At 45.4% G+C, this 72,089-nt stretch overlaps 1 pseudogene; it reads left to right on the top strand.

Annotated features, from left to right (window-relative positions):
* The first annotated feature begins 45,574 nt into the window (after positions 1 to 45,574).
* On the top strand, positions 45,575 to 57,756 carry LOC147725020 (uncharacterized; annotated as a pseudogene).
* Positions 57,757 to 72,089: the final 14,333 nt, after the last annotated feature.

Here is a 72,089-nt window from a genome sequence, read left to right as displayed (position 1 = left end):
CAGTATCTGCTGAATCCTCGTCTGTAAAGGTTGGTTGTATCCAGCCAATGAAAATAGCTTAAACTCCCCTATTGCAGTGCAAATATTTGTCTTTGGATGCCAGAGCCAAATTTGAATATGCAATCGGACCTGTCTTCAGCATATTTGTTTTTATTTCTGGCTGCCCTATCTCCGCCACGGCTCACAGCACTGCTTACACTTTTTTTTTCTCCCACTGCACCCCAGCACCCTCTCCCGCCCCGGAGTGTGCATCTATTTGTGAGAAATTATGGTAAAGGACTTCGCTGTTCATTTGCTGAGCATTTTCGAAGGTAGATCTTTAGCTGTTTCCTCCCCCTCCTGCCCGTTTACTTTATTGGCTGCCAGGGCACATTTTAACCCTCTCCATCCCCACACACCCTTGAAGATCAGCCTGGGGTGTTTTACGTCAGCGGGCTGCTGGACTGGGACGCCCTTCTGCTCTAAAAGATTGTAACCCACCTTCAGTATAGGAAAGCCCAGAATACTTTTTTATTTTTTTATCAAAGTCCAAAGTATTTGTAATGTACGTGCATAACGTGATGCATATGCATTTCCAAATACTTCAGAATGAAAAACAGAGCACATATCAGAGCCATTGCCTTGGCTCAGAGGCTATAAAATTGGCAAAGAGGGGGCGGGTGTTCAGCCTTACAAATGCTGATCAGGCATGAATCTTCCCTAGCACCCATTGTACTAGAGTTTCAGAATGAGATTTTACACACTACAGATGAGATACTAGCGGTCAACTGCTTTAGCAAGGTTTAAGGTTCAACATTTAGTTAGTCATTTGCAGTCACCCCCTGCTAACAAAACAATCCCAGCCCCCTCCCTCACTGAGCCCCTTCTTTGCCTTGTGTGTGATGCCTCTCGCACCCTGTTTGGGTGTGCTACTGTTGGGTGAGACGAGACTGGGTTGTGTAGTTTCCTTACAAGGACTGAGTCCCTCTAGGTTACGGTAGCATCTTGGAGCAGCCTTAGTTATCCGAGGGTCTCTCTGAGGGTTTGTTACTTACCCCGCTGGTAATGTGGGAGTGTCAGAGTCAGGACTGGTAAAGCTATCCACTATTGTGTCTCATGCTCGGGTGCAGTCAATAGTGCCACCCCTCGTCTGGCTTTCCTGGGGGCGGGGCTGAGTGCACAAACAGTCTTCATTGCTTGCGGTTTTGTGCCATGTCTAGCAGCCGACCCTCCACCAGGGAGCTTGGAAGCAGACACCTATTTGACTCAGGGGGCTACAGTCCCGTCCCCCCTCCCACTTCCTCCCACCGTTGTGTGTGTCAGCCCTGGTTGAGCAGCCTCCAGGGCACACACAAAGACACGCTTTTGATCTGCCAGCCGCACCCGAGTACTTTGCAGGTCTTTAAAAGACCATTGACTTGTTAATGAGGTTTTGTCCGCAGCCGCCAGTGACTTTCCACAAGAGGTGGCTGGAGGTGTGCCAAAGCCCTCATAATAAACACCGACTCCAAGACCACACTCAAAGGCACCCTCATCTACAGACACCCAGGACCTCGCACACAATTCAGCGACGACATCGCAGACCTCATCAGCCCACACGCCCTCGCCTCCGCTGACTACATCCTCCTAGGGGATCTCAACTTCCATCTGGAGAACAAGAACAACAACAACACCGCCGCCCTGTTGGACAACCTCGCCAACCTAGGACTCAAGCAACTAGTGAACACCCCCACCCACTACGCCGGACACACGCTGGATCCAATCTTCTCCTCCAGCAAGTACATCTTCTTCAGCCACTCCACCGGACTCCACTGGACACACAGTTGCATCCACTTCAGCTTCAGAAGGAACACGACTCACCACCACCCGCAACAGGCTCCCCGCAGGAGCTGGAACAAGATCACCACTGAACAGCTCACCACATCACTGAGCCAGAACCCTCCCGCCTGCTCAACGGACCCCAACCAAGCAGCCAATAACCTGACACAGTGGATCACCAACTGCGCCGACAACCTTGCACCTCTGAAAAACCATCCAAGCAGGCCCGGCAGCAAGAAAGCCTCCTGGTTCAACGACGACCTCAAGACCTCGAAGAAGAACTGCCGCATCCTCGAGAAAGCCTGGCGCAAAGACCCGACTACAGACAACATGACCACCCACAAGCACGCCTCCCGCAAACACCACCAGCTGATCCGCACCACCAAGAAGACAGCATTCAAAGAACGACTAGACAACAACGCACACAACAGCAAGGAACTCTACAGCATCGTCAAAGAGCTCTCCAACCCCAGTGCCGCAAACAACGACATCACTCCCTCACAAGACCTCTGCAACTCACTCGCCTCGTTCTTCCACAGCAAGATCGCCGACATACACAACAGCTTCGGTGCCCAGACCACGCACCCAACCACCGAACCAATGCCCCCCACCACCACCCTCCGCGCCTGGACCCCGATCAGCACCGAACACACCATCCACACGATGAACACCATCCACTCCGGATCTCCAACCGACCCATGCCCCCACCACGTCTTCAACAAGGCCGACTCCGTCATCGCACCCCAACTCCGGAACATCATCAACTGCTCCTTCGACACCGCAACCTTCCCGGAGAGCTGGAAGCATGCCAAACTCAGCGCCCTCCTGAAGAAACCATCAGCAGATCCCACCGACCTCAAGAACTACCGCCCCATCTCACTCCTCCTTTTTCCGGCCAAAGTCATCGAGAAGACCGTCAACAGACAGCTTGCCGCCTTCCTCGAAACAAACGGATCCCTCGACCACTCGCAGTCCGGCTTCCGGGACAACCACAGCACCGAGACCTCCCTCATCGCAGCCACTGACGACATCCGCGCCCTGCTGGACAACGGGGAAACAGCAGCCCTCATCCTCCTGGACCTCTCCACAGCGTTCAACACTGTCTGCCACCGCACCCTAGTGCAGCGTCTCAGCAACATCGGAATCCACGAGAAGGCACTAGAGTGGATCATCTCGTTCCTCGCCAGAAGAACCCAGAGAGTCCGCCTCCCCGTTCAGATCCGAGGCCACCGAAGTCATCTGTGGCGTACCACAAGGATCATCACTCAGCCCCACCCTCTTCAACGTCTACATGAGCCCCCTCGCAGCCATCGCACGCCAACACAACCTCAACATCATCTCCTACGCTGACGACACCCAGCTGATCCTCCCCCCTCACTAACGACCCAGCCACCGCCAGAACCAACCTACACGAAGGGATGAAAGACGTAGCCGAGTGGATGTCTAACAGCCGCCTGAAACTGAACTCAGACAAGACGGAAGTCCTCATCCTTGGATCATCACCCTCTGCCTGGGACGACTCCTGGTGGCCCCCTGCCCTGGGCAGCGCACCCAAACCTACGGACCATGCACGCAACTTGGGCTTCATCCTGGACTCCTCCCTCTCGATGACCAGACAAGTCAACGCCGTCTCATCATCATGTTTCAACATCCTACGCATGCTCCAAAAGATCTTCTGTTGGATCCTCACCGAAACCAGGAAGACGGTCACCCAAGCACTCGTCACCAGCCGACTGGACTACGGAAACACCCTCTACACCGGAACCACATCCAAAATACAGAAAAGACTCCAACGCATCCAGAACGCATCCGCACGACTCATCCTGGACATCCCCCGACACAGCCACATCTCCGGACACCTGAGAGACCTGCACTGGCTCCCCGTCAACAAGAGAATCACGTTCAGACTCCTCACCCATGCTCACAAGGCCCTCCACAACCTGGGCCCCAGGTACCGCAACAACCGCCTGACCTTCTACATCCCCACCCGCCAGCTATGATCGACCAGCCACGCCCTCGCCACCGTTCCACGCATCCGAAGAGCCACCATGGGAGGAAGATCCTTCTCCTACCTGGCAGCCAAGACCTTGAACTCCCTCCCCATCCACCTCCGCCTAACCCAAGACCACATTTCCTTCAGGAAGTAACTCAAGACCTGGTTGTTCGAGCAGTAGCGGACCCCCCCCCCCCCAAGCGCCTTGAGACCCTCCGGGTGAGTAGCGCACTATACAAATTTCGTGATTGATTGATTCTTAAGGATGTGTCAGTGTCCATAGCAAGGGCTTCACGCCATTGGCCCTCATGACCGTGTACTTATCTGGCTTCAATCCCTTTATTTTCCCCACACAGTCTCGAAGTGGTGATGTTATTCCCATTTGACTCCTCCCTACATGAGTGGCAATGCGCTGTCACCACGGTTGTCTTTACGGCCCCCTAACATTCTTTTACAAGTCCCTGGCAGGTCTCCTAAACACTCTGGAGTGGCATTGTAAATTATATGCAGATCAGAAAACTCAACATGTGTGCCAAAATAAGTGGCAGGGCAACAGAACCCCCCGTGACCTGGCTGCCGGTAAACCCCAAAAGAAGAAAACTTTGTTTCTTTAGAAAGTTAAAAGAAACCCTTAAAACGTTTTCTAAACTACAGAGCACTTCCTCCACACTAATCAACAAAGAGTCGCCAGATTTTATATCATCATCAAAAGCACAAATGTCCATATCCTCTGTGCAAAGGTCACTGGCTGAGACTGCATCACAGACACTTTGCATGCCAGAAAGCACTTTGGTTTTGATATCATCTCCAGCACTATTACAAACAGCAGGCTAGAAACTGGCGGAAGAAGGGCAGTAGTTTGATGATGTCAGAAAAGTGCTGCAGGTCGCCGGGCTGATAATGGAGCACCAGGCGGCTCGCGGAAATGTAGAGAGCAGTGGCATTCACCGAGTTCATTGCAGACACCGCGGCACTGAGGGGATCCAGGTGAAGAAGAAATGCAGTCAGGTGGAGAGCACCGGGCCCTGAGGGCAGCTCGGGCGGCGGCGCCCCATGCAGCGGTAGTTTCCATGCTTGATGCATGCATTTGGAAGCGGTCAATTTCTCAAATGCCCAAAGATAAGTTCCTATGCCTCAATCATTTGAAGTGCAGTTGACAGTCTTTTTGGGATCTCTAGTGCACCTGACCTAAGAACTCAAAATGTGTGAGTCTGTGCACCACCACCCTTTCTCTTTGAAAATGACTTGTTTCCCTATGCCCAGGAACACTGAAAACTTAACAGTGTTTTGATTTAGCACACAGTATGTACATGGATAGGTACTAGTGTCCTCTATGAACTGCAGGTGGAATATTAGGATACAGATGGTATGGCACCACCTTCTGTTTTGTAGTTTACCCAGGTGTCATTTCTGTGAATGTGGTCCAGTCGATTTATTTTGTTTCTGGTGGGAGGGAGGGTTAAAGCCATAGGAAGAATAGCAATGTGATGTATATGTTGAGTCTGTACTTTACCCACACCCTCTTTCAGTTTTTGCAAGAAGAATCAACTATTTTTGATAATAAGAGTAAATGGTGGAAAATGCAAAAAAAAAAAGAAACCCTTAAAACTTCACCTAGTTGAAAAGAGTTGCATTAAATATTCAGGCTCATAAAAAGAAAATAATTCCTATTTGAAACCACAAGACTTTCTGCGATAGACATACTAAACTAAAATGACCGTGACATTTCATTAAGAAATAAGACAACATATTTTCTCCCACTCCCGTCATTTTCTTTTGCCGACAGGCGCCTCTCCATGTAAAGAACACAGAGCCAATATTAGTCAATTAAAAGTCCCTACACAAAAACATCCGCATAACTGTCAATAACACACTCAGTCAAATCCAAAAGCTACAGTATATTCGTCACCAACTTTATTATGAACATGATTGTTTTGCTAAAAAAACAAAAAACGATTGTTTTGGTAAAACCAAACAAAAAAGACAATATTTTGACCGCCCAAGACCAGTTTGGTATCTGTAAGTGGTGCAACGACAGACGCAGGACATCTAGATTCGATAAAACTGTAAACTAGGTCTTGTTCCTTGGTAGAATCCGTCAAGACACCCTCCCCTTCAAATAGCTGACCGCTTACTCTCTCTTTGAGAGCATCTTCTCTTTGAGCCTTGTGTCTACATAACAAGTACAGGGGTACGTTTCCATCTTTATTTACTAATTAGGCTAATTCACTTGTAACCATTCAAAGTATGTTGTTAGTTCAGGAAGGCATTCTCCCACGGCTCCAAAACCGCAGGTCTATCTAGTTTAAAATTCGGTAAAGGTGACTTGTTTGAATAAGTGTCTGGCATTTCCATAATTTCATTATTACGTACAGCACGCACATTTTTTGATGTGTGCTTATTACTAAGGAGAAATCTCACACTAATAAAATAAAGATGAAATTGTCTTTCTCTGGGCTTATTGCAGAGCATCCGGCGTTTAGCAGGCGGGGGTTGGGGTAGATGAGGGGAGCAGGAGTTTGATTAATTGTAGTGCTTCTTTCTGCTCGCACTTTGTTGACACTCTTCAGTTGTATTTAACTGATCATATTGATAGGCACCTACGGCTGAAATAGCAAACCAGTTATAATTTTTTACAGAACATGTTTTTGTAATCAGTGTGATGCTGCAATGAAAAGATTTCAACTTCACAAACTCAAAAACTTAACGCATAGACTCTTCCATAAACCTTGAAAATAACAGCAGGAGAGGATGTAGTCTTATGGTTAGGGCGGTGGACCTCAAATCTGGCGAACGGGGTTCAAGTCTCGGCAATGACGCTCAACATCCTATGATTCTAGGCACATCACGTAATCTACCCGTCCCTAACAAAAATGAATGTGCCCTTGTTTAACGCAACAGGTGCTCATGTGATGCGCTTCAATACCTTCAGGTCTAGTTAGCACTATATAAATCTGAGGGGGAAAGATAGCAGTGAAAACCAGCCTAGCTTTACTCGGAGCCATGCCATCATGCTACGTGATTTGTGAGGAGTGTCCAAAATCATGAACATGTCACCCAGCTCTCACTTTCTTCAAATGACAACACATTGATTCTAAATGAACTATGAGAACTGCCTGCCTTGCCTACAACGCCCAACACCCCCAGAAATCTCTAATTTCCAAAAAGTTCTCTCTGTACCCCACATTTCAAGAGGTTTGCCTTGCACAGAGTTTCCCTTTTTAGGCAAATTCCCGAAAGTGCTGAGTTAAACTTCGACTTGTAAAAATGTATTTGGACCTCATATACACTGTACATAGACTGTCTATATATCATGTATCAATGAAGAAAGCAAGCAATAATAAAAGCAAAGCGTTCCATAAACACTGGTAAAACACAGTTTCAGTTGTTTTTTATGGCGCAAAAATGAGAAACCACTGAAAAGCACTGTTTTTTTTGAGGTATTGAAATAACTGGAAAACACTAAAAAAAAACACCAGAATTTACCAAAAATAGAAACTGAAAACAGGAAAGCCTAATCATATGTTATGTTATGTTAATTGAATTTATAAGAAGCGAGAGATTACCCTTGGGTGTCCTGGCGCTAGGTTTAGTCTAACCGTTAGTCGACGTGGTTAATAAGAAAACAACCAGGTCTTCAGACCCTTTCTAAAAGAGAAAAGATTATCAGCATTCCTCAGATGAAACAGTAGTTTGTTCCAGGCCTTGGATGTACAGGTAACAAAGCTCTTTCCTCCCCAGCTGTCTTTCTTAAAGGTGGGTATTTGAACATATTTGGCTCCCAGAGATCACAAGGTTCTGGTGGGGGACACCATTTGAACCCTTGCCTCAGATGGGTGGGGTCGAAACCATTAAGAGCTTTAAAGGATATACAAAGGGCCTTAAAACGAACCCTTTCTTTCACCGGAAGCCAATGTCACTTAATGAGTTCTCCTCGGACTGAAACACATTTGGGTGTACCGGACAGAAGTCTAGCAGCATTTATGAACTATCTGAAGCCAATTGAGGAGTTGTTTTTGGGCATTCAGAAAAATGCTTTTGCAGTAGTCCAGGCTTGACATTACCAGAACTGGGACTACCGTCCTAAAATTAACGTCTGAAAGATAGGGTTTTAATCTCCTTAAAGTTCATAAAATCAGGAAACAGGAGGATACAACTGAGCTGATGTGATCATAAAAAGTCATTCTATTGTCAACCGTTACTCCTACGTTTTTCACTTTAGGGGTGGGAACTGGATGGCTTACCATGTCAGTTGGCTACCAATCTGGGGTCCAAACATGAGGATTGTTACCAAAAACAATCACCTCAGTTTTGTTGGATTTCAGTTTAAGACTGTTTGCCGACATCCAACGTGCAATAGCCCTCATGCAGTCATGAAAGTGCGCCCCTGTTTCTTTTACCTGACCGTCTTTGAAGGATAGCACAATTTGAGTATCATTGGCATAAGAGGTAAACTGAAAACCAAATGATCTTATCAAGGCTGCCAGGGATAGCACATAAATATTAAAGAGCGTAGGGCTGGCTCAGTGACGACCCCTGGGGTACCCCACAAGTCAGTCTGAAAGTCTGTTGTCCAAGTCGCCTGTTTGAGATCTTTCCGATAGGAAGGAATAAAGGAGTTTCCAGGCAAATTTCCTTACCCCCACCTCCGACAACCGGTCCATTAAAACTGTATGATGGACCATGTCAAAGGCTGCTGATAAATGTAACTTAATTAGTTTAGCCCTTTCACCACAGTCCAGCGCCTCCCTTACCTCCTTGCAGGATTTAGTTAAGTCTGATTCCGTACTATGCTCAGTTCTAAACCCGTATTGGGTAGGATCAAGTACATTATTGTCATGAAGAAAGCTACTGAGCAGAGCATTTATGGCCTTTTCGATAATTTTTGCCGGCAAGGGGAGTCTTGATATTTGCCCGGATCAGTAGGATCTAAAATAGGTTTTTAAGAAGGGGCAGGATTGAAGCGCGCTTCCAAGCTTTAGGGAAGCACCCGCAGGTAAAATCTTTATTAATCAAAAGATTTAGCACAGAGCAGATGACTTTCGAAATGGATTTCATTACTGGGACTGGACATGGTTCAGTAGGAGAGCCTGAAGGTATGGAAGGCAGACGTTTTACACGTTCCCGCACTTGGTGACCGATACCGAAGCTGATTGAAGCTTCACAGGCTGAACACGGCCTTAAATACCGCTAATTGATAACTTCTAGCTGTTAAACCTAACAGCCAAGCAACTCGCTGACGGCAACCGGACATACCGACTGGTGCCTTATTCCTCCATACAAATACACCACCCGATAAGGACCGGGTTGGAACTATCACCGGTTCCCCGACCACGCGCCTAGATCTTTCGGATCAGCCCTGAAGATTCACAGCCACATGCTGTGATGAAACACGTGTAGGCTTTAGTAACAAGGACAGTGATTCCCAAGAGGTGAACACTGATGATAATAAAAACATTGTGAAAAAAACACATTTGGCTGATCTATCCCAAAGGAGTGAATATTTGTATATATGATCAATATTTAATCACGTATAGTGTGCTCTGGATTTGTGTCAAATCATAATAAAAGAGAGGTTGTGTACCTCTTTTCTTTACAGAGGTTAAGGTTTTCCTCTGTCCAAGAAGCACCTTCAATATCAAGCTAACCTAAACTTTACCGTGAGAAGTCGAGCGCCAAAAACTTCTGAATACTCAAAAAACCTATTCTTAGACGTTTTACAGTTTCCTCACTCCCTAAAAGGGGTAAAATGATCAAGAACTGATCCACCTTTACAAACAACCAGGGTGAAGCTCCCGAATGGGGATTAGAGTCTTTCAACTCAGAAGTGAATGTAGAAAATATGGCCTCCACCTTTTGTTGAAAAAAGGTGGCCAGTTTATCACATAGTTCAGGACTACAGGCTTTTTTAGTGATTTGTGATAAAGTAAGCCTTTTCACAGTTTTGAATGGTTCTTTGGAATTAGATTTAGCTTGGAGGATTTAATTCGAGAAAAAAATATTTTTCATTTCCAGCAGTAGATCTTTATACTGTTAAAGCTGTGTTTATAGAACACTTTATCATCACAACCATACCCTCTCATCCAGGCCCATTCTAGCTTTTTACAGGCTAATTTCTGAAGTTTAAGCTGGTCCGAGTACCAAGGGGCAGAAGGGATGGCTCTCTTAGGAGTCCAACTCTTTACTGGCACCAGTTTTTTTACACGCTGTCTCAAGCCAATCTGTATACGCGTTGGTAGCTTTATCAATGTCACCAAGTGGAGAAAATAAAGTATTCTTACGTTCCACCTCAAGTTGTGACTTATCCAAATCTTTCCAGGCCCTTTTTTCCACCACCTTACGTGGGGCTGTTGTGAATGTATCTAGGACCCTAATTAAATATTCCCGATTCATGCCCTTATGTGGTTATAACAAAACATATCCTTATAAAGGCATAAGAATCATGTCCATATTTAGTCATAGCCAATGCAGTCCAAATACGGCAAGGCTACTCCCATAGACTCCTAGAAAATACAACGCGTTCTTTAAACAAACCAAGCCTCCAGCAGCCCTGAATTCCCCCTGCTTTTGTTTTGATTTGCACAAGAACTCCTGGAGTCTAGAAAGAACTGTAAGTTCTCAGTGACGTCTTATGTCCAACCTTACGTCAAACCCGGCACCTTCCAGGTATAAATATACCAACGTTGTCTTAAGCAAACACACAGTGGTTTGGAGCAGAGCGGCCATCTTCTTGCCCGACGCCCAGCTGATGCGAGTGCCGTAGGAAGCCGACACTCCCATTTGACGCACTGAGAGAGACGCTGTCTTTTCTCCTGCTGAGAAATCCATCTCCGGTGTTTCCAGTTACCCTTACGGGTTGCTGGGAGATAGAGTCCTGAGAGAGAGATACAAGACCTCCTTCATTCTATAAAACAAGGTACAGAGCTGAGTAGATCCTTAGAGAATTCTTGATGCAGATTCTTGGCAAAAACCTAACTTCACTTAAAGTGCAACTTACTTACTCCTTCCCACGTATTAGGCTTAGGTCAGGTACACCGGGGTAAGCGTATCTTAGAAGCACCAGTTGAGTACGTTTAGTCAATGATTTTATGTATGTATATATTTTATCCATTTTTAAGTATCATATGGCTCAGAAACCATATCAATGCTTTTACAGTATTATTTCATAATACTCCTTTTACTGTACGCACTTTACTTCATGATAAGTATTGCAATTGTGGCAACTCACTTCTCTTGCATGAGAAAGAGGACTGCTCAATAAATAACAACTTTTATTGAAAAAGCCCATCTCTTTATTTCTCTGGACTCTGGTGAAACTAAGCATGCACGATTGACTGAGTGAAATAGCTGTCTATTGTTTTCACACGACTCTGGAGATATACTCCGTATTCTGGGGGGAGCAAAGTTGTCATGTTTATGCGGTTGTCAGAAACTAATCCCTTCTTGTCTAATCAGGAAAGTTAACTCCTTCTTGTTCATTCGAGAAAGTTTCTAGTGATCTCTGAGCTAGCTGGTATTTATAATTAGGTCTAACATATTCAATAGAGACCTAGTCGACCTCAGTCCTACGTCTAAACTATCGTTTATGTTATTCCAATGCGCAGAGCCTATTGGGAATATAGGAACTACACTACAGGGCCATCTTTACTTTCACCTCTAATGGCTTGTTCAGCCCAAAAATAATGGCACTATGGTCGGACCAGGCCAAAGGAAGAACCTTCTTTACAGGCTACATCTGAGTTGTTAGAGTATATCCCATCTAAAGTATGTCCTTTGAGGTGCGTAGGGCCGACTACCAGCTGCTTAAGATCCCCAGCTTCCATTATTTTATTCAAGCTGATGGTATCCAGATCCTCAAGGTCCTCGAGTTAAAAATTAAAATCGCCAAGGACTGTGAGCGTATCCAGACACAAACCTTCCTCAAGTAACTTGCCTATCGTTTCCAGAAACCCGACTCGCGGCCCCGGGGGACGATAGAGGAGTATCCCTTTAAAGATGCAATGATGCTCGAGGTTAAGGTTTATGGATAGAGCTTCACAAAAGGGATTTGATGCTGGACGAAATGCTGGTTTTAGGGAATTGTGATATATGACCACTAAACCACCCCCTTTCCTTAAAGGTCTATCCAAAGAGAAGCAGGTGAAATTTGGGGGAGTGGCCTTCACTAGGTCCGGTCCGGAGGCTATATCTGACCAGGACCCCGTAATGAAAGCTAATTTGATGTTATGTTCTTCTAAACAAAAGTGCACATTCTGCACTATGTTTAACTAAGGACATAGCATAGGTTACCTACCACATCTCCAAAAGTGTAACTTAGCCTATACATCTATTAGATTGTACCTCGTAGCCATAGCAGCCTGTTTACAAAATAGGCAACACTTATCACTTTTTAATGCCATCAAACCATTTATGGAAGGCCTCAAAAGAATAATTCCTCCCTCACCTGTGTGGAATTTAAACATAGTTCTCACAAGACTAGTTGGTCCTCCCTTTGAACCTCTACATAAATGTGAGCTACAGTTTTTAACATGGAAGGTTGCTTTCCTAGTGGCCATCACTTCTCTTCGAAGAGTTATTGAACTACAAGCACTAACTATTCAATAACCTTTCTTACAAATGCATCATAATAAGGTTGTTGTCCAAACTAATCCTCAATTCCTCCCTAAAGTTATTTCTCCCTTCTACCTCAATCAGTGTCTGGAGTTGCCAGTGTTCTTCATGCAACCACAGTCGCAGAAAGAGCTCTTCATACTCTAGATGTTAAAAGAGCATTTCTTTATTACATTGAGAGAACACAACCTTTTCGTAAGACCAAACAACTTTTTGTAGCTTTCTCACCACCACATAAAGGCAACCCCATATCAAAAGGTGGATTGTTAAGTGCATTCAAATTTGCTATCACAAAGCAAAACGTACCTTATCGATTCCTCCTAAAGCTCACCATACAAGAAACATAGGGGCTTCAATGGAATTTTTAGGGAACATTCTCCAAGATGACATCTGCAAAGCAGCTACATGTCTACACTGCACACATTAACAAAGCACTATTGTGTAGATGTGCAAACAAAACAACAAGCTACTGTGGGCCAGGCTGTACTCAAAACACTATTTCAAACAACTGCAACAGATACTGGTGGTCGCCGTTAAGGAATGGGTACTGCTTTACAATCTATGCATAGTGTGTGATCTGCAGCTCATATGCCTCAAACGGAAAATGCTACTTACCAGTATGCATCTGTTCTTGGCACGTAGAGCTACAGATTCACACACGCCCCTCCCACCTCCCCGGCTACCTTTATTTGTTCCATTATTACCTTATTTAGAACAACACAAGTGGACATCTTTCTGTTCTCACAAAACTCCATAATTTCCCTTCTTGGCGAAAAAACTATCTGAAGATGAAGCTGATGCCCATGCGCACTATTTTCTACAGAAGGAGTCACCTATCTCATGGCTTCCAAAGACTTTACCAAGACAAAAACAACTCCAAACATCCGGGGCCAACGCCAGATGGCGATGATTGCATAGTATGTAAATCTGCAGCTCTACATGCCAAGAACAGATGCATACTGGCAAGTAGCATTTTCCTTCAGGTTGCCCTCTATTGTCTTTTCCTTCGGAAATGAGTGACTTGAATTGCATCAAATGACATCATTTATTGGCGTAATGATCAGGCTGTTGCCACAAGAAGTATATGTCACTATAAATCATGGGTAAGAATATTAAAGGAGACAAGAATGCATGGGGGATGTTACAGAAAAAGGCATGAGTGATGAGTCTTTGGGGGATACAGCTGGACCACTAGAGTTGACCAGTCTTGTTTATGGTAAATCTGTTTTAAATTTTCATGCAGGCCATAAAACAATGTTTTTCTTAAAGAGTATTTCCTACTTCAATCCAATTAAATGTGTATGACTTATAAAGCGGGAATGTAGCATCAGGCAGTGTAGAAGAAAGAGGCTTACACAGATCTCAATGAAGACCATGTATATCACAGGAAAATCTGAAGGTCTTGGAAGGTATGATTCCAAGCACTGGAACAGGCCTTTGTTAGGTTCTCAGTATGTCTTTCTCTATTTTGTATTACCAGGTTAGGGGTAGGAACTCATACTAGAAGTTCCTCTCGACCGTCACCTACCCAGCTGGACTTTGGGCAGACTTTCCTTTGTCTTTCTGCCGTATCTCCCTCCTACCCCTTTACCCTTACCCCCTTCACTTCAATTATCTTGTCTTCTATGCTCTTGTAATTGTTTGTCTAGCAACTGATGTAAATTGGAACTGATGTAATCTTGTAATTTTGTGGAACCCCATGTAAAGCGCTCCGATACCTCCGGGTCTAGCCAGTGCTACATAAAACTCTTAAAATAAAAAAATAAATAGGTATTAAAGGTATACTGGGCCCTTCTTTCCCTGATCCTGGTTTCTTTTTCCTTCACATCACTTTTTTCTCTGTCCTGACAAAGCGCTCATGGGTCCCTTATGACCTACGATAAGCGCGAAACATGTTGACAACTTTGTTTTTTTATAATACACACTCGCACAGATTCTGAGAACAGCGGGAAGATTCTCATCTGCCCTCTATATTTTTTCCTGTTTAGAGCTCTAGCATCCACTTTTATTTTAACCTTACCATTCGGACTCCCGAATAAATATTGGTTCCAGGTACCGTCTGGTAATTTTAATTCACTCACACACTTACCTCCCTAGGCCCGCCCACCCACCCACATGCAGAACTACGGCGTCTCCTTAAAAGATCTCCGATAAAGAACCCTCTCGCGGGGCCCGTAGGGGACAGCAGGGCCACCCCCACGAGGAGCAACACCCGATGATGAAGCATGATCCTCGCAAGGGTGTGTGAGGGCACTATAACCAAAAGGAAGGATTCCCTGTCACACTTTGTAACCCAACCTCGTTGAGATTGACCACTCTCATATTTCTCTCTCTCTCTCAACCACAATTTGGTTGTTATTCTTTTGCGACCTTAGGAACAGCTACCCCCAGTGTTATTGAATATTGAGTCATTCTCAGGAAGCACAGATGAATTGCTGATATGCGAAACTGCGGCTAGGATACAGGAGGACTCTAAATTCAGCTTTTCCCAAAGTGAAGTCCAACGCCGGGGTGTGACACATGGATCCTTGGAAATTTGTCCTCAAGCAATGATGTGCCCTCAGACTCAAATTGCAGCTGTATTGCAAATAATATGATTTTAACACATCGCAGGAAATCAGCGCATAAAAACAGAAAAGGGAAATGGAGTGGGAATAACCACCAACTAAAATGGGACTATTGAGCCACGCAGCTTACCTTCCCCAACAGGAATGAGTCCTTTGAAAAGCCTGGTCAAGAAGATATAAGCCAACCAGGTGTGGATATGGGAGAGCCCTCACTGTCTTACCATTTTAAATTTGATAAAGCAGTTTAAAGAAGAAGTACAAAGCGATAATAACCAGGCAAAGGTGGCTGCTAAAAAACTTCAGGACGGGATAAGGAAGTTAAATAAATCTTGCTCAGACATAGCAGAACGCGTAGCCATGGTTAAAATTTGTACAGAGTGACTTGAAGCAGAAGTTGGTGCTATGAAAATACAAAGCACCTCACAAGGCCCTTGCATGACTGGTGTTTTATGGAAGTTAGATGATCATGAGAATAGGCAGCTCCGAGACAATTTGCAATTTTTGGGACTCTTTGAGGGAATAGAAAGTGATAATCCCAAGTAGTTCATGATGAATCTTTTGAAAGGTGCATTCCCCGATCAAACTAATTGGAATTGGAACAAAGAGATTCAATGGGCACATCAGTTCCCTTTCATGACAAAGAAGCAGCAATCAAATTAAGTGGAGAGACCTAGAGACGCGCTCGTCTTTTTCGGAAACTTTTTTGTCAATACAACTTGCCTATGAGCAAGCTCGGCTGAACTCTAAAGAAGTATATGAAAGGATGTGTTCTATGTCAAGCCCGACTTCGCGTATGCAACTGGCGCTTATGCCAAATGTTTGCTCCTTTCCAGCAGATTAGTGCCAACGTTTGTTTAGAAAATCCCGCAAAGTTAAAAGTTAGTTTAAATCGTTTTTACTAAAGTTTTACATCAGAAATTAAGGCTCAAGAATACCTAGATGAACTTAAGGCAAAGCTGTGCAACCCTAAACTACCCAGCTGATCATGCCTGTGCACCATAGGTCTCCTGTCTTTGGGAAATCAGGCTGATTAGAAATTGGCTTAGCATGGCTGAATGTTTGTTTATTTTTTAGCACGGTGGGGTTGGGCAGGTGGGTAACTAGTCAGGTGTGTCCCGATTGCTCGGATTTTGGAGGGTGGGGTGGCGGGATCGGGTGTGGTGTGAAGGTGGAGGACACTTGTGGCCCACACAAGGAGGTATGTATGTTTAAATGGAAGTGCTTATTGTTAATGTTGTGTACTCAGGACGACAAGAGGAATTGCTGAGTAATAATTACTGGTGTGATTCAGAGGGACCTAGTTCCGCTTGAATGCCAGGTATGGAGAAGCTTTGGATTGTCACCTTTAATATTTGTGGATTAAATGATCTGGGGGAAAGGCAGAGGATCTCACAAGGGTTGGCTCTCTTGAGTGCAGATTTAGTCTGCCTGCAAGAGACCCATATCGAAGAGGCACAGAAGGGCATATTAAAACACCTGGGTTATACTCTAATTGGGGCGACTTCTTAAAGTGTACGCATTCGAAGGGTGACAATCTTAGCTTGGAGTAAGTTGTTACAATGTAAGCAAACTAAGGTGGACCCTCCTGGGAGGTGGGTTTTAAGGGAGTGTCGTCCGTTAGCTCCTTCTCCTTTTTACCCTATGCTCAGTTTATGGTAGCACTACCGTTGACCCTGGAATTTTTGACTGGCTCTGAAACAAGCTGTCACGTTGGCTTCTACCAATCATAATCTGTGGAGATTTGAATATTAACCTACCTTGTGACTGGGTTATGGATGGACATCAGAGCTACACCGGTAGGGGAAAAAAGTCTTGCGATCCCATAGATACCTAAGTCGCGACCATGGGCTTATTGATTTAAGGTCCAGTCTGAGACCAAACAATTATGGGTATACATATTACTCTGCTCCACATCAGACGCATGCTCGTTAAGATTATTTTTTGGTATCCTCTTCTCTAATCCAGGATGTCAATATAGAGCTTCTACCCCGTATTATGTTGGATCAAAACTCATCAATATTAGAGATTAAGGGTAAAGGATCTGTTAATAGGGCTTCTGCCTGGAGCTTTGAGAGAGCCTTAATATACAATAAGGAGTATTGTAACCACAGGAAAGGTTGAATTCCTGATTTCTTTTATAGAAACGTCGGCTCTGCACCAATAGGGGTGGTGTGGACCACTCTAAAGGCATGTATTCAGGGTGAAACTCTTCAGTTTTCTTTAAGGATGGGTAATGATGAAAAATGTTTCCTGCAAGAACTACAAAAGAAATTGATGATGGCAGAAGAGAAGCTCATATTGGCAGTCTAGAAAAAGAAAGAAGTGGATGTGGCTCAATTGGAGGTAGCAACCGCCAAGGCAGTAATTGGTGAAATTTTTGCAGAGAAAGCTGCCTCCAAGTGGGCCGCTTCTAGGGACAGGGCCTATAAATTTAACAAACAAATTGGACACCATCTAGCCATGAGAACTATTCAGCAAATTATAAGCAATGGAAAATGTTCTATCAAGGGTCCAATGGTTGGGGTTGTTACAGAGCCATCTTTTCAGTAGTACTATCATGCACTGTATACAGAGAACACGCCAGAGATGATCAGGCTAGACAGAAGGCCATGGATAAGTATCTTGACCCTATTTTGGGGACTCCATTGAATGGGGAGGAACAAGAGCTCTTAGAAGGTTCCACCTCTTCGGAGGAGATTATTGCGGCATTGACTAGTTTGCCTGACGGGAAGGCCGCTGGTTTAGACCTCATACCCTTCGAAATTTATACATTTGTCTCTGGGCAACTTAAGGAGATTATAAAAATACTATTGGAGCAAACTTTTAATGCGCAGCTTCTCTTCATTCTTGGTCGTTTGCCAATCCTAGTCTTCCCCAAAAAAAGATAACCCTCTTCAGGAGCTGGACTCATACCACCTGATAACCTTAATTAATGGGAACCTGAAAATGCATTAAAAAATCTTAGCCACTTGTCTGACGCAAATAATTGACAAACACGTTTCTAAGTGGCAGCATGGGTTCATACCTGGAAGAGATACTATTGATCATGTAAGAAGGGCATTTCTTTGCTGAAATAACACAGATTACAGGAGACCCTATGGCGTTGATTCTGCTCGATACTGAAAAAGCTTTTGTTAGGGTCTACTGGTTTTTCCTTTGGACCGCCATGTAGAGAATGGGGATTGGCTCTGGGTTTATTCGGGCAGTACACACACTATATTAAGAACCCACCGCCAGTGTACTGATAAATGGGGAGTGGACAGAACAATTTCAAATTACACCAGTGTCCTTGCTCTCATTTGCTCTTTGCAATGTATATCGACCCCTTCAATAAGAGGTTATAAAATAATCCAATTATTAGTATGATTCTTAGGCCCAGAAGGTCTATAAAGTTTTTATCACTCCCAAAGGATTGAGGTGTATGGGCTCTGCCCAACCCAAAACTGTATTATTTGGTGATCACCGTGCAACACTGTCACGTGTTATTACAAGATTACTCTAATGGTCTGACTTTGGATCCTTTCTTGCCGTTTGAACTCTTAACTGGGCCCGAAGCCTGGGTCGGTCTGTAGCGGCAGCTTGAACTGGGGTATTACAAATGGGTCAGATTGAAGACCCGTTTGGGAGTTTATAAGGTATTTACCTCTGTTCGCAAACTCTTAGGTATTGGTAGATTGAGTTTTTATGCCCCAACGAGAAATGAGAATCTACTTGAGATTTTTGGGGCCAACTTGGATCAAGGCTGGGATAAATAAAATTGGGGTCTTCTTCTCCTCTGCTGGAATGATATCATTTAGTATTTAAGAAGTAATTTACGCCTTGGCCACAAGGAGTTTTTTAAATATCTGCGAATTAGGACTTTTTAACAGGGCAAGGGGGAGGGCCCTCCAGTTTTTGTAAAAGTGAACTCATGGAGGAACTGATCAACAGTAACCCTCCTCAAATAGGGACTATTTATAATATCCTCAGTAGCCAGATGACAGATGATCTGGCAAATACTCTTGGAAATGGCAAGCGAAAATAGGAATTACTGATAAGGCTTTTCAGCGAGCCCTCTCAAATGCACAATCTTATTTACTCTTCGCAAATCTTCAGGCCCAGTTTTATAAAAAACTGTTTTTTAATATTATACTCCAAATAAAATTGCCAAATGGAGGGAAGGCAAAGGCACTCGGTGCCCCGTTGCTCTGAATACGGGGCTGACTTAGTGCATATGTTTGCCACCTGTGCTGTTCTTTCGCCTTTGTTGGAGGAGATTTCGGGCTATTTAAGAGATACTTTGTCCCTTAATCTAACCTTAACACCCTGAGTGATATTATTAGGGTACAGGACTCCTTTGGAAGAAAGGAGAGGGGTGCCTTGATTTTTATTGCTATGGCCAACCGTAGACTTTGTATTGCCTCGGCATGGCTGGATGCTAATCCCCCTTCCTTTCAGCAATGGCCGACTCGATTGTTATTGATTCACAATCTGGAAGAGCGATTTACGCTCAGAAAGGAAACTGAGCCTGGAAAAAGGAATTGGACATATGGGATAGCTTGACCAGCTGGGTCTACCCTACAACCCTGTAAAAAGAGGGAAAACATAAGTACAAATGGTACCCTTGGGGCAATTCAGGATAGAAAAGCATATTTGCACTTTGCACTTGCCACTTTTGAGCTCTTCTTGTCTGTCTTTGTTTACTAGAGGAATGCTGCTACGATTGTATTAATTTATATTTAAAATTGGTGTTTTATATTTGTATGTAAGACACCACGGTTTAGGCATTTTTTTAATGGATTAAGCTGAAATGTCATTGTTTGTGTGGGTCCATGGGCTGAGGGAGGATGACAAATTGTTTTGACAAATGCACATTGGTTGTATACTTTTTAGGTTTCGTAACCTGGCGAGGGGCGAAGCCCCTCCCAGATCGAAATCTGTTGTTTTTAATAGTGAGGTTAGGACAGCCTCTGTTTCCAATTGGCTAGCTCCATAAATGGAGACTAGCCATTGGGAGACAGAGGCTGTCAATCGCGCTTTCTCTCGAAAACGCGATTCGGGGGCGTTCCTGGTGCTTTTTTTAAGCCCCGCCCCTTTGTCCCGGGCCGCGCTGCGATTGGCTGCCGGCCCGGGACACCCCCGTGACGTCATTCCCGGGCCGCGCTGTGATTGGCTGCCGGCCGGGACACCCCCGTGACGTCAGCCAATCACAGCGCGGCCCGGGACCTGACTTGTTGTTGCTGCTGAGAACAGATTGTCCGTCTCTTCGACAGGCATCTGATGGAGCTGAGTGTATTGCTTGCTCATCCGCCTTGTGGGCCCGTAGGACTAAATAAACTGCAGTTTCTGTGACAAACACAATCTGCGCTTCTAGTTTTTGTGTATACCTGTCACTACAAACTGACATAGTCAATGCGTGTTTTGTCTATGTTAAAACCTGTCGAACTCGATCTTTAATATCTCTTTGAGATAGTCCTTCTGTGTTCCTAGTTGTTGTCTCAATATTACGCCTCTGTCGCCTGGGCCTTTTTCTGTGTCTATGACTGTGTAGAGCACTCAGCCAATAGGAGCGCTTTGCGCTCTGTTTACCATAGGCAGGCTTGAGGCGCGCAGACTGTTATGGTTTCGCCCGCCTTTGCTGAGTCTGGAGCAGAGCATAGACAAAAAGAAAGGACACAACGCGGCGGTACGGTGTAGCGTCTGCGAAGAAGCAGAGCCCATTATGGACTGGCACAGGGTGTTCTGTAAAGAGCGAGCCCGCTACGGAGAAATTGCAGGAACGCACCAGCAGACTTAGCTTACTCTCCGCTTGGTATTAATCTCCTCATGGATGTGCGCAGGAGGTCAAGTGATTGAAAATATTTACAACATCTAGTTATGTTTTTTCCGTGTCGCTTACTACTGTATTCTTGGCTTGACTTTAGCTAGTGGAAAACGTTTTTATTACTCGACTGTATTATCTCCTACCAGTCAGTCTTTTCTGCAACAATGATCCGATTGACTGGGCTACGCTGGAGATGGCACTGAAGGTAGCGCGTTGGCAGACACGTCCACGGGCGGCTAGTCCGTCCTCGATGTCGGTGGTACTCTGGAATACTGTTGCTGTCCCAGTGTAGCTGGTCATAGACCATCACCAGCAGACCATGGATTCGATGCCGGGCGAGGACCCTACTCTACCTCTGGACTTCAATGGCAGGTGAGCGAACATTCGGGTGTCATCTCAGGGAAGTTTCTACCTCCCCGCTTTTCAATGCTGGTGATGTTTTTCACCTCCAGTTTTCCTTGGTGGTGCTTTCTCTTGCCATGCATTGCCATACTCCCTGCCTGTGCCTTTTGCCCCATCTCCACCCTCAGTTTAGAGGGTTCCTGTTAACTTCGCTTTCTTCCTAAACCTCTGCGTCGCCTGCTCCCCATTGCATCCTCATGGGCTGGTCACCTCTCACGCACCCTCTGCTGATCATGCCACTGTTCACTCCAAGGTGCTCGGTGCCCACTTTCAAATTGTGATCCTTCGTCCTCTTCAGCGATCCACTGTAGCGCCTATCCCCTTTGTCGACTTTCTTCCACAGTGCCTGCCACGTCTCCCCCAGCACCGCCCACCACCTTTACTGCACTCGTCACCCCCTGCAATGCTTGTCCTCCCCACCCATTGCTAGCATGTCACATTTTACCGTCACCTTCTATCATGACAGGTACCGTAACTCACGACTTACTATGCTCAGTATCTTCCATCACGTATTAGCTCGGTTTGCTTGCATAGGACTTTGTATCTCTTGACCCTACGGCGTTTGCCATGCCAGTCAGTCTCTCTGCAGAATCCATGCATGAAGGCTCACCCCCCCCCCACTACCTCCCCCCATCAGCGCGGGCACTTAAGGTTTTCTACAATCTCGCTCCAGCCTTAAGCGCCTGTTGTGTCTCGTGAATCATTCTGTAGTGCTCCTTTTCAACCACTTAGAAGGCAGTTGATTTTTTCTCTTATCTCCTTCCTTCTCCCTACCCCTTCGCAAGAGGTGCCAGACCTGCACGGAACTCTAAATATGCAGACACTTTTGGGCTACAGACCAAACAAAGGTGACTAATCTGCTAGCCACCTTCCTACGTGTAACTGTACCCATGACCATCTGGTGCCTACTCTTGTGCTCTATTATTCATGCACCAGCCTGCATTAAGGCGCAGGGTGTGAGCTCATTCATCCCAGTCCAATGCATGCCATGTAAACACATTGGGTAGCTATTCGTATTTAATGTCGGCTGAGGCAACGTATTATTTTCACATTCATTAGTTGTGTACATTTATTTTACGAACGCACGTTTGCCTAATGGCATCGTGAAGCTAAGGAGAGTGATAGCGAAGATTAAAAAAATAGCGTGTCTCTTAAACTGAGATGTATTTATCGATCTGTATTGTTTTAAAGCCGTTTTAATAAGTAAAGCTGACCCTTGCAAACGTGGGAGGTAAAGACCATGAGAAAAGCACAATTGGTCTGTATTTCCAAATGTCTTCGGAAGTGTGGCATTGTCTTAAACCCCCTTGACTTTATTTAGTCCATGTTTGGCATAAACAATAATTATTTGCCTGTCATGATCGTGGGCGCCGAGGACAGAATGATGAATATTCTTGGACAAATGTGGATATATTTTGTTACTGTTGGGCAATCTAATGTGTTTGCATTGGATGCAGTATCACACACAAGCGTAGAAATGTGAGCTGCACGATATGCTTGCACTGGTGCACAGCATGATAAACTGGAATGGGGTAGCAGCAGAGGACACACTGGTGAGCTCATGCACGTCGATCACACTTTTGGGCAGTGCAAGGAGCTAGCACTGTGAACATTGGAAGACCACAGCAGACAGTATTTGAAGCAAGTGGGCCGTAAGAAAAGCTCGTGCCAGCAAGCAGGTCACAAAACTGACACTGGTGAGCACGATGACATGCTGCAAAAACATGCGACAAAATCATTCCCGAAAGGGTAATCAATTTTAAATGTGCGCATTCATAATTTAATGTTCATGTTCACCCTATTTATTTAGACGCATGGCATGCATTTATTTCTCTTGCACACACTCTCACTGCTCACCAATTCAAAGTTTGCTAAAAAATTTTATGCAACGCATTGTCATACACAATGCCAGTAACTCAAATTTTAATGCTGCGAAACCTATTGCATTGTAAATGCTTGTTTTAAGATGGCCATAAAAAAATGGATAAAAAGGAGTTCTTGGAAAAGAGCCTAGGTGTATCGGTTTCTATTAATCCTGCCCTAATGATCTTGGGGGTATTCGATCGTACTGAGACAAGTGAGGTGATAATGGCAGAGACAGTTTTTTTTATTTTTTGCGATGGCTATTTCTCCACTCTGTATCATCTCGCAGTGGCTAACCGTCGACCCTCCCATATTTAGTAGTTGGAGGGCTAGGATATTTGACATCTATAACATAGAAACCATTCTATTTAATTTGAAACTGCGAAGGAAAAAAGCCATAGGACGAAAGATCTGGACCACGATTACTACATGGCTGAACGAGGCCAGTTCCAGCAAGGGTTAAAGTGAGAGTCCCCTCCTCCCCCCAAGCAGTTTATCCACTGGCTGAACCAGAGAGCCCCAATCTTCTTACGGTTTGGGATACTCGCGGAAGTATGAATATGTATCATTTTATATATTATTTATCTTGGCTGAATATTGCCTGCTTATAAACTTCGCCCTTCCTAGCGTGAAAGGTTAAGGATAGGGGTGGGATGAATATGCGTAGACGCGCTATGCAAAGCACCGCAAAACGGTAAAACATCTCCGTAAGCACGCAAAAGTTCAGCGAACACGCGGAATTGCTTGTTCCGCCCATTCAAATGCTTTTTTTTCTGTTTGCAAATGCTGTTTGTGTGCCCGGGGAGAAATATCTTGTGAACACTCATTTTGAAAGCACGAACAAACAAAAAATTACGCAAAGCCGCAGAGCGCAGAATTTCAGGCTATTCCTAGTTCTCCGCGGAACGCAAAATTACCCAAATTCCGCAAGCGGAATGGGATTTACCGCCTAGCCCTAGATAAGGAGGGGGATCTATGCTCGCATCATGTACTTTATCCCTCTTATTCTTTATCGTGTCTCCCTGTGACTGGGCAAAATGGGTCCCTCTAGAATAATATCACTGTATTTAACCGTATGAAGCACTTGCACTTTATTAAAATTGGGATCCTTTTCAAAGCTGTCGCAAAAGAAATGAGATTAGCTATGTTTCTCTATGCATCTGCTTGGATAAGTATGGTTATATTTGAATATCTATCTGCTTGTTTATTATCTATATAATGAAATATGCTCTTAAGTAATTTATTTCTATCTATGTGGTTTAAGGACTGGTATCGACATGTATAAATTGTATTTAAAAAAAACAAAGTGCCTCCTCTAATTAAACTTGCTACTCGTGTACCCAAAATAAGTTAAAATGTTGACCCTTAAACCATAAAACCGCTCATCTGAAATCAGGTCAGGTCAAGTCAAAAGTTGAGGGGTACGTGCAGGAAGACGATGTCCACTCATGATATTCACCCTGTGGACACTGTCCACCCTGCCAAGAACTAATACCCCATTGAAATATACTGACCTCGCTCCAGTGTAATGTTTAGATACAGAGACACATTCAGTAGCGTCTGCTTTCCTTATGAGCAGTGTGAGAAATTGGCCTGGTATATGATGCTCACTAGTTCTAGTGGTCACCTTGTACCATGCCAAGCAACCCTTATGATGATTGGTTGTAAGTCAACCTTATAGACCAGCTATCCTAGTAGCGTGGACAAAGCAGTCTTAGGCTACACTCTGTAAAGGCATGTGAAGCAAGCTGTTTTACCATACACAATCCCGTTGAATACCAAATGAAAAGACACCACACAGATATATATTGAAAATATATATATATTTATTTACTACACGTATCCCCTATACTCTTTATGAGCACAGAAGCAAATGCGATAAAACAAAACACAGTTTAAATATACAAAAGTTGCACAATATGGATGAGCCCTAGGGGCCACCTAAACAATATACTAAAATAGTGGTATAAGTACCACCAATCGAAAAGGAAGTAGGCCTAGGGCCTGGGGAATCGCTGGAGCTGTTCGGGACTGGCAGTGACTAAGTCGGGAAAGGCCCGCGGGGCTCGGGTGCAGCGCTTAAAGCACACACATGCACCAATGCAAAGTCAATGGTGCGTAAAAGTTACAAAGTTACTGAAAAGGGAACCTTCCGGATGACCTAGAACCTAGCAACTTGGAACATAGACACTAGGGGTGTATTGCTACACAGGAGCACCGGAGTGCCAGGGTTACCTCACTCACAGGAAGCAGGTGCATATGTCTCAAAGTGTGTCGGGGTTCGTCGCGCTGGTCTATGGAGCCTGTAAATGAAGACGCTGCAGGCGGGTCGTCAAGGAGAGTTTCGGTGGATCCAAGGGTGGATCTGAAGAGGTGAAGACCTGAAAGCAGAGGGGACAATGTTCAAAGTCACTAGCCAGTGACTACCGTGGAACCAGGATGGAACCAGGCGATGTCGGGTGCAAACAGGCGAAGAGGTGAAGATTGTCTCTGCCGCCACGTAGACACGAAGAGGTTGAGGACGTCCAGGCGTCAGTCACGAGCTGTCCCACGAAGGCTCTAGCTGATGGCGGTGTCGGCTTCTTGATCGGAGCAAACAGGCCTTGGCTAATGCAAGCCATGCAGGAAACGATCCAAGCTTCTTACTCGGACCAGCAAAGTCAGAGGGGGTACTCCTTTTTACAGGAGCGAGGGCCTGTCTGGAGCAACCAGACCAGTGGTGTTGATTTCGGATTTCGTTGCCAAGATGGCCACTAGCCAACGGGCCAGTAACCGGGATAGCCCGTCAAGTGGCAAAATGCAAAAGGGTCCCACGCAGATCGTGGAGATGCTGGGTGGCTGATCTTCGGTGCAGATGCTGCTCAGTGGTGGGGCTTTTCAAGCCCCAAAGCACAGCATCTAGGGTGCCTCGGGTGCTGCGCAGTCAGCTTCTCGTGAGTCTTTCAAGATGGCCGGTCCCACGTCCCTTGGTGCCTCCACGGGTCTCTTCTTTTCAGGGACTGTGGATCGGGCTCTGAGATGTCTGGAAATCGGGGTCTTGTCGGGCTCTGGGCTCCGGCAGGAGGCGGCGGCAAAGCAGACGTCGAGTTGCTGGATGGTGCCTGTATTCACAGGGTGGTCACTCCTTGGCCACAAGGGAGAGGCTCTTCAGTCTTCTGTGCAGCAGAATGTCGAAGTCCAGTTTTCTTCTTAGTTTCAAGTAGAGTTCAGGATGATCTGAAGTCTTGGGACACAGCTCCTACTCTTCTTCCAAATCTGGGGGCCGGATCACCTGCTAGGTCCCTCCTCTGGGTGGGACCAGGAAGGGGGGTGGGTACACCCCCTTTCCTTTGTCCAGCTCCGTGCCAGGACTGGGGCTGGAAAGCCCCAGCACCACTTTGGACTGGCTTATGCACGGGGACACCTTGTGTGCCCCAGGCATGTCACACTCTATTCAGCCTTGTCCTACCCAATACACAAAATCCTGTCTGGGGTGGTGCTCGCACCTCCCAAGGCAGGAAACCCTTTGTCCAAGCCTCCCTCGCTGGAAGGACTCCCAGCAGCAGGAGGTCAGACTTGTGTCTGTGGTGGCAGCATCCATTTTGTGATGCTGAGGCTCGAGTTTAACTTTAACCGGGGTTCAGGTTATGTACATGTTGTGTTCCTCTAGAAGGGTGGAATGCTACCCCCGTCGCCAGAACTGGCAAGGGGGTACTAGCCCAATTCGTATGACACCTTACTCGGCATGTTTTGATAAAGCCAAACCAAAGTTAGCAAGTAACCGCGAGGATTATAATGCACTTAAGCGTATATGGTATGGCAATATCCCAGAACAGCTAAGGGAGTTGTTCCCGACAGCTGCAGACGGGCTCAGCTCGTGCCAGAGCACCATCTCACATGAAACCAAGCACTCTGCCTCCAGGATTGTCGAGGCCTTCCATAGGAGTGGCTTATAGGTTAACATGTGTCCAGTTAGGTTAGATATAGGTATACTATATCTAAGTAAGAGGTGATTATACCAACTTACCCCAGCTGATTGATCAGCCAGTTGTGTCAAATATGGAGGCCTGGCCAGGGGTGGCATAATACATGCTGCAGCCCCTGGTAGGCCTTGGATACATGTATGCCCTGGGTACCTGGGGTACACTGTTACAGGGGCCTATAAGGTTAACCAGATCCAATTTGTAATGCACCTAGAGTGCATTGGCATTAATTTAGAGAGAGAACAGCAGGCTGTGGGTCTGATTAGCAGGCCCACAGCCACATTAAGTCATAAACCAGTGAAGCAAAAAGCAAAAATGTGGGGGGACCATAGGATATCAGACCCTACTCTCCTACACAACCCCCCCCCCCCCCAAACGCAGGGACATTAAACTAACCTTGACCAGTTGTGTCTTCATGTTCTAAGTGGAAGTACCTGGAGAGACCATCTGCATTACTATGGTCAGTCCCTGGGCGGTGCTCCACTGTAAAGTCCATCCCCTGTAGGGAAATGGACCACCTGAGCAGATTGGGGTTTTCACCCTTTATCTCATTAAGCCATAAGAGGGGCTTATGGTCGGTCTGAATCTTGAAGTGAGTGCCAAACAAGTATGGTCTCAACTTCTTCAGGGCCCACACCACAGCAAAGGCCTTCCTCTCAAAGGCTGACCAACGTTTCTCTCTGGGGGTCAGCCTTCTGCTAATAAAAGCAATGGGCTGGTCTTGACCATCTACATTAAGTTGTGAAAGCACAGCTCCCACTCCCAACTCAGAAGCATCTGTTTGGACAATGAACTCTCTTGAGTAGTCAGGACTCTTCAGGATAGGTGCAGAGCACATGGCCTTCCTCAGGTCATCAAATGCCTTTTGACAATTTATTGTCCACTGAACCTTTTTGGGCATCTTTTTGGATGTCAGATCATTAAGAGGAGTCACAATGGACCCATAGTTCTTAACAAACTTCCTGTAGTACCCAGTCAGGCCCAAGAAAGCTCTGACCTGAGTCTGGGTAGTTGGAGGGGACCAGTCCTTTATGGGGTTGAACTTGGCCTCCACATACAAGGTGGCCCACGTACACAACCTTAATCTGCCCTTTCTGGCCCTTTGTGGCCTTGATAGTGAGGCCTGCCTTTTGCAGAGCCTCTAGCACTTCCTTCAGGTGGACCAGGTGATCCTCCCAGGTGGAGCTGAAGACAGCAATATCATCCAGATAAGCTGCGCAAAAGTCATCCAACCCAGCAAGGACTTGATTCACCAACCTTTGGAAGGTGGCAGGTGCATTTTTCAAACCAAAGGGCATCACCACAAATTGGTAATGTCCTCCTGGGGTAGAAAATGCTGTTTGGGCCTTGGATTCCTCAGCTAACCTGATTTGCCAATAGCCAGCTATCAGATCAAATGTGCTCAAATATTTGGCAGAAGCCAACTTGTCGATGAGCTCATCTGCCCTTGGAATAGGGTGTGCATCTGTCCTGGTGACAGCATTGAGTCCCCTGTAATCCACACAGAACCTCATCTCTCTATTTCCATGTTTGTTGTGAGGTTTGGGGACCAGAACCACTGGGCTAGCCCAGGGGCTCTCTGAAGGCTCAATAACACCTAATTCCAGCATCTTTTGCACCTCAGTCTTTATACAGTCCCTGACATGGTCAGGTTGCCTGTAAATCTTGTTTTTCACAGGAAGACTGTCACCAGTGTCCACCACATGGGTACACCAGTTAGTCTGACTGGGTGTGAAGGAGAACATATGTCTGTATGACCGTAAAACTTGTCTGCAGTCATTTTGCTGATGTTCAGTGAGGCTGCCATCTAAGGCCACACCATCAACTGAGCCATCTTCAGGGTTCTGAGTTAAAAGGTCTGGGAGAGGGTCACTCTCTTCCTCCTGCCCCTCATCTGTAGCCATGAGCAAGCCCATGTCTGCCCTGTCAACATATGCCTTCAATCTGTTGACATGGAGCACTTTGTGGGGGCTCCTGGGAGTTCCTAGGTCCACCAAGTAGGTAACCTCTCCCTTCTTTTCAACAATGGTATGGGGTCCAGACCATTTGTCCTGGAGTGCTGCTGGGGCCACTGGCTCCAACACCCATACTTTCTGTCTAGGCTGGTACTCAGTCAAGACAGCCTTTTGGTCATGCCAAGCTTTTTGTAATTCTTGGCTGGCCTCAAGGTTTTTGGATGCCTTCTCCATATACTCAACCATCCTGGAGCGGAGACCAAGTACATAGTCCACTATGTATTGCTTGGGCTTTCTGAGAGGTAACTCCCATCCTTCCCGCACTAAACATAGGGGTCCTCTTACAGTGTGCCCAAACAACAATTCAAAGGGGCTGAAGCCAACCCCCTTTTGTGGGACCTCTCTGTAAGCAAACAGAAGGCAGGGTAGAAGGATGTCCCATCTTCACCTGAGCTTTCCAGGTAATCCTTTGATCATACCCTTTAGGGTTTTGTTGAACCTTTCAACAAACCCATTGTATTGTGGTTGATAAGGAGTGGTGAACTTGTAGTTGACACCACATTCCTTCCACATAGCTGTTAAGTATCCTGACATAAAGTTTGCACCTCTATCAGATACTACCTCCTTAGGAAACCCCACTCTGGAGAAAACTCCAAGTAAGGCCCTGGCCACAACAGGAGCTGTTGTGGTCCTAAGGGAAATTGCCTCTGGGTACCTGGTGGCACGGTCCACCACCACCAGTATGAATCTGTGCCCAGATGCTGTAGGGGGATCCATTGGACCTACAATATCAATCCCCACTCTTTCAAAGGGCACCCCCACCACAGGTAGTGGTATCAGGGGGGCCTTTGTTGTACCACCTGCTTTGCCACTGTCTTGGCAGGTTACACAGGAGCGACAAAACTCCTTGGTATCTTCAGACATGTGAGGCCAGTAAAAAGTGAGGGACAAGCCTGTCCCAAGTCTTGTTCTGGCCTAGGTGTCCTGCTAAAGGAATATCATGGGCCAAGGTAAGAAGGAAGCCCCGAAATTGCAGAGGTATAACCAACCTCCTGGTTGCACCAGGCTTGGGGTCTCTACCCTCTGAATAAAGGAGCCATCATCCCAATACACTTTATGGGTACCTTGAGCATTCCCAGCAGCCTCAGCAGCAGCCTGCTGTCTGAGGGGTTCAAGGGAAGGCCAGGTTAACTGAGCCTGCCCCAAGTCTGCCCTAGAAGGTCCCCCTGTCCCCAGAAACTCAACCTGATCAGGTTCAAGTTCTTCAGGGACAGTTCCTTCAGGGGTCTTAAGATCATCTTCCTGGGAAGGCTGATCCTCACTTGTAGGCAGGTGGGAAGGCACAGCCTTTACCCTCCTGTTCTTGTTATTGGTAGGTGCTTGGTCCATTGTTCCAGGATCCAAGACCTGAGGTTCAGAGAAGCACTTTTTGGCCTGTGACGTGGTCACAGCAAGGACATGTGATGATATCCCTAACATCTGCATGAGTCCTGTACTCAACTTCTGACCATAGAGAGCTCTCCAGGTCATTGCCCAACAAACATTCAACTGTGAGATCTGCACTAACCACAACTCTTTTTAGGCCAGTTACCCCTCCCCAGGAGAAATTAAAAATTGCCACACTATGTGTAGTAGTGACATTGCTGACATTGGTCACCAGGTAATTATCACCTGGTATGTATTGTCTAGGGTCCACAAAGCTAGGTGTCACCATAGTGACACTGGCACATGTGTCCCTGTATGCTTGAGCCACTTTTCATTAATCAAAGGTGTCTGTCTGTACTTGCCCAGATTACTGCGGCTTATAGTAGGGGGGAAATCCATGTCCCCATCACAAATCAGAACAGCCTGCGTAGAGGTTCTGACTAGGCCAGACTCTCCCTCAGTTCCCAAGGTGATACCCACTACCCCCTTAGTTTGTGGACCAACACTGCTGACTGTACTAGTGGGTGCAGGTGCCTTAGGGGCTGCAGTGTTGGGGGCTCCACCCTTTTTACACTCACTTGTCCAGTGAGAGGTGTTTTCACATGTACTGCAAAAGGGTTTTCTTTGACCTTCTTTCTTCTTCTTCTTGGAAGTTTGGGACCCACCCTCAGTATTAGTTTGGGGCCCTGTTGAAGACTTCTGGTCTTTAGCTTTCTGCTCCCCACCCTTCTGGTCTGTTTTCTTCTGGTCACCACCCTGGTTCTGGGACCTGTCTTTATCCTTAGGGATAGTGCTGCCACCAGTGGATCCTAATCCACCCTCTCTAGGCTGTCTTGCTCTAGCAAATTTCTCTTGGGCCAGGGCAACTTCTAATTCTCGCTTCTGGATCCTAAGCTCAGCCTCTCATGTTGGCCTCATGTTCCCTCCTCTGAGGGGATGTCATTCTCCTTCTGGAGTGACCATGAGAACCTCTAAAAGCTTGGGAGGGGTTGGATACACCTGAGTGATTCCTCCTCCTCCTTTGCTCCTGGTTAAGTCCACTTGGGGGTCTGAATGGGTTTAACCCTGACTCAGTCCCAAATAGACTTAAGTTAGCCTGGCTTAGCCCTCTGGCTGGCACCTGACTATTTCTACCATCATCAGAACCACTGCTCTCCCCTTCTGTCTCCTCTTCTTCCTCCTCCTCCTCAGGCTGAGTATCTCCAGTGACTTGCTCTTCCTCATCTATCTGGACAACAGGGACAGGGGTGTCAGTATTATCATCTTCAGTGGGAGAGCCTCCTTCCACATTCCCTGTGGGGTCTGCTTTAGAGGTCTTTAGAGCTTCAGACTGGTCTAAAAGCTCTCTGAGGTGGTCTGTGGTAGGGGGTTGGACCCGTCTTGAGACCTCTTAAGGTACAGAGCTGCCTCAGTTCTTTAAAGTTTAACATAGCAAATTTGGATGGTGCCTTTGGAGGGTCACTCTCAACAGGGGCAGGTCTAGTGGACCCCTCTGCTCCAGACATTGCGCTAGTGTGGGTGGATATGTTGTAATCTACTTACACTGGTGTTTACCTACTAAACCTATCTAGTAGTTGTAGTCAGGGTGTGTTACTCCCTATCCTCTACAACAACTAAGTTCAGTAGAACTTAAGTATACTAGTCTTGTTTTATATGTACCTAGCAGGTACCTGTATGATCTTTCAAATGATATTTTCAAAGATTGTAATGGTAAAACAACAGCAAGCTCAAATCCCAACCGCTGCTCGCCAATGTGGGAAGTTGGCCTGGTATATGATGCTCACTAGTTCTAGTGATCACCTTGTACCATGCCAAGCAACCCTTATGATGATTGGTTGTAAGTCAACCTTATAGACCAGCTATCCTAGTAGCGTTGACAAAGCAGTCTTAGGCTACACTCTGTAAAGGCATGTGAAGCAAGCTGTTTTACCATACACAATCCCCTTGAATACCAAATGAAAGGACACCACACAGATATATATTGAAAATATATATATATATATATATTTATTTACTACAAGTATCCCCTATACTCTTTATGAGCACAGAAGCAAATGCGATAAAACAAAACACAGTTTAAATATACAAAAGTTGCACAATATGGATGAGCCCTAGAGGCCACCTAAACCATATGCTAAAATAGTGGTAAAAGTACCAACAATCGAAAAGGAAGTAGGCCTAGGGCCTGGGGAATCGCTGGAGCTGTTCGGGACTTGCAGTGGCTAAGTCGGGAAAGGCCCGCGGGACTCGGGTGCAGCGCTTTAAGCACACGCATGCACCAATGCAAAGTCAATGGTGCGTAAAAGTTACAAAGTTACTGAAAAGGTAACCTTCTGGATGACCTAGAACCAAGCAACTTGGAACATAGACACTAGAGGTGTATTGCTACACAGGAGCACCAGAGTGCCAGGGTTACCTCATCCACAGGAAGCGGGTGCATATGTCTCAAAATGTGTCTGGTTTCGTCGCGCTGGTCTATGCAGCCTGTAGATGAAGATGCTGCAGGCGGGTCGTCGAGGAGAGTTCCGGTGGATCCAAGGGTGGATCTGAAGAGGTGAAGACCTGAAAGCAGAGGGGACAATGTTCAAAGTCACTAGCCAGTGACTACCATGGAACCAGGATGGAACTAGGCGATGTCGGTGCAAACAGGCGAAGAGGTGAAGATTGTCTCTGCAGCCACGTGGACACGAAGAGGTCGAGGACGACCAGGCGTCGTTCACGAGCTGTCCCACAAAGGCTCTAGCTGATGGCAGTGTCGGCTTCTTGATCGGAGCAAACAGGCCTTGGCTAATGCAAGCCGAGCAGGAAACGATGCAAGCTTTTCACTTGGACCAGCAAGGTCAGAGGGGATGCTCCTTTTTAGAGGAGTGAGGGCCAGTCTGGAGCAACTAGACCAGTGGTGTTGATTTCGGATTTCGTCGCCAAGATGGCCACTAGCCAACGGGCCAGTAACCGGGATGGCGCGTCGAGTGGCAAAATGCAAAAGGGCCCCACACAGATCGTGGAGATGCTGGGAGGCTGATCTTTGGTGCAGATGCTGCTCGGTGGTGGGGCTTCTCAAACTCCAAAGCACAGCATCGAGGGTGCCTCGGGTGCTGCGCAGTCAGCTTCTCGTGAGTCTTTCAAGATGGCCGGTCCCACGTCTCTCGGTGCCTCCACGGGTCTCTTCTTTTCAGGGACTGTGGATCGGGCTTTGAGATGTCTGGGAGTCTGGGTCTTGTCAGGCTCTGGGCTCGGGCTCCGATGGGAGGCGGCGGCAAAGCAGACGTTGAGTTCCTGGATGGTGCCTGTATTCACAGGGTGGTCACTCCTTGGCCACAAGGGAGATGCTTTTCAGTCTTCTGTGCAGCAGAATGTCGAAGTCCAGTTTTCTTCTTAGTTTCAAGTCGAGTTCAGGATGATCTGAAGTCTTGGGACACAGCTCCTACTCTTATTCCAAATCTGGGGGCCGGATCACCTGCTAGGTCCCTCCTCTGGACCAGGACTGGGGCTGGAAAGCCCCAGCACCGGTTTGTACTGGCTTATGCACGGGGACACCTTGTGTGCCCCAGGCATGTCTCATTCTATTCAGCCCTGTCCTACCCAATACACAAAATCCGGTCTTGGGTGGTGCTCGCATCTCCAAAGGCAGGAAACCCCTTGTCCAAGCCTCCCTCGCTGGAAGGACTCCCAGCAGCAGGAGGTCAGACTTGTGTCTGTGGTGGCAGCATCCATTTTGTGATGCTGAGGCTCGAGTTTAACTTTAACCGGGGTTCAGGTTATGTACATGTCGTGTTCCTCTAGAAGGGTGGAATGCTACCCCCGTCGCCAGAACTGGTGAGGGGGTAGTAGCCCAATTCATATGACACCTTACTCAACATGTTTTGATAAAGCCAAACCAAAGTTAGCAAGTAACCGCGAGGATTATAATGCACTTAAGAGTATATGGTATGGCAATATCCCGGAACAGCTAAGGGAGTTGTTCCTCACAGCTGCAGGCGGGCTCAGCTCGTGCCAGAGCACCATCTCACATGAAACCAAGCACTGCCTCCAGGATTGTCGAGGCCTTCCATAGGAGTGGCTTATAGGTTAACATGTGTCCAGTTAGGTTAGATATAGGTATACTATATCTAAGTAAGAGGTGATTATATCAAATTACCCCAGCTGATTGATCAGCCAGTTGTGTCAAATATGGAGGCCAGGCCAGGGGTGGCATAATACATGCTGCAGCCCCTGGTAGGCCTTGGATATACCTATGCCCTGGGTACCTGGGGTACACTGTTACAGGGGCCTATAAGGTGAACCAGATCCAATTCGTAATGCACCTAGAGTGCATTGGCATTAATTTAGAGACAGAACAGCAGGCTGTGGGTCTGATTAGCAGGCCCAAAGCCACATTAAGTCATAAACCAGTGAAGCAAAAATTTGGGGTGACCATAGGATAGCAGACCCTACTCTCCTACAAGCAGCAGTGTGCAGGCGGCAGCAGGAGGCTTTCTTATTTTAAATTCGATCTGGGCCCTAAACTAAGTTCGAAGTTACAGGATCATCATACCTCCTTTTAATCATCCTGCCTGGGAGCTTTCTGGAGACTCACACCTAGATGCAGATGCAATGGAGGGGAAACAAAGGCCATTGCTTGTTGTCACTTCACAGGTACTTGAGAGGCATGATTTTAATTTTGATCAGTCCCTGGATATGAGATATGCATGCACAGTAAGAATGTCCGATGTGCTGGCCTGTTCCAGTATTTACACAAATAACAATTTAAATACCACTACTTTGTTTTATTTCTTTATAGCCAATGAAGGGTGTCAGAGCGTTTTACATCACACACACACACACATTCAACATTGAGTTACACACTTATATGATTTATTGTTCATGTACATGATGTTTTACATAGGACAGTGAGGGTTCCAAAGTGAAGGAGTTGCATGCCCTTCATAGCTTGTTGTGCTATATTTGAAGGATTACAATGTATAAACTGCAAATAACAAAAGTATCGGAATGTCAAAAGCAGCTGCCCACTTACCTATCTACAAAAATTAAAAATCTGCCACCTGCATGTAATATGATGTGCTTTGAGGAGACACATTAAATTTGATTCAAAACTCTGACTGGACAAAGCACAGATCTCTCAAGCAAATGTGTTAACCTCTAAAATTATCTAACCATTAATATTATTTCTTGAGATTTATGGGGCACATAAAGCTCTCTGCAGCAGCTGCCTTAACCCCATAACATATTTTTTAAATATAGACTTTGCAATCTATGATACAGAACAGTTTAATTGCCAAGTTTCGACTTGTGTCAATTTTTCTGAGGTAGGGATTTAAAAAAATAAATGTAGAAATTGGGGCCCAGATTTTGCATCAGGTTGTGTGACTTTTTTGGCACAACCTGACACAAAATCTCATTCGTTAAATCTGTTAATTAGCAATCACTGTGCAACTGGCTGCACTAGGGACGCAGGAAGCAGAGGACGCCATGAAGGCCAAGTAAATTGGCGCACAGGGGCAAGGACCAAGGAGGGGCGGAGAATCAGTCCCAGGAGGACGGTGCGGAGTTGGGTAACGCACGCCGCAGAGCCACACCTCCAGATAGAGCCGACAGCCCTGAGCCACGTGCCATCGCCAACATGTGCACGCAAACGTTTTCCCTGACAAACCCGGTGCCGTTCTTGCCCAAAGTAGGCGCGCCAGACATGCCTTGGGAAGACTGGAAGCCTTACTTCCTGAACTACCTCTCTGCACTATAGGAGGAAGGAGGAGAGGCATTCTCAAGCGCACGCCACAAGAAAATACTGCTTCACAACTTAGGCCCAGCAGGGCAACGACAATATCTTCACCTAGTCAAGCAGGAAAGGCCAGCCACAGACACAGATGTGTTTCAGCAGTTGTATGCACAGCCATAGATCGGTTCAATTTCTTTCAAAGAAAACAGACGAAAGGGGAGTCGGTGGAAGAATATGTAGCAGCTTTAAAGAAATTAGCCATCACATGCAAGTTCGGAGTGCTCCAGGAGGAACTAATCCGCGACCAGATAATCATGCATACGGTCAACACATCCGTACAAGAAAAATTATGGGTGAATGGCGATGCACCCTTAAAAGAGGTAGTGGCGTTGGTAAAGAAAGCAGAGATGTCCAAAAGGTTTGCAGAAGCAGCTAAACAAGATAGCAACCAAGGGACAGCAGTGTGTAAAGTGATGGACAAGAGAACGATGGAAGCCTAACAACTGACAGGACAGTCAGGAGCACGCAATCAGAAGAGGTACACCCCTAAACCAAGCAAACCGCAGGAACGGAGGGGTTGGCACAAGAACATGTGCTATAGATGTGGTAGCAACGCATATGCGCCCAATGACAAAAGTTGTCCGGCATTTGGAGCCAAATGCTCGTATTGTGGCATCTTTGGGCATTATGAGAAGGTGTGCAGAAGTAAAAACGTCCAGAAATGAAGTCAAATATGTGGCACCAGAATCACACAAGGAGATCGAAGACGGGGAGACTGAGGAAGGAGAGGAAGTCTTGATAGTAGGAGAGCAAGTCCTGGACTTAGAGTGCACCGCCGACAAGAAGCCCAAGTGCGAAATGGTCATAGGAGGGATACCAGTGACCATAGTAGCCGACTCAGGATCGCCCTACACGATCATTCAGAGAAGCATGTGGGAGAAGGAATTTGCCACCAGGACGGGCCATCACCTGGTACCATCGGACATCCACCCAGTGACGTTCATGGGGGGATCCATTCCAATGGCCCAATGTTGTTTGCATTCAAAGGCAGAACAACGGAAGGGAAGCTATATGTAGCAGAGAAAGGACCATCCGTGTTGGGCTGGAGAGACCAAGGAGCCTTGGGTATCAAATTAAACCCGGGAGGACACACGCAAGTCCTCATGACAATGGACGAGAAGAAACCCGGAGCGCAGGGATGGAGAGACAAATTCCCAACTGTTTTCAGAGACACTATAGGCCGATTGGCGAAGTTCACACATAAAATCTGCTTGAAAGAAGGGGCACAACCTACGTGCCATAAAGTATGCAACATTCTGTTCAGGTGCAGGACAGCCGTGCAGGAGGAGCTGTAGAGGTTGGAGGAGAATAGAGTAATTGAAGCGATTGACAGCGCAGAATGGCTAGCGCCTTTGGTGGTTGCGCAGAACCCGAATCGGAAGGTGAGGTTGTGCCTGGACCTTCGGGAACTAAATAAAAACCTTGTTGTGGACAAGTTCCCACTCCCCAAGATCAACGAAATGCTGGCTAGAACTAAAGGTGCCCGATGGTTTACCACAATAGACCTGACATCGGCCTATCATCAAGTGGTATTACATAAGTCATGCAACCACCTCACGTCTTTTATCACACCATTCGGCTGTTATAAATTCTTGAGGATGCCATTTGGATTGGCCTCAGCAGCCGCTGTTTTTCAAAAACTGATGTACCGTCTCTTCCACAAAATGGAAGGCATCCAGTTCTTCCAAGATTACATTTTGGTAACGGGGACGACACGAGAAGAACACGACAGGAAAGTGAGGACAGTGCCAGACACTCTAAGACGTAACGGGCTAACCGCCCAATGGGACAAGTGCAAATTCGGAGTACATTCAGTTTCCTATTTGGGGCATGAAATCAGTGACCGAGGAATCTGAACTGAAGGCTTCGAACGTATCAGCGACCAGAGATGCTCCCACGCCAGAGAACAAAGAGGACATTAGAACCTTCCTAAGGATGGCAGAGTTCTATAGTAAGTTCGTCACCCACTTTGCCTCAAAAACTCATTACATGCGACAGATATTGAAGGATAAAACGACGTTCAAAAGTTCTGAAGCAGAACAAAAGGAATTCGAAGAGATGAAACGCAACATCTGCGAAGCCGTGCGCATACAGGGGTTTGATCAAGACACCCTGACCATGTTGACTATGGACGCTAGCGATCGAGGGTTAGGCGCCGTGCTGATGCAAATGACAGCTGAAGGAGAAAGTACCACGATAAGTTTTGCGTCCAGAGCGTTGGCCCCCAATGAACAAAAGTTCAGCGTTATTGAGAAGGAAATGCTGGCGGCTGTATAGGCGATGGAGAGGTTCCGACAGTTTCTGTGGGGTGGAAAGTTTTTGCTACGCACCGACCACAAGCCCTTGGTGAAGGTGCTGACATCGAGTGGACACGACTATGCAACACCCAGAATAGCGAGAATGACGTTGAGACTGCTAGACTATGTGTACGAGGTAGAGTACTTACCCGGCCACAAGAACAAGATAGCGGATTTTCTAAGTAGGGCGGCGTCCAAAGAAAGGGCGGAGGACCAAACCATCAGCGAATGGGAGGAGTATGCCATAGCCATGACAGGAGATCCGGAGAAGGCCATAAGTGCCCAAGAATGGGAGGTTGAGTATGCCAAAGACATGACACTCAATGCCGTGAAGTCGTACGTGACCACAGGATGGCCGGACAAGAGGCTCATGGACAAGGACATAAGACAATACTGGGAAGTCCGAGAGGAACTCTCTATCGGAGACAACCCATGTTTCCTGTTAAGGGGCACCAAAGTGGCCCCCCCAATCCCTGACAGAGCACCTGTTGACCATAGGGCACGAAGGTCACCTTGGCATTGTAAAAACCAAATGGAGAATGAAGGAAGACTATTGGTGGCCAGGGATGGACCTACAGATTGAGAAACACGTCCGCGCATGTAAACAATGCAGCAATGCGGATAAGACCCAAAGAGTATTACGGCCTCCCTTAGGGAAGTATGACTGTCCAGAGAACCCGTGGGAGAAAATATCCATAGACATTCTAGGGCCCATCCTGGATGGACAGGGCACGGCTAAGTACATCACTGTACTCATAGACAGGTACTCGAAGTGGCCAGAAGTGGATGTGACGGTTAACACTGAAACAGAGACCATACTGACCTTCCTAACAGACACCTTCATAAGGGAAGGAATCCCCAAAGGGTTACTGAGTGACAATGGACCACAGTTGGTCTCTGCCAAATGGGACGCCTTCATGGAGAGGAACGGCATAGCCGTAAGACACACACCAGTATATCACCCAGCAGGAAATGGCCTCGCCGAGAGATTCAATAGGGTAATCATGGGGTCGGTCCAAGCAGCGATCAGTCAGGGCAAGGACTGGGAAAAGGAGCTCAAGAGACTGATGTGGGCATACCGCATAACGCCCACCACCACCACAGGTTATAGCCCGTTCAGGATCCTGAGAGGGCGTGAGCCATTCACGAAAGACAATGTTGCCTGGAAACACCTCACTATACAAAGCCATTGGTCACCTGCCGTAGTTCGGAAGAATTTGGAGAAAGCCCAGGCAGTATATACGGAACAATACAACAGGAGACGCAACGCCAAGGAAATCACTTTGGAGAGAGGGGAGTGGGTGAGAGTAAGACAGCCCACGATGAAGAAGAAGGGAGACAGCAAATTCACCCCCCCCCCTCTACAAGTCGTGGAACCATACACCAGATCAGCTCTTCTCAGCGATGAGAAGATATGGTCTCAAGACCGGATGGCGAAGTGCAATCGCATTGAGAATTGGTACACTAGGAAGGAAAATGGGAAGGTCACGCTGGAGAAGGAGGAGTCACTTGGGGAGAGCCAGAAGTGGAGGAGCTGCAAATTTAGAGAGAGATCAAGGCGCCATAGAGGAGCAAAGCGAACAAGCTTCCCACGATCCGAAGAGAGCGGTGCAAGAAGAGGATATCGAGGGAGTAGACATGGATGTGGGTGAACCACAGGACACTGAACTGAGTGAACAATCTCCCCGCATGGGGAATCGCAGTACACAGATGTGGAGGGGCAGGAAGATCAATCTCCCCAGAAGGTTCGAAGAATATGACATAGGATACAAGTAAGACTGTTATGGTTACATATGTTGTGTTGTGCAAAGGGTGGGAGATGTGGTGTAGCGGTCTAGTTTTGCCATGCACGGCACGCGATGACATCACCGGAAGCCCAGCAGCGGCCATGTTTTATGCATTGGCGCGCGGACTCCGAGACGGATGAAAGCTACGTCCGGCGCTCCCGGAGTTAATTAAGTAATTAATAAATTAGCAAGCTGTTACCCCTACACAGCGTCAGTGGTGGTCATTGCCAGGACCTTGGGATAAATCACAATTTTACAATGCCCATGGAAAAATTAAGCAGGGGCCTTAGGGAGGCGGTGCTGCTGGATATGCAAGGTGAGCACTGAGCAGGCAGCACAGATACAGGCGCAGTGCTGTGTTTGTTTATCTACAGGGCTCAGCACACTCTAAGTGTGACCTGTCCCGTTCCAAGATGGCGCCTTGAGAAGCTTTCAATGGCTGCATCTGACCCATGGAGGCCTGTGCTGTGGCCATCTTGAAATGGGGGAATGTGTGACGTGTCAGCTTCGTGTTCAGTCTGTTTTCTATCTCCATTGCTTTCTACTCTTGGCTCGAAATGCTGAGCAAAAAGTTCAGACAAAGAACGTACTTGTCTTTAGTCAGATCTTCTGTTCGTTTCTGCTGAAAATCTTAAGGTTAGTGCTCTGCTGCTGATCCCGTAGTACCTCTGTGCTCTGCTGTTGATCATCCTGTAGCTCCTCTGTGCCTGATCCTAAAGCTCCTCAGTGCCCTGCTGCTTGCTGATCCTGTAGCCCCTCCAGTCAGTGCCCTGGTGCTGATCCTGTAGCTCCTGTGGTCACTGCTCTGGTGCTGATACTGTAACCCCTCTGGTCAGTGACCTGCTGCTGATGCTGTAGTAGCCTGTGTCCCAGTCATCATGCAGGCAGGTTCACCTGCTTTATGTACACAGCTTCTGCATATCTGCCAAGTTTTCATATTGCTTATGTGTATCATTTTTATGTACTTATAAGTGACTAGCTACTACCTAAAATGCGACACTTTCTCCCTAGTATCAAGTAACAAAGTAAATATGAATAGCTAATTATCAGGCATTACCACCTTATGTGCAATGACAAGCACTATACTGACTACTCTAACCCCTCTAAAATCTATTGGATTTAGCCTGAACTAACCCAGTCCATCCTAACTCCATTAACAGTGTCAGAAACAGCTGTCCCAACCCATTGTGTTTAAAACTTTACTCATCCAGCAGGTCTACTCATGCTCAATCATCTCTCACCCTGTTGACATCCATTCGAGCCAGCCAAGGCAGGTCAAAACCAGTCCAGCCCCAATCGCATCTACCAAGACCGGTGTGGCCATGCCTTGTCCAGTCTAGCCCCATTAACACCCACCAGAGCCAGCGTGGTCCTGTCTAGTCTCCTCCAGTAGCCCCATTCTCAATTAATTTGAAGCAGCCAGCTCTGCCAGTGCATTCAAACACCAGCTCAAACCATTCTAGTCCATGTACATCACCTATAACCACAGGGTCGACACATGACTGATATGTTTTCCTCTTTTCAGTGCATACTTAAACTACACACATAATAAGAAAGGACTTTAAAGTGTCTACTAGAGCTGCCTTAATGAACTGTGACTGATAATTGACCAAAGGCAGAAAAGTAGTATAAAAATAAATAATACCGCCTTTTATATAAAGTCCTGTTATGGATCAACTGTTTTAAGAGTCACAAGTGCCACTGCCATTCTCAGCCAGAGTATCGTCGTTGAGCGGGCAGGCAGGTCTGAAGGAAAGCAGATGGTGCTCTGCAGTTTTGTTATGTTAATTGGGTCTTGTTAAGAGTGAGCATCTCGCCCTATAACGGGCTCATGACACTGCTGTGAGAGTTCCAACATATATTGCAAATCCTAAATATTGCAATCCTGGCGCACAAAGCCCTTCACTGTGATACTCCCATGTATCTGGCGCAAAAACATGAACTATCTTACAGGGAGAGGGCATCAAGAAACGCCTCTACTCCCCTCCTGAAGCCAATCATCCTTAGCAAAAAAGAGAACTTGTCACCGAGCCTTCTCTGGTGCTGCCCCTAAAAATATGGAGTTTTCTTCCTCTGGATGTGCGCATACTCTCTTCGACGACTGCTTTCAAACTGGAAGCCAAAAGATTCCTAATGAGCAAATTCTTACCATAAGGGGTGGAGGCACTCCTAAGGCGGTTGTTCTTGGTTTCTATCTCCATGGCACTACTAAGTCACGGACCGTTTCTTCTGCACAATATTATACTCTATATGTGTACCACTGTTCACTATTTATTGTATTTTCACAATTGATGTGTACATTTAATTTTTGTCATCTCTTCCAAACCTGATATCCTTCGGGATCTGGTTTGCGCTATGTAAAACTTTATAAAGAAATAAATATTGACAGTGGTGTTAGGAGTTATTAGAACGTCCATGTTTTTTTTGCTCTTGCATGAAACTGGACTAAGGACATGGGTGTAGCCACCCCTCTGTCCTGACCCTCCCATAGCTGGGTCCCCAGAGTTTGTTCAACCCCTTCCTTGGATATAAAGTAGGAACCCTGACTACAGGACTTTAGATTTTACCTTGACTAAACTCTGAAAGCAGAAACCATGTACCTAGACGGTCTACACTTCGCTGGATGACAGAAGAATCTCCCTTGGAGTAAAGGAGTTACTCCCTTGTAGCAGCAGGTACCTTAACGCATCTGACCGGTTTGAATCTCCAGAGCTCCTAAGGACTCCGAAGATTTCTACAACACAGTAAGTGGGTTCCCGAGCGTCACTGAGGTTGATCTGACTTCTCAGCAATTCTGAGACCAGTATCCCTCGTGGGGACCGTGCAACCCGAACCCCTGTGCACCATGTTCTTTTGCAGCAGCTGCATATGCTTTTTGGCGATCCCTGAGGCTGTGCTTTGGGCTATGTGTAGTCCTGACCCTGAGCAGTATTTCCGCCGAAGATTTCCGGCCTACACTACACGAGTGTTCCGCGGACTGGTATTTCGTGATTCAGCTCGAGGTCCCTTCGCGATCCCTGGGGTCCCTGTGGAGGTAACCTTAAATTTCCTAGGAATTCCCTGGTTGCTCCAAACATGCCCTGACTCTCCATTGCTTGGTGAGTCCCCAGGACCCTGCTGGTCCTCACCGTAACTTGTTTCCTCTGCCCACGTGGGTTGCTGTTGCCAAGGCTTGTTGGTATTCAATCCAAACACTGACCCCCCAGCACTCGACATCCTTCATGTGACAACTCACCTCTGGACTTTGGTTGTCATCGACGTCTCCTGGTCCCCGTGGCTGCCGAGTCAAGCATCCTATCTTCTCACCCGACATCGGTGGGTATTCGTCTACCGAGCCCCTGGTCATGCTGAAGTGACCCAGACTCTGTCCCCTCTGCTTTCAGGTTCTTCTCACCTCGGATCGAGACTTGGATTCCACCGGATGCTTTTCATCTTCCCGGCAGCAGCACTTCTGAGCATCACGCCATTGAAAACAACTAGGGTTTCCGACACCACTTGTCCCCTATGCCCCCGGCTCTTCTGGGATGTGTAAAACGGGTACCTCGGTAATCACAAGGGTGCTGGCCTTAGAACCTTCTATGATCCAAAGGGTTTGCTTGAAGTCCTCTCCGAAGTGTCCTTAAACTGTTATTTTCCAACCTATGACTTTCCTATAGAGTAGTACTGAGCGTGCGTCTGTGATCCCACACTGCACCCATTCTCCGTGGGCTCCCAGTGTCACTCCTTTGGGTGGTTCCTTGGGGTCCCAGAAATTCTACGTGCTCTAGGCACTGTATCTAGTGAAGTCATTGTTGTTAGACCATTTTTTTAATATATATGGTTAGGTCTCCCCCTGTAGCCTGCTGTGAATTGCGCTATATACTGTCGTCCTATTGATTCAGTATTGTGTGCCTTGTGCTCTAATCTCATAAAGAGGTTAGTAGAGAGTTTTTAGTAAAAAATAAATATATTTTATTTAACAATTGTGTGGTTCTCCTTTCATTTGGTCATTCAGGAGGTTCTGATCTTGTAAAACAAGCTGCTTTACATTCATTTGAGACTTAGCCTGAAGGCTGCTCTCCATAGCTACCACTAGAATAGCTTTTTATAAAGGTTGTCTTTAACCTAATCATTAATAAGGGTTGTTTAGACTGGTACAAGGTGCCCAATTTTTAATTAGTGGACAGCATATACCAGGCCAACTTCTCACAGTGAGCATGCTCAGTGGTCCCTGGCAGAGGGGAGTGTCACCCTCCAAGATCCCCCTGAACCTTTATCACACGTCTTAACCCATTCCCTATTCCCTTGGAACAACATGGTGTTATGGCGGGAACTCCTTCATGAAAAGATTGCTGGTGGGTGTGAGTAGGCTTCCTGTGGGGTATAACTTACTTTGCAAGGCTGTGGAGGATCTCTTGGTCCTGGATTTTATTCCTGGTGAGAGAGGGATGTTGTCTACCCTTCCTCACAGTACCAGACCCTGGCTGTCTTGGATCCCACATGTGCTCTGTGAGGTAGGGCTGCCTGGTTTGAGATCATAAATAATTCTTGGCTTTATACTCCCATGTATGCTTGCATGAATTATGATTCACTGATGTGTGTCTTTTACCCGTAGTGGGTTACTTAATATAGAATATATTCCTCTAGAGACCAGTTGTGTGTTCTCTGTTGGTTGATTTGTGCTTCTACTGCAAAATTTCTGGATGGATTTTTGAAATGGCATGACTCATGCTCACATCGCTGCTTTATGGGAGGTTACTAACTTGCGTTAGGACATGGTAGGTCTGCAAGGTTATGAAACCGCTCCTTAGATTTGAAATACTGCTGATTTTTTCAGAGAAGTAGTCCAATATTACTTGCATTATAAAAATGTACTTCACAAAGCCAATAAGATTCTAGGGCGGTTCCAGTGGTGTTTCCAGGTATCTGGTATTTGGAGTCTGAGTCAGTGGAGGAACCGTTCACCCTACTAGTCCTAGAAGTTACTGGTCAATCTTGAGTGTACTAGTGCTGTAGCTGGGCTAGCAACCAGTTAAATGTCAGGTTAAGGGGCACACATTTTTTCAAAACTGAATAGTCTGATCAGTTCTGATCTGCAGAGCCACCAACTGGATCAACTAGCTCACCAGTTTCAATCTGAAAAGTGTACTTAACATTTATCCTCTAACTGTGACTTTAAACCTAGATATCTTGAGCGCAGACCCTGTTGCTTTCTCCTCCCTCCTCTGCCTTTCCCTTTCAAAATACCTCCTTCCTCATCCAGTTTCTCTGTTTTTTATGGTCTCTTTGATGAAAGCAGATGCCTGATTTCCTTCCCACCCTCACGGAGATTTGTTTCTCTTTCACAGAATCAAAGAACCTGATGAATAGACCTGCAGTACCCCGAAGATCAGAAAATCCCATGGCAGCATCACCAGATGATTAACCGTATCAGTGTGTAAAATCTGAGAAAACACTCAGCTGGAGGTTGGACCTGGATACACACCCTACAATATTAGTTCAGGGGAGAAAAACAGACCTAGTGTGTGGAAAAATCTCACGCAGAGCTCATCTTTAAGGACAGTTTAAAAAATATGCACACCAGACATCATCTCTTTGAGTATACCGAGCTTGAAAACCTTTGGTTCACTCAGGACTCCCACAATTGTAATTCTAATGTGAAATTAGAGCATTTAATCTGAATATCCTGAGGATGGGTCATACCAGTGTAAGGAGTGTGAAAAAAGTGTGACCCCCAGAATATTTCTGTTGAAATATCAGAGCATGCTTACAGGGAAGAAAATCTAGCTGTATATGGAATATGGATAAAACTGCACTGAGGACACTTCGCTCCACAGGCATCAAATAGTTCATTCTGAGGATAGGTGAAACTAGTGTACAGAATGCGGAAAAAGCTCCATTAAAACAAAGAAGCTGTTGAGAAACCAGAGTCTATACAGGGGATGAGCTCTATAATTGTACCGAATGTGGGGAAACCTTCACTGAGAAAGGCACACTGGTGAAGCAATAGATAATCCATGTTGGTGAGAAACCCTATACCTGTAATGAATGTAACAAACACTTCATTGAGAAGAAATCACTGTTGCCATTTAGTCCATACTGGTTAGAAACCATGCACCTGTACAGAAAGTGAAAAAAGATTCATTGAAAAGGGCACACTGGTGAAACATAAGATAATGTAAACTGGTGAGGAACCATATCGGTGTACTGAACGTACGAAAATCTTCACTTGGAATAGCATACAGTACATCCATCAGAGTACCCATACTGGTAAGAAGCCCTATCACTCTACAGAATGTAGGAAATGCTTAAGTGAGAACGGCACACTGATGATGCATCAGACAAGCCATTCCGTCAATAAACCATATCAGTATACAGAATATGTCATTAAGACATACAGTGTGTTGAAACACCGGAGAGTCCATACTGGAAAGAAACCCTTCCACTGCACAGATGCGAGAAAAGCTTTACTATGAAAAGCAAATTGTTAATACATCAGCAAATCCACACTGGTAAGAAACCCTATGAGTGTACAGAGTGCGGGAAAAGCTTTACTGTGAAAAGCAATTTGTTGAATCATCAGAGAATCCACACTGGTGAGAAACCATATCAGTGTACAGAATGCGGGAAAAGCTTTACTGTGAAAATCAATTTGTTGAATCATCAGAGAATCCACACTGGTGAGAAACCCTATCAGTGTATAGAATGCTGGAAAAGCTTTAGTGACATGAGTACTTTGTTGAACCATCATAGAACCCATACTGGTGAGACACCCTATCAGTGTACAGAATGCTGGAAAAGCTTTACTCAGAAAAGCAATTTGTTGAATCATCAAAGAATCCACACTGGTGAGAAACCCTATCAGTGTACAGAATGCGCGAAAAGCTTTACTGAGAAAAGCAACTTGTTAATACATCAGCAAATCCACACTGGTGAGACACCCTATGAGTGTACAGAGTGCGGGAAAAGCTTTACTGTGAAAAGCAATTTGTTGAATCATCAGAGAATCCACACTGGTGAGAAACCATATCAGTGTACAGAATGCGGGAAAAGCTTTACTGTGAAAAGCAATTTGTTGAATCATCAGAGAATCCACACTGGTGAGAAACCCTATCAGTGTATAGAATGCTGTAAAAGCTTTAGTGACATGAGTACTTTGTTGAACCATCATAGAACCCATACTGGTGAGACACCCTATCAGTGTACAGAATGCTGGAAAAGCTTTACTCAGAAAAGCAATTTGTTGAATCATCAAAGAATCCACACTGGTGAGAAACCCTATCAGTGTACAGAATGCTGGAAAAACTTTCCACTGAAAAGAAGTTTGTTAATACATCAGAGAATCCACACTGGTGAGAAACCCTATCATTGCACAGAATGCGGGAAAAACTTTACTTTGAAGGGTACGCTGTTGAATCATCAGAGAATACATACTGGTGAGAAACCCTATCAGTGTACAGAGTGTGGGAAAAGCTTTACTGAGAAGGGAACTCTGTTGACCCATCAGAGAACCCATACTGGTGAGAAACCCCATAATTGCACAGAATGCAGGAAAAGCTTTACTCGGAAAGGTGCGCTGTTGAGGCATCAGAGAATCCACACTGGTGAGAAACCCTATCATTGCACAGAATGCTGGAAAAGCTTCACTGTGAAAAGCTATTTATTGAGGCATCAGAGAATCCACCACGGTGAGAAACCTTATCAGGGTACAAAATGTGGGAAAAGCCTTAATGACACAAGTACGCTGTTGAACCTTACGAGAATCCAATGAAACCAATGAATTTCGCAAACCAAATTGCCTAAAAAGGAACTCATCCTGTTACTCAAGACTTCACAGACAAACTGGCAAATCATTACATGGACAAAGCAGACACGTTGGACTCGTACTTAAAACAGAAACAAAGCACCAGCACTAACCTCTGTACAAAACAACAATCCAAGAATACTCTTACCAAGCCTCTCCATTCCTTCCAACACATCTCACACAATGAATTTATGGACCTGGTCAAACCAATCAGGCCTGCCGGCAGCCCTTCTGACCTCTGTCCACCACAAACTTTCAAAACAATTCTTTTAACAACCTCTACTGCCACTCCAGTAAGAAGAATCATCAACGATTTCTTAAGCGCCTTGAGACCCTCCGGGTAAGTAGTGCGCTCTATAAATGTCTTTGATTGATTGATTGATTGAACTACCAGAATATTTCCAGAAGAACTAAAAAAATCACACAAATACCCTTTACTGAAAAAAACAAACTTGGACCCGCTGAACCCTGCCAACTACAGACCCATTACAAATGGACCTTTCCTGGGCAGACTGATAGAAAGAGCAGCGTTCACCCAGATGTCACAATTAATTGAAGAGAATGACCTACTTTCAGACTTCCAAACAGGATTCCGTCCGGGAAGAGGCACTGAATCTGCCCTCCTTGCCATCTGTGATGACCTGAAGAATACAGTTGAACGCAACAGGGTTGCTGTGCTATTCCTCCTGGACCTCTCAGCTGCCTTTGACACGGTTGACCATGACACTCTGAAGTAAAGACTCTATGAAGCTGGCATAGAGGGAACTGCACTAGACTAGATCGCGTCCTACCTTCGAAACACAACTAATGTCATCCATACCCCACCTTTCTCGTCCAAGCCGTACTCCACAAAAGCTGGGCTCCCTCAAGGTTCTATCATCTCGCCCATGCTTTTCAACATCTACATGAAGTCATTACCAGTACTGATCAATAAATTTCACCTCACATGCTATAACAATGCAGATGACACGCAAATACTCCTTCAACTGGAATGCCCCAAAGACATTGGAAAATCACCAATTTTCAGCTGTCTCAGAGTCGTGGATCAGTGGATGACTTGAAGCAATGTCAAATTGAATGCTTCAAAAACTGAAATACTCACGTGCGGCGATTGGAAACATTACAACCCACTTGCCGCATGGCCTAATTAACTGGGATCACCGCCTAAAGTATCGAAGGAAGTAAGAAACCTTGGAATGACCATGGACTCCAAGCAGTCCATGAATGAACAAGTGGACAAACTAGCAAGATCAAGCTTTGTCACTATAAAAACACTGCAACTAATTTTCCCTCATTTGGGATTTCCACACAAGGTCCAAGCTACCATCTCCCTTGTTCTGTCCAAACTCGATTACGCCAATAGCCTCTACCATGGATCAACTTTATTGACCATGAAAAGACTGCAACAGATTCAGAACTCTACTGCCAGACTACTCTTGCATATCAAACCGCGAGACCACATCTCCCCTGCCTTGAAAGCCCTGCATTGGTTATTGGTTGCCAGAAGATCCACTTTCAAGCTGCTTTGTATCACCCACAAAGCAATGCATGGAATGGGACAGCTCTTCATCTGGAATAAAATCACCAAACATGTTCAACAAAGGAACCTCACCTCTAAAGGAGCATCTTGCCTCAAAATCCCACCATACAAGGAAAAAAAACATGGGTGTCACATCCTTCTCTGTTCAAGCAGCCAAACTATGGAACTCTTTACCCCCAACATAAGGTCCACCGACAACCACCTTTCTTCAGAAAACTACTCGAGAATTGGCTCTTCCCCACATACGCACCATACTGAAACAGAAAATTACAGCATATCCCTCTGTATATAAGCATTTGTTTTCACTATAGATATGTACCTATCTCTGTGTATTAATTTGTATAAACATGTAAAATAATTATGTTGAGAGAAAAAAAATAATAATCATCATCTTTGGTCTACATGTACATACTTCCATTATGCATCTATGTACCTTCCATGTATTTGATCTATGTGTCTGTTACTTTCATCCTGAAAAAGCATATCCAATGCACTACCCGATTTCTCATTCTGTACTTCTATCAATATCTTAAATCTACATATACTTACCTCCTTTATGTATCTATCTACTTTCAATGTACTTGTGGATCTATATATTTATAACTTTTTTCAAATTTAGCATTTCCAATGCACTACCCTATTTCTCAGCCTATACTTCACTCAATATATCTTCTGGCCCAACCTTCTGACTCATCTTAAATGTCTTTCTACTACTCTTTCCAATGCACTACCCTATCTCTCATCCTATACATCTATCAATATATCCTCTACATCCACTCTCTCATTTATCTCAAACCCCATACCACTACTATGATCACCAAAATAACCCTTTCTAGACTCTCTCCTACTCTACCCCTCCTTGCATCATCTGACACCTCTTTACTATACCGATCCAAAACAAACCTTTGTAAACTCTTCCCTCTTTTCTACCCCTCCCCAACCCTTCTCAATCCAAATAACTGACTAACATATCCACCACTAAAATTACTTTAATGTTTCACCATACTAATTCAATACTAATCCTGATGGGCTCCAGAGTAGCGTGCTACTTGCCCTTCAAAACACCATCAAGGGTAGCAAGTGCTATATTTAAATACAAACCTCCTTCCCTCTTCTATCCCGCCACCTACCCTTCTCTACCCAAATAACTGAATAATATATCAACTACTCAAATTACTTCAAATTTTACCATACTAATTTTCAACACTAATCCTCTATGGGTTCCGGAGTGGCGTGCTACTCACCAGAAAAGCATTTCAACACCCATCAGGGGTAACAAGTGCTCTATGAATGCAAACCTTACTTTCCCTTTTATCCCTCAGCTATCCTTCTCACTCCAAATAACTGACTAATATCCACCACCGAAATGACTTCATTTTGCACCATATTGATTCACAACTAATCCTTTAAGGCAGTGGTTCCCAAACTTTTTTGACCCGTGGCTCCCTTGACCGAATTGGCAGTTGGCCGTGGCTCCTCACCGTTTTTTTTACCGGTGGGCGAGGAGGGGGTGTAAGCACGACCTCGGGAGTACTTACCGTCGGCTTCCTAAAGTAATTGGGATGCCATAATGAAGGTATTATAATCATATTTATAACAAAATTAAAAGATAACTGTTGTTTAATAAGAACTCGTTAAGTGAGAAACGATACTACAGATTAATAGCCATATGTTTGCATGCACCTTTTTTTAACCACACAACGATTGTTAAATTAAACTTCAGTTTAATAAAATATCTCTTTCAATGAACAGGAAAAACATCAAAGTACAAATGTACCTTAAAAATTTTAGTGAGATGAATGTGCTTGTTTTTCCCTACATAGCTCCTGAAATCTTGGAATTATTTTTGAGATCGCAACACGCATTTCTTTTTCAAGGTTAATTTTTGCCCTATATTTTGATTTGATCACTGCAACTGCTGAGAAACCAGCTTCACAAAGGTACGAAGTCGCAAATGGGATCAACACATGCAGGGCTCTCTTGCTTATCATTGGATATTCATCTCCAGTTTGGCACCAGAACTCAAGCAGTGACTGAGACTAAAACCTTACTTTTAATGCTGAGTCACTTGAAACATCAATAAGCTGTTCTGCTTCCTCATTGTTGAAATGGGGTCTTTCACCCATTTTATTGGCTTCACTTCATCCTCTGGAAAATATTTGTCAAGGTAACAACGCAGTTGAGACAAATACAGAACAAAAACTGCTCTCAGTTCCTCTTTTGACACCATTTCATTGTCCTGCTGAAACTGGTCCAATGAAGGAAAACATTTATAGTCACCTTTGCTTAACCTGCTTTTCCAAAGGATCACTTTCTTCTTGAAGCCTGAAACGTTGTCTAACAGTTGCAAGATGTTAGTATTATTGCCTTGCAAGGACTTGTGCAGTACATTCAGTTTTTCAGATTAGAAAGAAAAGCCATTTTGTATTAGAAAGTCAGCATCAATAAACTTGTCAGCCAAACAGTGTTCATCACTGTGTAGTAATGAGTATATTTCATTCCTCAGCTCATACACTCTAAGCAGGGAGTTACCTAGAGACAGCCACTGAGAACTGCTGTAGAGCAAGAGGCATGAGTGATCGGCACTCATATCCTCACACACTTTAGCAAAAAATCTTGCTTTCATTGGTCTTGTTTTAATATAATTTATCACTTTGATGACTGCTTTCAGAATACCATGCAGTTCTTCACTGAGATTTCGTGCTGCCAGTGTTATTATGCAGTGTGTCCAAACAGCATTTGGCACTTTAGATCGTATGCAAGCTTGAAGACCTTGGTAGCATCCTGACATTGAACGACCCCCATCTGTACAAACTCCAACACATCTCTCCCAGTCAATTTGATTATGTTGCATAAAATCATCCACAACTGCATACAAGTCTTGACCTGTAGTACCACCTTTGATTTCTTTACAGAACAACAAATCCTCAACAATCTGTTTTTCACATAGAAACCTGACATAGCAAATAAGATGGGTGTCTTTGCACTCCAGTTGGATGAGGCAACAGACAACCACAAAGTCTTTGCCTCTTAGATTGCAGATGAGCTGATCATTAATATCTTCAGCCATATCATTTATCATCCAGCTTATAGTATTATTAGAAAGCGGCACTTTCAGCAGCTGTTTACCCGCATCTTCGCCAAGCATGATTGCTACCATTTCAACAACAGCAGGCAAAATCAGCTCTTCTGCAATTGTGTTTTTTTTCTCTGTGCAACTAGATAGGCCACTTTATATGAAGACAGGAGGGCGTTACTATTAATTTTGGTTTGTTTTAAGAAAGTGGACTTTTGTAGCTTGGCTTCTGTAACTTTTCTTACAAAAAATTCCCTTGGCTTTCGGACCAAATTTGGGTGAAGACTTTCAAGATGCTGCTTAAGTTTACTCAGAAGCATGGATTCCACAGCCAAAACCTTTAAACAGATTGCACATTGAGGACGCTCCTCATTATTAACCTGGACACAAGTGAAACCATAATCCAGATACCTGTCATCATACTTTCTGTACTTGGCTTTTCGTTTCCCGTCCTCTTTTTTGCCAGAAGGCATTAGAAATCTCTTTATTGTCAATCGGAAAAGTGCCACTCATCTAAACCAGATGGAGAAGAGAAGAATTAACAAAAATATCTAAGAAAGGGCTTTCTATCTGTAGGTCCTGGTCTTCTTTTCTTTTCCTTTGTTGAAGTATGTCCAGGTTTCTTCCGAGCCTCATCCACAGTCTCCATGGAATAATAAGCCTGAAGTACAAAACCTCCAGGTAAGACAAGTATAAGAAGATCCAAAGTTATTCTCTTTCTAATGATGGATCTATTATTTCTGTTATTTCCCAATAGTAGCCCATGATGATGGTGACCATTGGGACATATTATTCTTATTGGTACCCCGCACAGACAGAAAGAGCATTCCGTTTTTTAATTAAATCTAAGGGCGCACATTTTTGCAAACAATGAAGACAGCCAAATTGCAGCTATGTGTACATCAGGCTGTGATTTGTAACAGCAAACAGCACACTTCAACAATTCCTGGGTCCATCCAAGGACATGTCACAGTAGTACAGAGTATCAGTATGATACAGCATGGACATATGGTTTTTCATCAAGATCATGGCAGTTTTACAAGTCCCAGGCCCACAATAGTAAGAATAAAAATACATACAGAACAATAAAATGGCAAATGGAAAGTTTTCTGCAATTGAGTGCAGCGGTTGCAACCAACAATAGGAAATATGAGTAAATCTGACTTAGTTCATATCAGCTGGGTAGAAACCACTTCACGTACCTGCTCGTACTTCAACAATGGATGTTCTGCCTGGAGGAACTGGTTCAGTGGGTTCAGCTGGTGAGATCGGCTTTTCCTCCGCAGTGTGATTCTTCCCTACAACCAGGATTAAAGCAATGAGTCAGTTAGCATTATTACTCTAGTTTTCTTTCACCAACCAAAGCGATCGATTTTGTTAATGCAGCGTGCCATCTAAATAAATACTGATCTGTTCATGCTTCAAATGGCAAATGTTACAAAAAATTACTTTGACATTTATTGAGAGCCTCATTAATTATCTGTTCCTAAAGTGCAGTACAAAGAACAACGTGATGGTTGGAATGCTTGAATTAATCTCATCCACTGGCAATCACTAACTACCCATTTTGTTTTTTACCACATTACCGGAGTTGGGACCTGGAGAACGTGGTTCACCATGAAAATGAAATAACGCACCAGAAATTGTAAGAAATTAATAAATCATTGAAGACATGGCTTAAATTGTGCAAAATTGCAGATTTTAAGGTGGTTCATCTTTTGTTTTGAATGTAGTGCTTCGTTTCCCATTTTTACTATTTTTGTTTGCTTTAAATAACGTGCTGTCCTGTGTATGTAATTTATTACAAAGCTACACTAAAGTTTACTTGTTTATGGACTAAAATTACCATTATCAGTTGTGATATCAATGTCCAGGTTCTGGCTTAAAAACACAAGCTAAAAATCTGTGCTTAGCTGTGTGCAGGCCGGATGGTATTTTGTTGCTACTGTCATTACATCCAGATATATCATACAACAAGTAACATCACACCTACAACAAACCAGGACTATTGGCTTTACTTTATCAATGCTTGTTAGTTGCATAAGATAAAATAAATAATCAACAACTATGGCTTTGTTGTTATAATATTGAAAATGCTTCAGTTGTGACATTATGAGACTGTCAAAGAAACATAACGAGTATTTTTGATTTTACATCAATTTCAAGGATGGGTGGTACTGCTGCAGAATTAAGATTCTTTTTCGCCCTGATGGTGAGGGCAAAAATGGAGAGCCCGAAAGAGACCTGAAAAGCAGGTGCTGAGACTGAACTGCCAGTGTGCACTGGCAGGACACGACCCACTTAAACTGACTAAAAGCCCTGCATTTGTCATTTTTCCCCAAGAGTTTTATTCAGTGCGAACTGGACCAGAATGTATCAGTGCGCTTTACATTGATTAGCACTAGTTGCGATGGACACATTTATTTTTGTTCAGCACTGGGGAGATATCGATTTGCCCCTAGATTACAATCACAGGATGTTGAGCATTCCAGCGAAGACTCAAACCTGGTTCGAGGTCGACCGCTCTAGCTGTGTCAGAGGCCACATCCTCTCCCCAGTTGAGAAATCACAGATGCTTAACCCACGTGTGATTTGAGCTTTTAAACTTTTACTCGCTCCGTGGAGCCCGCCTTTTCACAGTACAATTCTTAATCAAGCACCATGCTGATCTTCAGCCCAACCTCTGTTTTACACCCGTATCACCAGCATTATTTTTCCTGTACACTTTACAGTAAAAATAATGCTGGTGATATGGGTGTAAAACCGAGGTTATGCCAAAGATCGGCATGGCGTTTGATTAATAATTTTACAGTACAAAGGTGGGCTCCACTGAGCAAAGTAGTTAAAAACAAAATGGGCTACACAGGAATCCCTCCCATGGCAATTCCCACACCAACTGCCCTAGTAGTACTGCTAACTTTTGTGGCTCGGTTTGCAGGTATACTGATCTCTGTGTGAGAGCAGTGTGGGCCGAGATACAGCACAACTTTTGAACCCGCCTGGTACCTAATTAAGAGCACCGGGAGTTTGCTGTGGACTTCTAAGCCCATGGGCCCCAGCACCACATATTTTCCAAAATAAGAGGCATTCCATGCTCTCAGCGTCGTCACTTTGAATACCGAGGCGCGGGGCGAAGCAAAAGAGCAAACGCTTATTTGCGGCATCATGGTGTCCCCGATTTTCAGATTTGCAGTAACTATTGCCATGGCCAAAGGGAGTTCAGAAGCTTATTTTAAGATATTATGCACTCCAATTGGTATTTTACCTGCCAAGGAAGTAAATGTTCATCGAGGGAAAGAGGATTGAGAGAAAGAGGACTGCATGGAAGACCGACATGACATAAAAAAGTGCAACCAAGCAAATTAGAATGCCAATCTTAAATAAAGAAAGACATTGAGAATTCTGCATGTTTCAGAAGCTGTAGAAGATACACTTACTTTCTGCAAAAACATGTTCTGCTTTAACCCAGATTTGCTTTAAATGCAACCGCAGAGGACACTGTGCAAGGGTGTGTTGAAATGCCCAGGCACGGGGCGAAATAAAAGGGCAAACGCTTATTTGCAGCATCATGGTGTCCCCGATTTTCAGATTAGCAAGCCTGGTGACTTCGTATATTGCCCTTTGGTGCCCATACCTGTCTAGGCCCCGTTTCAGACGTTCCTGTTTGCTAGAGCGCGGTCCTTGTCTGTTCGCAACCCCCCCTCCCATGGCGCCCGCCCTAACACAACTGTGGGCTTTCAGCAGGACTCAAAATTAAAATTGGAGTCGGATTGCACCTTAATTCCACGTGTATCACTGGTCATTAATGTACTACTAACCTTAAATGTGAAGGAGAGGCTCCCACGAGGCACGACGAACAGCAACAACGGGCGGACAGCAACAACGCACCTGAAACGGTCAGAGCTGCGTATAAAATGGAGACTATCTTTTCTATGTCTGTGGAAGCATGTACGTCTGACGCGTATACGTACGCACGTATCGTGACAGTTCTCTCAGGCCAAACCATGTTCACAGATTATGCAGGGGGTATGTAATGATGACACAAAAGTGCACTTTCCCAACTCGTGAGCTCGGCACCCATGGCACCTCATAGCGGCGCACCGGGTGCCGCGGCGCACAGTTTGGGAACCACGGCTTTAAGGGCTTCCTGAATAGCGTGCGTCAACACCCCACCAGGGGTAACAAGCGCTATATAAATACAAACCTTTTTCCTGTGATATCCTTCTGCTATCATTCCGAATCCAAATATTTGACTAACCTGTCCACCATTTAAAATGTACTTGCATGTTTCATTATACTAATTCAACACTATTCATCTATGGGTCCTGGAGTAGCGTGCTACTCGCCGAAAAAGCCATTTGAAGCCTCATCAGGGGTAGTAAGCGCTATATAAATGCAATTACAATACAATACTGGTGAGAAACCCTATCAGTGTACAGAATTCCGGAAAAGCTTTATTGTGAAAAGCAATTTCTTGAATCATGAGAGAATCCACACTGGTGAAAAACCCTATCACTGTACAGATTGCGGTTAATTTTTTTACTGAGAAGGCTATGCTGTCGAAGCATCAGGGAATCCATACTGGTGAGAAACCACATTGGTGTTCTGAATGTGGGAGAGGATTCACTAAGAGGAAAGCTGTCTTAAGACATCAAATAACCTACACTGGTGATAAACCCTATCCATGCACAGAATGTGGGATAAGTTTAACTCTGACAAGCAATTTGTTAATACGTCAGAGAATCCATATTGGTGAGAAACCATATCATTGCCAGAAGGCTGGAAAAGCTTTACTGTGAAAAGCTATTTATTGAGGCATCAGAGCATCCACCATGGGGAGAAACCCTATCAGGGTAAAGAATGTGGGAAAAGATTAGTGACACAAGTAAGCTGTTGAACCAGCCGAGAATCCATACAGTGTACAGAAAGCGGGGAAAGCTTTAGTTAAACGAGTACGCTGTTGGAACATCTGAGAATCCATACTGGTGAGAAACCCTATCATGGCACAGAATGCGGGAAACGCTTTACTCTGAAAAGCAATTTGTTAATACATCAGAGAATCCACATTGGTGAGAAACCGTATAAGTGTACAGAATGTGGGAAAAGCTTTACTTCACTAAGAAGCAAGCTGTCTTAAGACATCAAATAACCCACACTGGTGAGAAACCATAGCCATGCACAGAATGTGGAGAAAGCTTTACTGATAAGAAATCACTGTCAGAGAACCCATACTGATGAGAAACCTTTTAATTGCTTCACAAGAATGCAGATTTTGTAAAATAATCAGAGAATCCGTTCATTGTAGAAAACTCATAGCCTAAAATGTGGAATACCAGTGAAGAAAGGGGACTTGAAATATATCAGCATTTGGGAGATGGAATGGATACAAAAGTGAATCCAGAAGATATATTCAAAATACAATAAGAATCCTCTTTTTCACCTTACGTATTCTATTTTTTGCCAATTTCTTCATCTTATAAATGTAGGCTTGCTCTGCACAGGGGTATGTGACTGGTAAATATAATTGTATGCGTAATTGTCGAAAGTATAAAGGTAAAGATCATCTTTGCCATGGTGTCAGATAAAGAGCTTTCTTAAAATTCGTTTTACCCAATTCACACCCTTTCTAATATTCCTTCACCATGAAAACTGTTTGTCCTTTTTTTAAAATACTACTTGTATCAAAAACGTATATGCACACATGTAGACACACAACTGTGAAAATAAATGTGCAATAACACGTTATCTGCACCAACAAAGCAAGATTCAAACATTTCTTACTGTGACAAAAATCCATGTTAGAAGATCTGTACATGCAATATGCTGTTCATTATCAAATAGAAGATGGGAGCACACTTCTAGCCGCTCCGCCAGAGCAGGCCGTCAAACATCTAGAGATTACTACACTTCAAGTACCTACTTGCAGCGATTGTGGTGAAACACTTTTGAACTTTTGACTCGTTTTTTGAAACACTTGCACTGCATTGACCATAATGCAAAGGGGCGATATGGCGGAGAGGCTAACAGTGTGCTCCCTGTGAGAAGTTGGCCCGATATGCAACGTTCGCTATTCTAGCGACCGCTATGTATCGTTCCAACGACCCTTATGGTGTTTGGTTGTAAGTCAACCTATAGACCAGCTATCCTAGTAGCGTGGATACGAGCAGTCTAAGGCTAAAGACTCGAGAGGGCGTGTTAAGCCAGCTGTTTACCACACATGTACCCCTTGAACACCAAGTGAAAGGACACCACACAAGTGTTATGAAAATAAACAGGATATTTATTAAGAATCACAACAGCCCTGTACTCTTTATGAGGACAGGGTACTAAGCACCAACCAAATCTCTTAGGAAAATACTTCAAGTGCACAATTAAAACAAGTGTCCGAGGACACGGAAAGTTTAAGGTCTCGGGCGGACCCGATAAGGCAAGTCGGAAGCGAGGGACTCGGGACCCTAGAGTAAAGAGGCTATGCAGGCACCGAAATGCCGAGTTACCTAGCCACGAGGGCTGCGGCTGCACAAGTCTTACAGGCGTCGGGGTCTTCGCTGACGAGCCAGGAGCCGGAAGAAAAGGAGTTGCTGGCCGGCGACCAGTGATGAATAGTTCGTAGAGATCCAAGCCTGGATCAAAGATTGATGACACCTGAAAGCAGAGGGGACCAAGTTCGTACTACTAGCCAGTAGTCTGAGGGTACCAGGAGGGCACCGGTTGGCCGTCACCTCGACTAGGTGAGTGGGCGACGCTAGGCTCTGCAGTCTCACGGACCAGGAGGCGTTGTCGGCGACCACGGTGGAGGTGCGAGCTGTCCCACGAAGAATGATGCTGTCGGCGTCGCTGGGCCCAGGATGGGGCAACAAGCCTTGGCAAATCTCAGGGCCACGTGGTGGGCCTAAGATGGCGTCTTGAGTGGACCAGGAGGGTCCGGGGTGCTCCTCGCAAAGATGGAAGCAAGGGCCAGTCTGGAGCAACCAGACCAGCAGAGTTGTTTGTCGGTCGTCGTCAAGGAAGGGCACAGCCAGCGGCTAGTGACCAGACAACGGGCTGAGCAGCGAGCAGAAGGGCCCCACGCAGATCGTGGAGATGCTGGGAGACTGCACTTCGGTGCTAGAGCGGCTCAGGGTCGGGGCTTCTCGGACCCCAGAGCATTCACCAGGGAATCGCTTCGATGGTCGTGCTGGTTTAAGAGCGTGCAGGTTCTGATGATGGCCGGTCCCTCGAGGTCTCGTCGCACCCACAGATCACAGCTGAGCTGATGACGTGGGTAGAGGTCAGAGGTGCCAGGGAAGCCGGTTCTCGTCGAGCTGGGCCGTCGGATTCCTTGAGGAAGGACTTACAGCAAACCGCAGAGTTCTTAGATGGTGCCCGCTGATGCAGGGTGACTACTCCTTAGTCACAAGGGAGAAATCTTGAGAAGAGTCTTGAGTGTCCTTTCGTAGAAAGTAGTTCTTGATTCAAAGATGATCTAATTTGGAAGGGTCCCCGCTCCGGCCTTTATTCTAAAGAAAGGGGTGGGTACATGACTAGGTCCTGCCCTAAGGGTGGGACCAGGAAGGGGGGTAGTTACACCCCTCTCCCCTGCCGGGCTTTCCCCAGGCCAGGGCTGGCGCCCCTGGAACTGGTTCTGGCCGGCAGATGCGTAGTGAGCACCGGGGTGCCACTCCGCAGTCACCTTCTCGCAAAAGCCCTACCTACCCAGAATACACAAACCCTGTCTGGGACGGTGCGAACACCGCCCTCGACAGGAAACCCTTTGTCCAAGCTCTCCTCGCTGGAAGGACTCCCAGCAGCAGGAGGTCAGACTCGTGTCTGTGGTAGCAGCATCCATTTTGTGGAGCTGAGGCTTTAGTTAACTTTAACCGGGGTTCACAGTTACGTACATGTCGTGTCCCTCTAGAAGGGCGGAATGCTAACCTCGTCGCCAGAATTGGTGAGGGGGCCGCATCCCGATTCGTATGACACCTTACTCGACATGTTTTGATAACGCGACACCGAAGTTACCGATGTGGTACGCGTTATCATGGAACAGCCATTGGGTCTTGATTCCGCAAGCTGCAACCGGGCTCGGCTCGGGCCTGAACCTAGCTCACACGAGCCCACGCACTCTGCCTTCAGGATTGTTAAGGCCTGCCATAGGAGTGACTGATAGGGACTCGGGTGTCCATTGTATGGTTAGATATAGAGCTACTATACCTAAAGCGAAGGGTGATTACACGACTTCGCCCCAGCTGTCGTGCAGCCAGTTGTGTCAAATTTAGGAGGCCAGCCAGGGGTGGCATAATACATGCTGCAGTCCCTGGCGGCCCTGGGTACACCTATGCCCTGCGTTACGGGGTCTGATAAGGTGGCCCAGTACCAATTGGTAAATGCACCTAGGGCACATCTCGTAATTTAGAAAGAGAACAGCCAGGCTGTGGGTCTGATTGGCAGGCCCACAGCCAGAGAAAGTCGTAAACCAGTGAAACAAAAGCAAAAAAATCTGGGTGATCATAGGATTGCAGACCCTACTCTCCTACACTCCCATCTTCTATTTCTACTACAGTGGCTCCCGTGAGCCATCCAAGCTGACAAGCTTTTTAGATACGCACCTGTGTGCCGGAGGGGCAACAAAGCCTTTGACAGATGTTCTTTTGGGTCCTTGTGTCAAAACTAAAATTAATATACAAATAGTGTTTATTTAATAGGATCATTACTAATGCATAGGTGCCCAGTATATTGATTATTATTTGTATTCATTGCTTATAAACCTGTATGAAGCTATATTGTTTGACACTAGGCCCCTAGTATTTTTTACGTTGTAGTATGATTGTAGATGGATGAATGTGTTTGGCCAAAGTGAAAGTGTGGATGTGTTGTAAATATTGTATAAACTGTTTTGTATAAGTACATTGTCATTATAATGTTTTTCTATTCTTTTTGTATATAGACTTGAAAATCATCTTGTTTACGAAAATAATTGTTTCTACTAGTGCTAAAACAAATGAATAAACTAGTGATGCAAATAAAAATCCGGATCCTTATGTTTTGCCCATAGGGGTTATTCTAAAAATCATCTAAAATATATCCAGTACTGGCAGTTGTGTTGTTGTTTAGGTAATTTGGACTCAGCCTTACTGGTTCGGAGTCACGACCCTGTGTCGTTTTCAGTTTGACAGATGTTTGGCGGCCTGCTCTGCTACCCCAGAACTGTCTCTACTGATGAGGGAATCAATCCCGAAACACGAGCCATGTCTCGTGTCTAGAGATTACTACACTTCAAGTACCTACCGATTGTGGTGAAACACTTTTGACTCGTTTTTTTAAACACTTGCACTGCATTGACCATAATGCAAAGGGGCGATATGGCGGAGAGGCTAGCAGTGTGTTCCCATCTTCTATTTCTACTACAGTGGCTCCCGAGAGCGATCCAAGCTGACGACCTTTTTGGAGACGCACCTGCGCGTCCGAGGGTCAACAAAGCCTTTGACGGATGTTTGGCGGCCTGCTCTGCTACCCCAGAACTGTCTCTACTGATAATGGAATGAATCCCAAAACACAAGCCCTGTCTCTTGTCTATAGATTACTACACTTCAAGTACCTACTTGCACCGATTGTGGTGAAACACTTTTGAACTTTTGACAAATTTTTTGAAACACTTGCACTGCATTGACCACAATGCAAAGGGGCGATATGGCGGAGAGGCTAGCAGTGTGCTCCCATCTTCTATTTCTACTGCAGTGGCTCCCGTGAACCATCCAAGCTGACGAGCTTTTTGGAGACGCACCTGCGCGCCGGAGGGGCAACGAAGCCTTTTACGGATGTTTGGCGGCCTGCTGTGCTACCCCAGAACTGTCTCTACTGATGAGGGAATCAATCCCGAAACACGAGCCATGTCTCGTGTCTAGAGATTACTACACTTCAAGTACCTACTTGCACGGATTGTGGTGAAACACTTTTGAACTTTTGACTCGTTTTTTTAAACACTTGCACTGCATTGACCATAATGCAAAGGGGTGATATGGCGGAGAGGCTAGCAGTGTGCTCCCATTTTCTATTTCTACTACAGTTTCTCCCGTGAGCCATCCAAGCTGACAAGCTTTTTGGAGACGCACCTGCGCGCCGGAGGGGCAACGAAGCCTTTGACGGATGTTTGGCGGCCTGCTCTGCTACCCCAGAACTGTCTCTACCTATAATGGAATCAATCCCGAAACAAGAGCCATGTCTCTTGTCTAGAGATTACTACACTTCGAGTACCTACTTACACCGATTGTGGTGAAACACTTTTGAACTTTTGACTAATTTTTTGAAACACTTGCACTGCATTGACCACAATGCAAAGGGGCGATATGGCGGAGAGGCTAGCAGTGTTCTCCCATCTTCTATTTCTACTACAGTGGCTCCCGTGAGCCATCCAAGCTGACAAGCTTTTTAGAGACGCACCTGCGCACCGGAGGGGCAACAAAGCCTTTGACGGATGTTTGGCAGCCTGCTCTGCTACCCCAGAACTGTCTCTAGTGATGAGGGAATCAATCCCGAAACACGAGCCATGTCTCGTGTCTAGAGATTACTACACTTCAAGTACCTACTTGCACTGATTGTGGTGAAACACTTTTGAACTTTTGACTCGTTTTTTGAAACACTTGCACTGCATTGACCATAACGTAAAGTGGCGATATGGCGGCGAGGCTAGCAGTGTGCTCCCATCTTCTTTTTCTACTACAGTGGCTCCCGTGAGCCATCCAAGCTGACAAGCTTTTTAGAGACGCACCTGCGCGCCGGAGGGGCAACAAAGCCTTTGACGGATATTTGGCGGCCTGCTCTGCTACCCCAGAACTGTCTCTACTGATGAGGGAATCAATCCTGAAACACGAGCCATGTCTCGTGTCTAGAGATTACTACACTTCAAGTATCTACTTGCACCGATTGTGGTGAAACACTTTTGAACTTATGACTCGTTTTTTGAAACACTTGCACTGCATTGACCATAATGCAAAGGGGCGATATGGCGGAGAGGCTTGCAGTGTGCTTCCATCTTCTATTTATGCTGTTTATTATCATTGTTATTTTTTTAAAGATTTATTTTTATTTCATGAGTAGGTGAAGTGCTATACTGTTCGGTTATTTGTAGTCAAAGAACAAAAGCGATGCTTAATTTTGTAGTTAAGTGTGCGAGAGGGTTTTTTTGCAGGCTTCCCATATACTTTTTGCCCTAATGTTGCTGGAGTTAGTGCTGTGTAATGACTCTGTAGTGCCTGTGGAGCATGCATTCCAGGCCTCGGTGCATGTACTCTGACCCTTTAAAGTATATGTTTAATTGGATTATCTCCAATTGGTGTACGTTTACTAATACATTTGTCCCTAATGTATGAAATTCGATGTACCGGGGTCCTTACGTTAAGTGTTCCTTATGTACTGTAACACTTATTGTGCAACCACGAGTGTGACCAAGTGTAACATCTCTCTCACACATGCCAATGCAGGCCGGCAGAGCAGTTTTAAAACTGCTAACTCGACTGCCATTTCAACCTGTGGCAAAGCCCAAACATTTGTAATTCACATCTAAGGTAGGTCTAACAAGCCTCAAAGGCAGGTTGGATTATATTAAAGAGAAGAATATTGATTATGGTTTACATGTCCTGACAGGATAAAACCTGCATTGTCGTTTTCACTGTATTAAGACTAGTAGCCCCATTGGTTAGTATGGAGTTACACACTTACAACTCAGTATTGCTAACTTCCAAATGGAACTACTAAAGTTGAAGCTTTTAGGTATCAAAAGAATCATTGCATTAAATCTAACTTAATGCGCAAGTTGAGTTTAATGTAACTATTTTATGAATGGCAATTTTTGTTAGAAAGTTGTCACTTTTTTACCGAAAACTTTCCAGTAACCATCTTTGTTTGCACACAGCTGCTGTCCTCGAGACAGCTTGCTACAATCTTAGGGAGAGGTGAGAACAACTCCCAGGAAGGGTAACTAAGGACATGCCCAGGGGAAGAGGTGTGATCTTCTGGCAGGATGGCCAGAGGGGTTGTGGACCCAGAAGGCGAGCTTGAAAGATGAAGCCACTGTTGTGTGTTTCCTGCTTGGCCCATTGTCCCTTTCCCTGTTAGCCTAACTGTGCATGTTGTAGGCCGCTTTTCTTTTGCACACGTTACTACACAACATGCTTGCCTTTGTGTCACATTGTATTTTCACACAGAACCTGCACATGTTTTCATATTTTATTCTTTTCCTGTGATTTAGTCTGAACACACTAGACAAGGTCAAACAGCAATGCCCCTTGTTATTCTCTGTTGTCAGTCACTAGCAATTAGACATAACAAGAGAATGCAGCTACTGTTTGTGAGCACACATATCTTGTCACATAACTGAAGACAGGTGTTCTGTAAAGACACACACTAAGGGAAGGTCCTGAAGAAAGAGTGCTGCGTCAGCTGAGATGTAGTCCAATGACCAATGTATGCTACGATACCGGGTCCTCCACTAATCCCGGAGATCTATAATATATCATCATTTAGCTTCAGTAGAAAGAGGGGATAGGATACATTGTCTTATAACAGGACAGGCCTTTTGATGGTATGTTTGTTAACCATGCACACATATTGCATCTTAGAGCATGACAGCTTAAATAAATATTATAAACTACTTCGTGTCTCTTGTTTATCTTATTGTTGACAGTACGAGTGAGAGCGAAAGGATGTATCCTGTTACCGCTATCCCTGACAGGGTTGAGTGTGTTGTGTTCTGGAATGCCAACTCACTTGTCTCTCTGTTTGTTCCACCTTTGAAGGGCAATTGGTAGTCACTTTAGGAAGCAGTTGCTCTTTTGTTTAGACAGACAAGCTAGTTTCTCGGGCACAGAGGGAAAAGCTGCTGTCAAACTGGTTTTTCTAGGGGAGTGTAGCCCCTAGGTAACCACACCTACTGGATGGGCTACAGCCCTCCACACACACAAAGATCCAGACATGTTGGGAGTGGGCAGAATTGTGTATTCTGGAATATCTAAATGACACTTGTAAGAATTATTTTGTTTTGATCGAGTGGGGTTTAACCCTTCTCAAACAACAATCACACTCCTTGTCAGGTGAACCACAAAGGGACACAGACTTACCTGTGCTTAACCCTCTGGTAGCATGGTCGAAAAGCTGTCAGGCTTAACTTAGAGGTACTGTGTTGGATATTTATGCAGCAAACAAACTAATCAAGTGAAAATACAACACAAGAAAAATCCCACACAATAAATAGAATAACATTTAATAAATAAAATGACTCAAAGTAAATTGAAGCAGTAGAATTGGAGTTATGAATTTTCAACTATTGAGGTGGAAAATAGCACCAAAAAGAACTAAGCACCAACGACTGGTGTTTAGACGCACCAGACCAGGGCGATGGAGCACGGTTCGGCTACATGGAGTGGATTGGGCCAGTCTCGGGTTACCTTCAGATCTAGAAGATAATAAAGAAAAAGTTGCTGAGACAGCAAAGTTCAGTGGGGTAAGGCAGGTGGTGTACTCCGAGGTGCCTTGCCCAACATTATCGCCATGGAGCAGCTTGACAGTCGCAGTGAAGATTTCTATGTTCTGACTTAGTCAATTTTTCTGAAGTCGAAAATCTCTAGATTGATAAAGCTGCAGGATGCAGCTGACCAGGGCTTCAGAAGGCCGGATACCCCTTCTGAAAGGGGCTGTTGAACCGGATTTGCTAATGCAAAAAATAAGGAGCTGGACCTACTACAAAATCAGGCCAACCCATGAAATTATGATTCTTTAGAGACCAAACCTGACATATCTACCTATTTCCCCCAAAAACATATCCCTTATTTGATGTAGTAAGGGAGCTTGTTATCCTATGGGAAACGTAGGTATTTCAATAGTGAAAAACAATTGCACATGTCCCACTTTTTAAATACAATGCCTCTTACCCTATGGTATCTTAAGGGCTTGCCTTAGGGATGAGATATGTTTTCAAATGGAAGGTTTAGGCTTGGGAAAAGGTTCATTTTGGCAAGTGAATTTGCAGTTTAAAACTGCACACATCCTGCAATGACAGGACTGAGACATGTTTTAGAGGGTTATGTAAGTAAGTGGCACAATAAGTGCTGCAGGCCCAGTAGTAGCATTCCATTTATATTCCCTGGGTACAAGTAGTGCCACTTTACTAGGAACTTATGAAATAATTAAATGTGCCACTTGGTGCAAACCAGTTTTACCATGTTTTAAGGTGCAAGCATTGGTAATTAGCGATAAAGTGCACAGTGTCTTAAGTCCAACAAAACCACATTTTTAGGAAACTGGAGGGGAGCAGGCAAAACATTTGGTGGAAGAATGCACCTAAGGGTGTCTGGTCTAATGCATTCTCGGCAGCTGAAAGCTGTGTTAGCTACCCACCCTCCTGGTAGTTCTCATTATTAAGGCAGAAGAACCTGAATAAACCATTAGCATTAGAGTGGTCAGAGTTGGGGCGGTGTTCCACTGCGAAGTACATTCTCTGTAGGGTGATGGACCACCTCAACAGTTTGGGATTCTCAACGCTCATCTGCATGAACCATCTAAGGGGCCTGTGGTCTGTCTAAACTCGTAAGTGTGCCCCAAAGAGGTATGGTCTCAGTTTCTTCAGTACCAAGACCACAGCAAAGACTTCTCTCTCAGTAGCACTCTGCCTCCTTGAGAATAACCACCTATTTATGAAAGCTACAGGTTGATCTAGTCCCTCCTCATTTATCTGTGTGATCACAGCCCCTATGCCTTGTTCTGAAGCATCTGTCTGTACAATGAATTCTTTGGAGAAGTTAGGGGCCTTGAATACACGTGATGTACACATAGTCTCCTTGAGGGTATCAAAGGCATTGTGGTGGGCCTCAGTCCAGGTCACCTTCTTGGGCTTCTTCCTAGCAGTCACCTCAGTTATTGGGCAACAGTGGTGCCAAAGCCCTTAATAAACCTCCTATAGTATCCAGTGAGACACAGAAAGCCGGCACCTCAGTCTGAGTCCTAGGTGGTTCTCAGGCCAGTATGGTCTCAGTCTTGTCTTGGATGTGCTGCATCTTGCCACTGCCCACCAGGTGCCTCAGATGCACCACAGATCCCTTAGTTGGGTTGATCAGTGGTTAAATGGGTTCAAAGTATTTTTGCCAAGCTCTATTACGGGTGCAAAGGGCCCTTCCCTAGGCATATTCGATGTAGGAGCCTGAATAAAATCACAGCTGAAAACTGGGAAGCAGCCCCGGCAACGGTATCTGAAATGAAATGAAATGAAATGAAAGCAGGATTTATATAGCGCATGGCTGCCCGGGAGCGTCCCAGCGCTGAGATTGCATATACAACTGAGGGGGGGGGGGGGCAGAGGGGGAAGGGACAGATTTATTGTGGGAAAAGGTGAGTCTTGAGTAGCTTCCGGAATTTCATGTGGTTAGGTTCGGCACGTAGCTGGGTTGGCAGGGCGTTCCATAGAGTTGCAGCTGTAACCGAGAAGCGGCGCCCTCCAGTGCGGGCTTTCTTTACTCTGTGGACAGTGGCCAGGTTACTTTGGGAGGAACAAAGGGACCTGTTGGGTTTGTATGGGTAGAGCATGGTCTTCAGCATCGGAGGCCCTAGGTTTTGCATGGCTCTATGGGTGGTGCATAGGGCCTTGAATTTGACCCTTTCTCGGATCGGCAACCAATGAAGTGCCTTTAGGGCTGGTTTGGCTGATGCTCTTCGAGGGGTTCCTGTCAGAATCCTTGCAGCGGCATTTTGTGTTCTCTGAAGAACATTAATGGTGGCTTCTGGGGCCGCCAGGAAGAGGGTGTTGCTGTAGTCTAATCTAGATAATATTAGACCTTGAATAAGCATTTTTTGTGATTGTGCGGGGAGTAGTGGGAGAATCTTCCTGGCTGAACGAAATAAGCCACACAGGTACCAGCTGTTTTTTTGCCTGTGTTTTCAGAGATAGATCTTGTTCTAGCCAGAAGCCTAAACTCTTGAGTTCCGTCTTGGGTTGAGGAAGGGGACCTAAGCATGATGGCCACATGGCGGAGGGAAGAGGTGATATTTGATGTCCCAGCAGCATAAGCTCGGTTTTGGAGCCATTAAGTTTCAGCCTTGAGTTGGACATCCAGTCATGGATTCCTTCAAGACAGTCATGGAGGTTTTTGAGCTTTTCGCCTTCAAGGGAAAAGGACACAACCATTTGGGTGTCATCAGCGTATGTGACGGCTTTTATCCCAAAGGGAGTGACCACATCCTCTAGGGGGGCCATGTATGTGTTAAATAGTGTAGGGCTCAATGAAGAGCCCTGGGGAACCCCAAACTGGAGGGGGAAAAGTCCGATCGCATATTCCCTTCACAGACCTGGAAGGTTCTGTCCTTCTTGAAGGATGAGAGCCAACAGAGCGCCTTGTTCCTCACTCCTAGGTTGAGTAGTCGCTGGATCAGGATCTTATGGTCCACCGTGTCAAATGCAGCGCTTAGATCCAGGAGGATCAGTAAAACCGATCCCCCTGAATCCAAGATGCATCTGGCTTCCTCGACTACTTTCAGGAGAGCGCTCTCGGTCCCCTGCCCTGGACGAAAACCTGTTTGCGAGGGGCGAAGGAGGTTGTTGGTTTCAAGGAAAGCCGACAGTTGCTGGTTGACCAACTTCTCTGCGATCTTACTCATGCCTGGTAAGAGAGAGATTGGGCGAAGGTTGGAAAGGTCTGAAGGATCCTGACCTGGTTTTTTTTGTAGAGCTTTGACTATTGCATGTTTCCAATTAGGGGGGACCACTCCTTGGCTAAGAGAAGCATTAATAAGATTTGTTGCCAGGTATGAGATGGTTGGTCCGACTTGTTTGAGGATACGAATGGGAGCTGGGTCACTGGGTGAACCACTTTTCATGCCTGAAAGAGTTTTCAAAAAGTCTTCGTTGGACAGTTGGTGAAAACTGTCTAGAGTCGGGCCGGTTGTGGAGGGTACCAATTCGAAGGGGAGTTTGTTATCAGGTTTAGGTGGGAGGGTTTGTAGGATGTTTGTAATTTTATTCTGAAAGAAGGCTGCTATTTGATTGCATCTAGCGACTGTAGGTTGCTGAGTAGAAGGAGGATTGGGAATTTTGAGTAGCTCTTTGACTATTTTATAAGTCTCCCTGGATGAATTAGATGCAGTTTTAATTTTTTCTTCGAAGAAGGAAGCTTGGGCTGTTTTTCGGGCTAATTTGTAGGTCCTCATTGCTTTTTTGTATTCATCTTTGATGAGGGGGTCCCAGTTTTTCCTCCATTTCCGCTCTTGGATTTTACAAATTTTTCTTAGGTTCCTTAGTTCTTGGGAATTCCATGGGGATTTGAAGGTCATGCTTTTTTTCTTTAGATTTCTCTTGGGAGCGACTACATCAAGAGTGGAGGTGAGCCATCTAGTGAGGTTTTCATCTGCTTTTACGGGGTCAGGGTCTGCGGGAGGGGCAGAGCATATCAATTCCTGGGTCCAACGCTCAAATGAGAGTTTGGACCAGATTCTGTCCTGTTCTCTGGAAGACGAGGTTTGGGGAGTGTTTAGAGTAGTTTGCCAAGTGAATGGAATGAGGGAGTGATCAGACCATTGCAGCGGGAGTGAAGGTAGTATTTCTATTTTTGACAGGTTGGTGAAGAGAGGATCTAGAAGGTGACCCTTGGAATGAGTTGCCTCTGAATTTAAAAGGTGTAGGTCAAGTGCCTTTAGTTGAGAAATGAGGTCCCCTGCGGTTTTGTCTGAACTGTCCTCGAAATGGAGATTTAAATCTCCAAGCAGGATGAAATTAGAGGTTGAGGTGCAGGAGGAGATCGTGGAGTCTAGTAGTGAACCGACAAAGTTTCCTAGATTGCCGGGTGGTCGGTATAAGAGGGTACCCGAGAGGGATTTGTTGGGGGTTATTTGGAGGGAAAAGTCAACGCTTTCGCAGTCTTCGATTCCTCCCTCTTGTAGCCTGCATATGAAGGTGTTTCGGTAAACAATCGCTAGACCACCTCCTTTTCCCTTCAGTCTGTTTTGGTGTTGTATAAGGTAACCATGGGGTAGCATGTTAACAATGTCAGTCTCGGAATGAGGTGTCAACCAAGTTTCCGTAAGGAAGAGTAAGTCCAGTTTAACGTCTTGGATTAGTAATTTAATTCCTAGAGAATGTTTGGAAGCGGATCTACAGTTAAGCAGAGCAAGGCTAACAAGGTTAGGTGAGTGGCGAATGGTTTTTCGTGGGGATTGACCCTGCGGCGAGGGTGATGGGGAAGAGGTAGGGGCGGCCGTATCGAATTGTAGGAGGTAGTCACGTGAATGACTAATTCGGTGGCTACGGGAATTGGGCATAGTGGGTGGCCCTGTGCCCGGCCTGGCCCGGACGCCCCCAGACGGGCTTGCCTCTGGCGCGCCTCTGGCGCGCCCGCTGCGCCCGCCCCCTACGCGGACGAGAAGAGGGCTTCATTTTATAGCGGTTGGGCCCAAATCGCCCAGCCACTAGAGCGCTGTCCAGGCCCCGTTCAAAGATAGCGCCCGTGGATTCTGCGCCTCGAGGGGTGTTTCAAAGACAGACCGGGAGCACTGAGAACAGCTTCAAGTCATGCAATTGTCCTGCATGAGGAAGCGGCTCGCTACGGTCGTTAGGGTCAATTTACACGAAGTTTAGGCAATTTTTACAACAACACGGTAAAAAAGCAGCAGTGCCAATTTTTAAAATGCGCGAGCGCTAATAAAATGCGGTGCTTAACAGGGAGAGTAACAATTGATTTGCTATTGGGAATCTAGCCTCCCGGCTTCCGCCTGAGGAGAAGTGCAATCACTAAATGGGGAGAGACAGTGAGAGGCTCTTTTGTAGCGGTTGGGCCCAAATCGCCCAGTCACTAGAGCGCTGTCCAGGCCCCGTTCAAAGATGGCGCCCGTGGATTCTGCGCCTCGAGGGGTGTTTCAAAGACAGACCGGGAGCACTGAAAACAGCTTCAAGTCATGCAATTGTTCTGCATGAGGAAGCGGCTCGCTACGGTCGTTAGGGTCAATTTACACGAAGTTTAGGCAATTTTTACAACAACACGGTAAAAAAGCAGCAGTGCCAATTTTTAAAAAGCGTGAGCGCTAATAAAATGCGGTGCTTAACAGGGAGAGTAACAATTGATTTGCTATTGGGAATCTAGCCTCCCGGCTTCCGCCGGGAAGCTAGGAATAGTTTACACACTTCTACAGCAGAGGATTTCTGTGAATGGATTAATGTGGCCTTGTATATACTGCTCCTTATAAAAATTGTGGTGTTAAAAGAATAAAACCCTCGCCTCTTTGGTTCTCAGCAGAACTTGTGTCCTTTAGGCGGGAATGCCGAACACAAGAGCAGAAATGGTGTGCCAACCCATGTCTAAGTGAAAAAGAAAAACCAGAAAATGCTTCTCCTAAACTATAAACAGACTATCTTCCAGGTCAATTCATGCTTCTTCACAGAAAAGATCAGGGTGGCTGAAAATTCCTCTATTATGCTGTTTAAAGTTATAAAGGTTTTCAT

Source organism: Lissotriton vulgaris, chromosome 4_1 (genome assembly GCF_964263255.1).
Source record: "Lissotriton vulgaris chromosome 4_1, aLisVul1.2, whole genome shotgun sequence".
Classification (NCBI taxonomy): domain Eukaryota; kingdom Metazoa; phylum Chordata; class Amphibia; order Caudata; family Salamandridae; genus Lissotriton; species Lissotriton vulgaris.
This window is presented reverse-complemented; position numbering and strand designations above follow the sequence as displayed.